This window comes from Cupressus sempervirens, chromosome 1 (genome assembly GCF_028749045.1).
Source record: "Cupressus sempervirens isolate cs-2001-9-10 chromosome 1, ASM2874904v1, whole genome shotgun sequence".
Lineage (NCBI taxonomy): Eukaryota > Viridiplantae > Streptophyta > Pinopsida > Cupressales > Cupressaceae > Cupressus > Cupressus sempervirens.
Window position 1 is genome coordinate 524,964,753 of NC_143118.1, and position 72,089 is coordinate 525,036,841.

The 72,089-nt window shown below is 33.6% G+C and overlaps 1 long non-coding RNA gene and 1 other non-coding gene across 2 annotated transcripts; both read right to left on the reverse strand.

Annotated features, from left to right (window-relative positions):
• Positions 1 to 7,647: 7,647 nt before the first annotated feature.
• LOC149578530 (uncharacterized) lies at positions 7,648 to 9,023 on the reverse strand. Its single transcript, XR_016356451.1, has 2 exons — positions 8,514 to 9,023; positions 7,648 to 8,301 (listed from the first exon to the last, which is right to left on the reverse strand). It is a non-coding gene; the product is annotated as an uncharacterized LOC149578530 (long non-coding RNA).
• Positions 9,024 to 16,229: 7,206 nt separating this feature from the next.
• On the reverse strand, positions 16,230 to 16,425 carry LOC149578531 (U2 spliceosomal RNA). Its single transcript, XR_016357432.1, has one exon. It is a non-coding gene; the product is annotated as a U2 spliceosomal RNA (small nuclear RNA).
• Between the last annotated feature and the right edge of the window lie 55,664 nt (positions 16,426 to 72,089).

The following is a 72,089-nucleotide window of genomic DNA, read 5'->3' on the forward strand; positions in this document are numbered from 1 at the left end:
GCAGTAGTATAAAAGGAGGTCAGGGGGGCATTTGGAGAATAAGAAGTTTGGAGAAACATTTGCAGTGCAAGCAAATGAGTTTGTAAGTTTGCAGTGTTAGCAAACAGTCTTGCAGTGTTAGCAAGGGTGCAATGTTAGTGTGGGAATAGCAGTGGGGAATATCAGCGGGAGAAATTAGGAGGTTGTTGGAGTTCTGCTAGTGAGAGGTAAGGAATTTTTTATCTCTTGATTTGCTGAAATTTAATATAATTCCTCATCTGTAGAACTAGTTTTCCCTTAGGGGTTTTTCCAAGGACAATTTGTCTGAAAATATTGTGTTCATTGTGTTCATTTCTTTCCATATTTTATAAGTGAAGTTGCGGTTGTTTTATTTTTTCGATATTAGCTGGAAATTTGTTTTCAATAGTTTAATAATCGTTTACAATAGGAGATTAATAATCAGTGACTGCAATAGTTAATTTTCACATGGTATCAGAGCATTGTTGAGGGTAGAAGAGTTTTGCCTTAGGAAAGAAATTTTGATCTCTTTAGATTTATTATTGCTTTAAACCCTTGAGATGGCTTCAGCTAGTTTGAGAGATCAAGACAGATTGGATGGTGCCTCAAATTTTGGTGTCTAGAAGGTCCGACATTCTTTATTGTTGGAAGAGAATGGTATCAAAGATTATGCTACCATTGGTTTGGCTGTACCTATAGATGCTACATAGCTTGCAACATACAAGAAGGAAGATGCCAAGGCAAGGAGAATAATCCTTGATGGTGTCAAGGATCATATTGTTCCACATATCTCGAAGCTAGATACAACGAAGAAGATGTGGAACGCCATTCTAAATCTGTACCAGAATGCTACCACCAACAAGAAGTTGATTCTTAGAGAGGAGCTAAAGAATACCCAGATGAACCAGGGAGAAGACATCACAAGTTACCTCACCAGGCTGAGACTTGTCATGGACAAGTTAGCAGTTGTTGGAGATAGCCCTAGTGATGACGAGCTAGTGAGAATAGCCCTAAATGGGTTTACTAAACAATGGAGTGTCTTTGTTCAAGTTGTCAGTGGACGAGATACTTTACTGAGTTGGGATCGACTATGGATTGATTTCACTTAGGAGGAGTTTAGACTAAGTCTTGTCAATGGGGCCAACAAGAGTCAGAAAAATGAGGTGGAACAAGAGAATGTTGCCCTAGTGGGTAAAGGGAAAGCAAAGAAGGGATCTAGCAAAGGATTGAATTCACAAAGTGAGAAGAAGAAGAAGAAGGACCTTTCTAAGGTCAAGTGCTTTGGACATCACGAGTTTGGCCACTATGTCAGTGATTGCCCAGAGAGCAAGAAGGGTAAGAAGTAGGTGGCAGCTTCAGCAAGTGCAAAAGAACTCTCCAATAGAATGGAAGATGAGTTTGCACTCATAGCTTGTATGGTTAGCTCAACCTCATAGTGTGTTTGGTATATAGATAGTGGTGCATCATTTCATATGACAGGAGTTAGAGAGTACTTTCTCCAGTTACAAGGAGGACACCAACATCCAGATTTCTAAGGGAAACTTGTCCAAACTCAACCCTGTTGGGAAAGGGACTATTTAGTTTCAGAGGGAGAATGGAAAGATAATTCCACTTCATAATGTGTTGTATGTGCCAAGCTTAGGTATGAATTTGATTTCTATATCTGTTCTTCAGGATAGGAGGTATAATGTACTCTTTAGAGGGACAAATGTATTGATTAAGCACAAGGATTGGAAATCGCCCATAACTATTGGAGTTAGGAGTGGTCACCTTTATAGATTACAGTTTGATACTCCTAAGGCACTCATGAGCAGCAGTAATCCTAGAGATCTTGGAGAGCTATGAAATAGGAGGATGGGCCACATTCATCATGGAGCACTTAGATTGCTTCGTGAGACAGTGATAGGTGTTCCAGAGGTGAGCACAGAGCATGACAATGTATGTAAGGGATGTGTGTTGGGGAAGTTCGCGAAAGCATCTTTTGCAAGGAGTGACACCAAATGTGAGGATGTTCTTGATCTAGTACATTCAAATGTTTGTGGACCAATGTCAACGAAATCTCTCAGAGGATATTAGTACTATGTTACTTTTATTGATGATTTCTCCAGAAAGACCTAGATATACTTCTTGAAGACTAAGGATGAGGTTTTCAGTCGATTCCAAGAGTTCAAGGCTCTTGTGGAGAATTTGACAGGAAGATAAAGGTTCTTCGGTCAGACAATGGAGGCGAGTACAAAGGAAATGTCTTCCTAGAGTTCTATACTAGAGAAGGAACCAAGAGAGAATGGATTGTTCCTTACAATCTATAGTAGAATGGAGTTGCTGAGAAGAAGAACCATTCTATATCGGAGGCAGCAAGAGCTATGCTACATGACCAGGACATGCCCCATTACTTATGGGCAGAGGCGTGTAATACAGCAGTCTACATTCATAATAGAGTTCCACACAATGTGTTAGGGAAGATGACACCAGAGGAGGCTTTCACAGGGAAGAAGCCAGATGTTGGTCACTTCAGGATATTTAGGAGTTTTGTGTATTGTCATATTCCTGGAGATACATGTACAAAATTAGATCAGACTGCAGAGAGGTACTTTGTTGGGTACAATGAGACCTCAAAGGCATATACGATTTTCATTTCGGGGACTATAAGAATTATTGTCAAACATGATGTCAAGTTCATGGAGGACAAGGCATTCAAGAGATCCAGATATTTGCCAGTAGATGATCAGAGTGAACAGCCAACAGAAGCTCCAAGACCGAGTCAAGGGCAAAAAAGCTCAAGTATAGTTACCAGTACAAGTGTAGACTCAGGTAGTGAAGATTCACAAAGTATGGAGCAATAGGTGCAATAGGAAATGCATCTAGAGGACTTAGAGATTGACATTTCATCCTCTACAATTGGTAGCAAGAACCATGAGGTTCCGGATACACAAAGGGATACTCAGGAGTTTGTGGAAGCTCCTGGGAAGAGTACTAGATATCGGAGACAACCAGCCAAGTTCAATGACTATGTGGCATTAGTTAATTAGTTGGTAGATAGTGAGCCTTCTAGCTATCAGGAAGCTACAAAACATCAAGTATGGCAAGATGCTATGGTTGAGGAATATTCCTCAATAATGCAAAATGATGTGTGGGAGGTAGTGCCCAGACCAATAGATAGGGCAGTAGTTGGATCATGCTGGATCTATAAGATAAAGCACGGTGTAGATGGTAGCATCAAGAAATACAAGGCGAGGTTCGTAGCAAAGGGGTTCTCTCAAAAGGAGGGAATAGACTATGAGGAAACATTTTCTCTAGTTGCCAAGTATACTTCTATACAAGTTGTAATCTCACGTGCAGCACACATGGGATGGCAGATCCATCAAATGGATGTCAAGATAGCATTCCTTAATGGTGAGTTGAAGGAGGAGGTATACATAGAACAACTAGAAGGCTTTGTAGCACATAGCAAAGAGACTCACGTGTGTAGATTGAAGAAAGCATTGTACGGACTCAAGTAGGCTCCTAAAGCGTTGTATGAGCGCATTGATACATACTTGCAGAAAATGGGCTTTGTGAAGAGTGAAGCGGATGCTAACCTCTACTACTTGGTGGCTGGGGGTGAGATTCTCATTCTTGTTCTTTATGTGGACGACCCATTTCTTATAGGTTCACTAGGGCTCATAGTGGACTACAAGAGGAACCTTGCAGAAGAGTTCAAGATGAAGGATTTGGGACTTATGCACTACCTTCTAGGCATGGAAGTGTGGCAGACAGATGGGGAGATTTTTCTTGGTCAAGGGAAATACTGCATTGAAATCTTGAAGAAATTCGGGATAGAGGATTGTAAAGCCATGTCTACACCGATGATCACAAATTGGAGGAAGGTAGATACATCCAGGGAAAAGGATGTAGATCCCACTTTATACAGACAATTGATTGGTTTGCTTATGTATTTGGTCAACACTAGGCCAAATATAGCATTTGTAGTTAACTCTCTTAGTCAGCTCATGGTTGAACCAAAGAGAATGCATTGGACAGCAGCCAAGCATGTATTGTGTTACTTGCATGGTATAGTTGAGTATGGGATCAAATATGTTTGAGGTGAAGGTATTAGGTTGAGAGGCTATACTGACGTAGATTGGGAAAGAAGTACAACGGACAAAAGGAGCACTTCAGGGTGTTGTTTCAGCTTGGGATCAAGAGTTGTTTCTTGGTTCAGCAGGAAGCAGAAGCCTGTGGCTCTAAGTTCAGTAGAAGCGGAATACATAGCAGCTAGCATGGTGACATGTGAAACTATATGGCTTCGGAAGTTGTTAGTAGCTTTGTTTGGTCAGAAGGTTGAGACTACTGTGATACATTGTGATAATCAAAGTTGCATCAAGTTGTCTGAGAATCCAGTGTTTCATGATAGGTTTAAACATATATATACCAGATATCACTTCATCAGAGATTGTGTACAACGGGGAGTTGTTCAGCTATAGTACATACCTACAGCGGAGCAGGTAGCAAACATTCTGACTAAGGCATTGGGGAAGGCAAAATTTATCTTCTTCAGAGATAAGTTAGGTGTCATGCAGAATAGCTTCCTCACAAAGAGGGAGTGTTAGTTTAGTTAGCTTTGAATAGTTGTTTGTCCATATGCTATTATTTAGCAAGTAATTGTTTTGCTAACTAATTGGTTAGATTAGAGACAAATATTTGTTAATTGGTTGACCACTTTTGGAAACAACTAGAAACCAACTTGGTTAGGGTTGTTAACTTGTTTTAATCTCGACCGTCGATTGAGAATCAATCTCGGTCATTGATTTACCAACAACAGTAGTATAAAAGGAGGTCAAGGGGGCATTTGGAGAACAAGAAGTTTGGGGAAACATTTGCAGTGCAAGAAAATGAGTTTGTAAGTTTGCAGTGTTAGCAAATAGTCTTGCAGTGTTAGCAAGGGCGTAGTGTTAGCGTGGGAATAGCAGTGGGGAATATCAGCGGGAGAAATTAGGAGGTTGTCGGAGTTCTGCCAATGAGAGGCAAGGAATTTTGTATCTCTTGATTTGCTGAAGTTTAATATAATACCTCATCTGTAGAATTGGTTTTCCCTTAGGGGTTTTTCCAAGGACAATTTGTCCGAAAATATTGTGTTCATTGTGTTGCGCATTTCTTTTTGTACTTTATAAGTGAAGTTGCAGTTGTGTTGTTTTTTCGATATTAGCTAAGAATTTGTTTTCAACAGTTTAATAATTGTTTACGATAGGAGATTAATAATTAGTGACTACAATAGTTAATTTCCACAATTCATAAATTTGTTCATTTATATAGTCTATTGACATCCTATCAAACATGTGACATGCTAGTTGGCCTGATAGTGTTTACAACTTGGTTTGAAATGTTTATAATTTACTCATCTTCACAAAATCATGGTATCCATAAATTTATTCATTCCAAAGAATTTGATGGCACAATACAATCACATGGAATAATATGTGTTGCTTCTACAAATGCATACTCTTTTTTTTTACAGCAGTATCATTTTTAACACAAAATATGATATTATTGAGAATACCGGACCTTGATTAACAGCAAACAATTGATTTCCATTTAAGCACATTACAATGGCTCACAACTTTTATGGTTGGTATAGTCATAACCAAAATGGTTGATTCCTTAATATGATGTTGTGTTGATGAAGCCTAGTATTTATTGATTTTAGGATGTGGCATCACAGACAAATTGTGCAACAAACTGAAATTTATCTACCCTAACCAAATAAAAATGAAATTTATGATGATGAGCTAAATGAAAGTAAAAAGGTTTGAAGCTAGTTAATCCCAATTAAATTTTCAGATTTCTTAGTGTAATGTGTCTGTTCTTCCTGGTTTCTCAAACATGAGCAATTTTGTTATATAAATATAATTATATTTTTCCAAGAAATCTTACGACTTTCTTATTTCAATTTGATCATTTTTCTAAACAGGAGCAATGCTTTTATCATTATATTTTCTTGATCTCAATTGAATATAATGAACTTCCACATTTTTTCTTAACAAGAGTTCTGAGTGTAACAATTTGTGAGTATGCATGGACTTGAAAGACGAACCTCAATTAATCTTCTCTAAGAAGAAAACATATCAGTTAACTGTCTCATTTAGAAGATAAATGAAACTAACATGATTCTTTCTGCTGGAAAGAATTATTCTGCAATAACAATTTACGAAAACAATCTCTACAAAATATCTTTTTAAATTACAACAAAAATAATCTCTCAAACTTCTATTGTTAACAATTTCTTTAGAGCCTAAATTTTAACATCCAATGAATCAACTAACACAAAATAAAGGAAACTGTTCTAACCTAACAAATCTTCTAACTTGTACGTAACTATCCTGGTGGAAACAATGATCCGATGATAGTTAATAAAAAAGTTTTAACTATAAAATACTTTAAAATGTTTCTGTATGAGAATTTATGCACCAGACTCTTCAAATTACTTCATCACATACAAACAAGCATGGAGATTTGAAACAAGAGATGTCTAGCTCTAATAAGAATGACAGTTGTCGGGCCTTCAATAGTTTAGGCTATGTTTCTATTGAAAAAAAAAGCTGCTAGAGAAAATCGTCAGCATTACTGACACCAAGATTTTGATCTATACAGATCATGAAATGTTCTCTCGACTTTTCAACCAGACCATCATGTGCCCTTCTAACAAATCTTCAGACAAAGCATCTTGAATTCCATGTGAGGGGTTACAGTTCGTTAAGGATGCTGCAATCTTCTAAGAAGAATCTTACAACCCTAGCCTCGAACGAATGGACAATTAGGCTAGGTTTCAGCGACCAGAATCTTATGCAGCAAAAAAAATTCAGACATTGACTATTCAATTTAGACGCTTTGAATAGAGTTCTCTAATCCTTCTTTTATTCTGTTGTTTTAAGATTTCATTTGTCTAGTGTCTCCATATGGTTATGACTAGCATTTGTATCAACAATGCAAGGTTTTAGTCAATATCGGTTATGAATTCAGTTATGAGTTTCTATGTCCCAATTCAAAAGTGAGCTTCAGTTATTCCAAAATATGATACGAACATGTAGACAAATCCAGATACTGCAACAATTGAAATAGATGCAATCAGTTGTATCCAGTTCATCCAATGTAAATGTAACAATAGTACCACTGTAACAATAGAAATAGATGCAATCAGTTGTAGCCAGTTGATCCAATGAGTTGTATCCAGCTAATCCAATGTAAATGAAATCATTTATAAGTAGAGATAATTTTAAAAGGACCTATGTACTATTCCTGCATTGTTATATAGAGCACACATAGAAATGCCACCGGTCTCTGTATGAAAACTGCAAATTCATCATATATTTATTATTGAAATAAAGCACTAATATGAATACTATATTAACACACAATGTGAAAATACTATTTTAAGAAATATGAAACCATCTAATCAAAGCAGTCAACGAAGAGCATACCCCAGACAGAGAAAGTCATAACAACTAATAGTTGCTTCATTCTTGGTGTGCTGAATTTGTTTGGATGACATTCCTTGGTTGATGTTAAGCAATTTAAAACATTAATAGAACAGAACAAACAGCAATTAATTATGGTAAAAAGAAGAGCAGAAGTTTACAGGGACAAAATCAAATTATGTGATTCATCAATATATGATTAGACCCACAAGAAAAACATGAGAATGTCTTAAAACTGTAACAGCGGATACAAAGACTTTTCTCATTTCCATACAAATGTGTTTTTTTCCTCCAAATATCAAGAGAGAACAGATGATAAACGAAGATAGAGGGAAGAGTAATTGTCGGTGACCGTTGCACTTCTTACACGCCATTTAGACTTGGCCTCATTTTTATTTTCTTCAGCCTCACTGTTTTCTTCATAAGACTGCTTCTCCAATTAGTTGTGTATGCTTAAATCAAAATTTCAATCTAAAATCTTTTGAATGCTACTTTAATGTGAAAACTGATTCCATTTTTTTTATACTGCTACAATCTGAAAAACTGATACCATCTTTATTTTTGAATACTGCTACAACTGTGAAAACTTGATACCAACTACCTTTCTTGTCTTTGTAACGAATCCCTTCTGGTAGGAGTAGTTACACAGCTATTTGTAAAAGCTAAACTATTTGCATTGACTAAAGAAAAATTAAGCCCACAGAAATTACATAACTCACACAAGTATCGTTAAAGGTCATCTACCGACCACTGTGCTTCTGAACCGCTTATGTTCACTGAGAACTGATTACAGAGCAGTTTTCATGGCAGGCACATGAACTGTGCCCATTCACTTCAGCTTATTTAGTTGCTTCTGATCAATATCACAATCGAAGTTTGTGCCATTTTAGGTTAAATAATGGTCATATCATCAAGCGGTAATTTGTAAAAACATAAACATAAACCAACAATAACTTGGACATTTTGCAATGAACAAATGGTACACAAGACAGTTATATTTTCAACATCATTCACAGAAAAATGTGAGTTAAGATGGATTTTGAATAAGGGGGGTAAATGATATACCTGTCCTTGAAAAAAACTCTGAAGGAGATTGGACGGGATGCAGTGACTGGCGAGTTTCTGCAACTCGACGCCGAGCTAGGGCAGCCATGCTCTAGCTTGTCTCTGTTCTTATTGTGCATGAGAAGGTGGAGGGTGGTTGTTCAGTTGTGTGGGGGTGGGGAGCTGCTGCATTCGTCAGCGAAGGCACTGGTTTGCCCTTTTTTGGACGCCTCTCTGCGGGTAGGTTGCTCGTCTTTGTGGAGGTGCCTGGATGGATTCCCTTGCTATGGATTGCCCAAGGCCGTGTGTGGCTATGGCTATGGGTGAGCCTTCTAGGGCTGCGCCTGATATGGACTTTCATGCTGCGGTGCGCTTGAGTCCGCCGGGACAAGGGGCGAGGGTTTTTGAAAATGCCCTCTTTTCTCAGATTACAAGAGCTACGGAATTGAGCTCGCCTGAGGGATCTCGGATCATGAAGATTAATGGCTGCCTCGAGCACTACAAAGAAAGACCCAAATTGGTAATCCCTTTTGAAATGATTGCTGACGATGTTGAATACTATTATAAGCACTTGCTGTATTGCAAATTCTTGGGATTAAGAGTTTCTCTTTAATTTCTGAAAAATTGAGCTCGGAGAATTTGGGAACCAGAGGGCGAAATGGAGGTCACGTTGCTTGCAAATAACTTTTTCATGGTCACATTTATTTGCTCGGCTGATCGCAATAGGGTTTTTGAGGGCGGGACCTATTTTTACAACTAGGTTGGGCTATTCATCAAGCCATGGCATGCAGGATTTAATCCCTTTGAGGAGCTTCCAAATCGTGTTTCGGTGTGGGTTCGCTTACCTAAATTTTCAATAGAATGTTGTTGTGAGGATGTTCTTCATATGCTTGCATTGATGTTCGGAAAGCCAATGGGGTCTTCAACACAAACCTTGGGTAAGAAAGTAATGACTTTTGCTCGAATTTGTCTGGAACTTGATTTGAGTAGACCATTGCCAGATGCGGTAGAAATGTGTGAAAATGTGTGCGAGCTCACATTCTTGGGTGCAACAATTGGATTATGAGACCTTTTTCGATGCCACCTCTATCATGAATATGGCCACCTGTTGCAAAGATGCTCGAATGTCAAGTCAGTGGAGCAGCAGCCTCCGCCTCCTCGTAACACTCCTGGCGCCGATAAAGGGAAGAAGCCTGTTTCTGGTGAGGGCAAGGATGCTGAGGGTTTTGTTCAAGTTAAGGCTCGAAACTGAAATAGAGGTCAGAAGAGGACTCTAATGGAGAGACAAGATGAGGATACTTTCAATAGGTTTGAGGTCTTGGATGAATTGGGTCAGCAAAAAGTTAATCCAAGATTAATCAGTGTAGATCAATTTGTGGCGGATTTTGGACTGGAGAATACCTCTTCCATTCCTCCTCCTGCTCCTCATGTGGAATCTGCCATGCCTATGGTCACAGATGGGCAGACAGAGGCTCAGATGATATTAGGGCCAAATGTTGATTTGGTACAGGGAGAAGAGGGCGTTGCTCTTCCTACACGAACTGTTGTTTTGGATATGGATAAGCAGGGTAAGTTTTCTCCTCATCTGGGCATTCTTCAAAAGGATGGTAGGAAGGGGGTTTCAGAAAAAAGCATTAAAATAGGACGAAAGAAGGATTTGGAGAAGATTAAGATGATAGGGTAGACTTTGGTGGAATCAGGATCTGTTAAGACGTTTGATTCCCATTTTTCTACTCCTCTGAAATGATCATTATTTCTTGGAATGTAAGGGGCTCGAACAGGGAAGCGTCTACGCAATAGACTAAATTAAATTTAGAGTAGATTTAATAATTAATTTTAAAATTATTTTACCAAATTTTTTATATTTTTATTTAATAAAAAATTGACAATAATGACAATTGGGTCGGCTAGTTAGCCACGAGCCTTGAACAGCGGCCCTAGACAAAAAGTTGTTCAGGAGTTAGTTAGAAGTCATTCTCCCGATGTTCTTTTTCTTTAGAAGACCAAGGTTTCTGTTGAATGTATGATGAGTATAGCACCTAAATTGTGGAAGAATGGTCAATGTCAGTGCATTGGAGCTCAAGGATCTTCGGGGGGTGTGGCATGTCTGTGGAACCCACGAAAGATCCAACCTTTGTCATAGATTTCCTTTAAGTCCTCCTTATCCATGGTTTCTTTGTGCCCTGAATTGGGAGAATCTGTTCTTTTTTCCAATGTCTATGCTTCTGTTGAGTTCCAAGGTAAACTTCTTGTATGGAATAATATTCATTTTGTTTGTAGCTTATTTCCTTACTTGCCATGGATTATTGTTGGAAACTTTAATGCTATTCTTGATTTAACTGAAAAAAGGGGAGGTAATACAAGACTTAAGCCCTCTTCTATATTATTCCAGGATAATATATCAGCATTCAATCTTGTGGATATCAAGCCTAGCAATGGTCAATTCACTTGGAACAATAGAAGGGTGGGTGACAGGTGCATTGCTGAACGATTAGATCGTTTCATGGTTTCTTATTTTTGAGTGGGCGGATTGTGGTCTTCCAATTTTGAGATATTAGATTGGAGAGGTTCGGATCATTGGCCCATAAAGCTAGTTATTTCTTTAGCCCGATTGCCTTAGAAGCCACCTTTCAAATTCCAGCTCATGTGGTTAAGGGACCTGGACCTTTATGGATGTATTGCTGATTGGTGGAAGGATGGTAGGCTTGTTTTTGGTACAGTAATGTATATTTTTGCTAAGCTCCTCCAATATGTGAAGTATCAACTCAAACAGTGGAACCGGCAATGCTTCGGAAACATTTACCATGCGGAAAATGCGGCTCAAGCGAAGTTGAATGATATTACCAAGTTGATTAAGGAGGATGGGGTGTCTGAATATTTGTTGCAGGGGGAAGCTAGGGCTTTAAAAACCTTGGAGGAATGGGAGCTAAGAGAGGAAATCTTTTGGAAAGAAAAAGCTCAGATTGAGTGGCTTCAAGAGGGTGATAAGAAACTACCTTCTTCTTCAATTTGGTGACGGCCAGACGATATGGTAATTCTATATCAACTTTGGTGACTGATAGGCAGGAGGTTCTCTCTTCTACTCAGGATATCTCAAATGAAGTTGTGCAGTATTTTGCTTCTTTATTTAGGGAGGAATCATAGGGGGACTCGATTGAAGAGGCTCAGGTCCTCTCTTGTATTCCTTCTTTGGTTTCTTTGGAAATGAAAGAGCATCTTATGAGTGCCATATCTTTGGAGGAGTTAGAGAAGACTATTTTCCAGATGAATAAAGGAAAAGCTCCCAATCCAGATGGCTTCCCGATTGAGTTCTTCCAAGAATTTTGGGACATTATCAAATTAGATTTGCTGGCAGTTGTTCAAGAATCTCAATAAAATTTGCAAATGCTTTGGGCCCTTAACTCTACCTTCCTTGCTCTCATCCCCAAAGGGGAGGGGGCTGATCGGTTAAGTCAATTTCGCCCTATTTTTCTTTGCAATGTTACTTATAAAATTTTATCTAAGTTGATTGTTGATAGGTTAAAAAAGTGGCTTACACTGCTAATCTTTGAAGAAAAAAGTGGCTTTGTGGCGGGCCGCTAGATTTTCGATGGGGTGGTTGTGGCTACTGAGACTATTCATTCCATACCCAATTCTAAAGACAAGGCTATGTTCATCAAGTTGGACATGGCTAAGGCTTATGACAGAATTCGTTGATCCTTCCTCCAGAAGGTTTTGGAAGCCTTTGGTTTTGAGGAGGAATGGATTCGTTGGGTTATGAGTTGTGTGAATTCAACTTCTTTCTCAATTTTGATTAATGGGGAGTATTCTAATCTCTTTGGGGCCTCTCGAGGTTTACGGCAAGGTGACCCCCTCTCTCCTTACTTGTTTCTTCTTCTGGTGGAAGGTTTGGAACGGTTGATAAAAAGGAATGTAGAAGGGCGCTTCATTCAGGGCTGGCAATGGGGAGGGAGCCTTCCTGTACAATCTCACCTATAGTTTGTGGATGATACGGCTTTGATGAGCATGGCTACCATTAGGGAGGCTTCTAATATGCGCAAGCTGTTAGATGTTTATCTTGTTGATTCAGACCAGTTAATTAACGAGGGCAAGTCTTCCATTTTTTTCGTCAACACTCCATCATTCGTTTAGCGAAGAGTTGCTCATATTCTCAAATTCCAAATTGGGAGTCTTCCATTGCTATACCTTGGGATTCCTATCTCAGCTAGCAGGCAGTCTAGGGATTCTTGGTAGGTTATTCTGGATAAGCTCCGTGTCAAAGTTAATCATTGGACCCATCTCTGGCTATCCTTTGCTAGTTGGGTCCAACTGCTCCAATCTGTGGTTCAAGCTCTTCCTCTCTATAGGTGTATGATTCAGGTGGCACTGATGAGCTTTGTTAGGGGCCTTGATTCCTTAGCAAGACAATTTTTATGGGCTGGTAATTTATCATCAACTAAGTTGAGCTTTATTAAATGGGAGGTTGTTTGTAGCCCAAAATAGTTCGGTGGTCTTGGATTATGGCAATTATTGCTATCCGGTACTGCTCTGGCAGCCAAATTGTATTGCCAATGGTGTGTGGAACAGGACCGGGTGTGGGCCAGAATTTTGTCTCAAAAGTACTTTCTAGGGATCCTACAGAAAGATATCCCTCGGTATAGTTTGACAGGGAAAGGTTTGGTGAATTGGAATACTCTCAAGAAAGGGGTTGTGCTCATTAAGGGTGGCCTATTCTAGATCTGCAAGAGTGGGACAGAGGCACATTTCTGACATGATTCTTGGGGTGGCTACCCTCCCATGGTCGTCCAATATCCTCATTTGCATATATTGTCCCAGAGGTTTTGTGAAGCTGGATGGTCAAGGGTGTGTGACTTTAAGTCCTTTTCCCTTCAGGGGCAATTGGTGGAGGCAAGATGGAAGAACCCAAAGGAATGGCTTATTTTTGGTTTGGAGGTGGAGTGCGCTAAGCTTTATTACATTCTTTCATGTTGTAACTGTAGCGCCCTTATGGATAATGATGTGTTGGCCTGGTCCTCTAATCCCAAGGGTGCTTACACTGTTTCTTCTAGGTATCAGGAGTTGCTCTCCCAATAATTTGCAAGAGGGAAGGTTCATTGGTGGAAGAAAGTTTGGAATACGTTTTCTTGGCCAAAGTGTAATTGCTTTATTTGGACTTTGGTCTGGAATAAATGTTTGACTTGGGACAATATTCGGAAGAGGGGTTTTTCTGGCCCTTTGAAGTGTGTTCTCTATAGTGGTGGGGAGGAAGACTCTCCGCACTTATTCTTCCACTAATCCTTCACCCTATAGCTTTGGCATTTCTGGTGGGGTGTTTGGAAATGCCCGTGCATTCATGCCTCCTCCCTGGCAAAGTTTTGGATGAGACTGGGAAGTCCCCCCTCCTCGGCTCCCTTCTTGCAAGATGTTTGGTATGTTGGACCTACCTTTCTGCTATGCCAAGTTTGGTTGGAAAGGAACCAAAGAATTTTTTGGAGTGAAAAATTGGGGATTCAACATATTTGAATTAGAATTATGGGAATGATCCAAGATATTGTCGAAGCTAAGAGTGAGATTGTGTTGCCACTTGAGAAAGGTGATGCTGAGATGGTTGAGAGGTTTGGTATACAAGGGATATCTCTGGCCTCAGCTTGCGTCAGGAGAGGTAGACGTGTGAAGCAAAAAGTTCAGAGGATGGGGAGATGGCTACCCCCTCCTGCTGGTTTTTTGAAAATTAATACGGATGGCTCTTCCAGGGGTAATCCAGGTCCGGCTGGGATTGGTAGGATTGGTAGGGATTCTTTTGGATCAGTGGGTTTTTATTTTCTCGGCTAATAAAGGGATGCAGACTGTTAATAGGATGGAAAGCTTGGCTATCATATATGCTTTGAAGCGGGCTTATGCTCTAAGGTGGCGTAAGGTGATTTGTGAGGTTGACTCAGGTTCTGGTCAATCTGCTCCTTGAGAGGAAGATTTCTGATGTTAGCTGGCAATTGTCTACGATAGTGCAGCAGATATTACAAGTTAGCTCTTTGATGGATTCAATGTCTTATGCCCATATTCCAAGGGAATGGAATAGGGCGGCCGATTGTCTGGCAAAATGGGCGTTAGAAAATATAAATGGCGAGAAGATTGATAAGTGGGAGCAAATGCCCTACGAGTTATGTCAGGACCTAGAGAGGACTCTTGTAGAAGATGTAAGTGGTATTGGGGAGGGATGATCTAATTCTTGTCCTTTTTGTGGTCTCTAGTTTCTGGGGCTTTGGCTCTTTGCTGTTTTGTATTGAATTGTTCTAAAATTCAATAAAGTTTTTACCCCTCTTTTTTCAAAAAATAAGAGGGGTAAATATTTGACATACAGAGTGATTGGGCCAGTTTTAGACTTCTATTTCTTCACACCTCTCTGATGTCCAGCAGTACTGTTCTTTTGGGTCGACCTGTCCCAATTCCGTACATGTCTTCATAAAAAATTACACTCAATACTTTGATAATAGCAGAAATTTTCATTAGCACCTACCCTCGTACCATCAGCACTTCCTCTGCCACCACAACCATACTAATCTCACAACCTGGATCATCATTCTTAAAATCTGCCTCAATACACGACCATTGTTCCTAGTCTTTAAAGCTTTGTGGTAAAACACATTGACCTTAAATGATTCAAATCCACTGGTTAGTCTACGCCGATTTGACAACATTAACTTCATATCTGAAGCTTTTATCGTTGCAAATTCCCTTGGTTTCTACACCATGTACAGTGGGCATATAAGTCTAGGGTGGGATGAATTAATCTCAGAAATTAATTAATGTCGCTGACCCCTGACGAGTCTAAGTCTTTATGATGGCAATTGGACCATGGAACCTCGGAAGCTCTTTGTCACTGACTCATGACCATCGGATCACATCAATCTCCGTTTTCTTCATAGTCACGATTGATTTTATCTGTACACAACAGACATGGACAAAGAAGTTTATGCTGGACTGCATTAACCTTAAAAACCTAGGTTATCACGACTGAAATCCTCACTGGCGGTAGAAGCATGGAACTATTTTGATTCTATGCAGGATGATCCGCCTACTATTTAAAAATCATGGCTCCGCACTGACGGACTACACACACGTATACTTCCTTACTTGTAAACATCCATGAACTTCTTTTCTTATGTTCTCGTAAAGAATATCCAGTAGTGCTCAAGAGATTTCTACGCAGCAGTTTTAGGTAAGGCTTTAAAAAGGATTGCGTTTAACACCTGCAGAAACCTGACATTTGTGAAGCGAAATGTGTACAGAATGTAGACTAGTCCTACAAGAAATATCATAGATCAATTCAGCCTAAGGGTTGGAAGGGACATTCAGCAAAAATCAGGCAAAACTATATATTCCTAGAAACACATTACTACTTCATCTAATTTCATGGAGGCAGTAGATTCTTTGTTTAACATTCACAGGAATAGCTGTAGATGAAATATACAAGGCTTTTCAAAGAGGAATGGAAAGAGGACACGTTTATGAAATGAGCAGGTGCCCTGGTATGCTTTCCAGATTTTCCGAACCCCAAGAAATGAAATCGCGGAGTTTCGCCGGACAAAGAAGTCTGTACCAGACGCAACAACAGATGGATATTCAACTTTGGTTCTTTTCAATAGAAAGAGCTTTACTCAAATCCTGCAAAACCAAGCGATAATGAGCAACTAGCGAGGCAAATAAGAATCTGCCAATCAAGCCAACAGCAGCATTGATTTATGAATTGAATTGGGGGTTGTGGGGTGCGCCAGGCTTCTGCTGTAGTGCAATACAGAAGCGACGCGCGAAGGCTCTGGCAGCAAGCTACCAGTGTGAGCCTTCCCCCTCAAGAAATTAATTTAATATCGTGTGGCTCATTGAGCCACGTATCAGATATTAAACTGATAAGAACAGATACTACACTTGATCTTAGCCAAAAGGCCGAGAAAGGTATGATTTGTTAAATATCTTCCTTCCATATTTATACCTGCCTTTGCGTCCCTTCACTCCTCCCGCTGCTGCATGTGGGATATGGGATACAAATATACCCCTCTCGTTTACTCCATTGGACACATCTCGGCGTATTTCTCATGCGGCTAATTTAGAGTTGTCAAAAGATTATATTTCTAAGGAAATACAAATATTTTGCTACTCTTAATGTCTATTAGCGTATATATACCTCTATATATATTATGCCGTTCTCGAGGCGCCTATTTTCATTTAATTCCAAAGTTATTTTAATCATAGTTGAAATTTATGAAAATGAAAATAGGCGCCTCGAGAACGATTACTCTCGGCGCTCGAGAACGATTACTCTCGGCGTAATATATATAGAGGTATATATAAGCTAGTGGCAGTCGTGGTGCAATAGGAAAAATATTTACTTTTTATTTTTTATTTTGATAAGGTTACTATAAAATTGTTAATTAATTTTTAATTAGAGTTGTATGAAGTTACTATAAAATTATGCTTCAAAATATTTTTTAAAATTTAATATAAGGAGTTTAACATAGATTAAAAAAATATTTTTTATTTTTAGGATATTGTAATGTAAAATGTTATAGTCATACATAGATATATGGTTAGGGACAAAGTTACCATTATAGTTAATGTTAACCTTAGGGATAGAATTAGGGTTAGGGTTAGCATTAGAGTTAGGGTTGGAGTTAGGGTTAGGGTTTGAGCTATGGTTAAAGTTAGGGATAGAGTTATGGTTATGGTTATGGTTAGAGTTATGGTTAAGGTTTAGATTAGAGTTATGTTTATGGTTAAGGTTAGGGTTAATGTTATGGTCATGGTTAAGGTTAGGGTTAGAGTTATGGTTATGGTTATGATTAGGGTTAATGTTAGGGTTATAGTAAGGCTAAGGTTAGGGTTAGGGTTAAGGTTTGAGTCAAGGTTAAAGTTAGAGTTTAAAGGGTTAGGGTTTGAGTTAGGATCAAAATTAAGGTTAGGGTTAAGGTTAGAGTCCAATTATGGTAGAGTCAAATCCAAAGTTAGAGTTATGCTCATGGTTAAGGCTAGGGTTAGACTTATGCTTATAGTTAGGGTTAGGGATAGGGTTAGAATCCAATTATGGTAGAGTTAGAATTAGGGTTAGAGTTAGGGGTAGAGTTATGCTTATGGTTAATGTTAGGTTTAGAGTAATGCTCACGGTTAAGGTTAGGGTTAGAGTCATCATTATGGTTACAGTTATAGTTAGGGTTAGGGTTAGGGTTAGAGTTAGAGGAAGGGTTATATTTAGGAGTTTTCTTATGGTCACAGTTATAGTTAGGAGGGGAGTAAGGGTTGGGATTTTAGATTATATTTATTATTATATAAGATGCCCTATATAATAATATGTATATTTTCACGCTCATGGATAAGGTTAGGGAAAGAAGTAGGACCATGGTTATTAGTGTTATATTTAGAATTTCATTTAGGAGGGCATTGTTGGCTATTTTTTCCCCCTATTCAACCCATCACTGATGTCTGATCTAAGAGACCTTAAATGGGATGGTTTCTTTGCAGAGGGTTAACATTGCTAAAGTTAGCAGCTAACATTTTGTGTTGGCTCGATTTCTTTATTGACCAAGCTGGATCATTTTTTCTTGGTCAGGTTGATTCATGCTGCGAGATTCGATAACTCTTGTTTCTTCGCGAGCCATCTTCCCATCTTCCCAAAAGTGCAAGATGTTGCCATGCATTCCCACTCTAACGTTTCTTTATACGCTAATGTCTTCGAAACACTCTAAAGCCTAGAATTGCACAAGATGTTGTCATGCATCTCCATTATGATGCATCGTCATGCTACATTGTTTCTTCAATTCTCTAAAGCCCAAAATTGCATCATGCTACCACACATTGCCTTTCCAACATTTCCTCACTCCAAAATGCTTTCATGAGTCTCTAAGACCCAAAATTGTGCCACATGGAGGGGGTTCACACCTTTTGTGCTATGTGCTTCATTCGTTGGGAGGAATCTCTTCACTACATCTTAGTCATCCATTGGAAATAAAGCCAATCTTGATCGACGAATGTGACTTAATCCTTCATTGGGAGGAGTTTCCTTGTTGCATCTCATTCATCCTTTTTGAGGGGAGAATCTACATCGACGGCTGCGACTTAATCCTTCATTGGTGAGGATTCACGATGCATCTATGCCGTCTATTTCGAGAGGAAGACCTTCATCGATGACCATCATTCATTTTTGGGGAAACCAAATTCCCCCCTGTGGTCAACCTTGCATTTTTTGTGGGAGGTTAACACATCATGTTATCCCTTTTCACAGTTTTCTGCCAGCGACATGAAAGTCTTTCCTCTTCTTTCCACGAGTCTCCATTCTAGCGCTTCCTTACGCTGCATTGTTTCTTCAATGCTCTAAAGCCCAGAATTGCGTCATGCTACCACATGTCACCTTTCTGACATTTTCTCACTCTGTAGTACTTTCGCGAGGCTCCAAGACCCAAAATTGTGCCACATAGCGGGGGTCCCCACCTTTCGTGTTATGGTTACAATTTAGATTTTAGGGTTATGGTTAGAATCAAGGTCAATTCTAGAGTTTATAGAATATTTAGAGTTAAGTTTAGGGATTAAATATACATGAGGGTTAGCATTGGGTTTTATGATAGTTACAGTTAGGATTATAGTTAGATATATCATTTAGATTAGGTTTTAGTCAGGGTTTAATTAGACTTAAGATTAGGGTGAGGATCAAGGTGAAGTCTATATTAGGGTTCATATCATGGTAGGATTGAAACTAATGTTAGGGTTAACATTGAAATTATGATTAGGGGTAAGGTGAAGATTTATATTTGGTCATGATTGTGGTTTGTGCTAGGATTAGGGTCTAAGCTATGATTAATTTTATGATTGTACCTTTAGGGTTAGGGTTTTGTTTAAGTTTATGATTATGGTTACAACTATGGTTTATGGTTCAAGTTTAAAGTTGGGAATGTGATTAGGATCAGGGATTAGTAAATTTTTTAAGAGTTCGGTTATAGGTTTACACCATGGTTAGGACCTTGAGACTGGATTTAGAGTTTAATATCATGGTTATCCCTATAGTTAGGTTTAGGATTTTGATCAATATTCTGGAGTTTGTTTTTACATTATGGTTAAGGGTTAGATTTTAGGGTTAGGACTATAACCAATATTAGTGTGTAGGTTTTTGGTTTAGATTATGGTTTGGGCTGAGATTTTCGTTATGATTAGAGTTTAGAATATCAATAGGGATATGTTTTAGTGTTATAATTATAGTTTAATGTTGGATTATAGTTAGATTGTACATCATTGTTGGGACTAGGGCTAAGGTAGGGGTTGTTGTTAGGGTTAACTAAGGATGACAATTAGGATGGTTTATCTTTTAAAGTAGAAAAAAAACTCATATTGATTGAAAAACAAAGAAATTATACTTCGAAAATATTTTTCTATGTCATAATAGATTCATTTATTTAAATTATTCTATTAGTTAATTAGTTGTTTGATGTTTCAAAGTAAACATGGCTTATTTTATTTAAATTTAAATAATATTATTGTTTTGAACTGAATTTAGCTTAATTGTTAATGATCATATTTATATTTCTAATATTAACTCCAATTTGATCAAAGACCAAATATATTTTTGGTATTTTTGTAAATGAACTTGCATAACACTTCCCTATTTCAAAGTTAATAAAATATCATTTCTATTGTCTTAGATTTGAGAGTAAGTATATTAAATAAGTAATAATAAATGAACATTATGATTAATATATTTTTAAAATAAAAATATATTACTTAAAAACTTGTTTACTTTAAATGAATAAAGTACTCATTTACTTGTAAATTTTAAAAATAGAAATTAATCTACATATATATATATATATATATATATATATATATATATATATATATATATATATATATATATATATATATATATATATATATATATATATATTTTTTTTTTTCTATTTGCATACAAATTAATTAAAATCTAAACTTTAAACTACATAAATATTTTTAAAATATATATCCATCAATAATTAGTTTAGAATAAAGTAAAATCTAAAAATTAGACATATATAGAATCTTTTTAATTTCTAGATACATGTTTTTCTAATTTATTTCTACAAACATGCAACTGATATTTCTATTATCCATTTTTTTCCATTCTAAAAAAATCTAGATGTAAATAGAATTTTATTAGATGCATGCAATCTTTCTAATTTTTTCTACATACATATATTAATATTTCTATTTTATATTTTGTTTTTACATTATGGTTATTTCAATCAAAATATCTAGATGTAAATAGAATTATTTTCAAAAAATCTAGATGTATATAGAATTCTTTTAATTTTCTACATACATAAAATCTTTCTAATTTTTTTCTACATACATAAAAGAATAATTTAGATTTTTTTTATTTTTTATTTTCTATTTTTTTAAAAAAAAAGCTATCTTAAAGATTGATAAAAAAATTGATTGCATATGCATTCTTTATTTTGTGCACTAAATGCATTAATTTTTTTCATTTATCTAATGGTTTTGAACGAACTTTGTCTCATCTTGGCATTGCATCTTCCAAAGATGAGTAAGCAATATCAAGATATAAAATATCAAAGTTGAAAATATTAAAATGAATGACTAAAATATCAAATGCTCAAGATGCAAGGCAGAAATAAATTGTGTTGAAGTGTATTTCATTGATTAAATGATGACTTTTATATTGAATTACTAAATTGCCAAATCTACCCACCCCATTGTAAAACTTAATTGCTCTGTTTCAAATGTGATTAAATTAAAAATAGAAAATCTACACAACATAGATTTGTTCTGCATAATGCAGATTTTAGAACTATGTAAAAGATTTGTTGTTCTGCAGAATACAGATTTTAAAACTATGTAACAACAATTTATCCCTGACTTCCAACTATTTGTATCTTCTCTAATATAAATTATTTTGTTCATATCATACATTATACAATGAAAGTAAATCCATACCAATTAATATTAATGTAAGTGGGAAATAATTTTTTTTCACATTGATAGAAGAATATGACAGAATCCAAAATGGGTTTGCAATTGATTTGCATTCTTGCATCAATAGTTTAAACTGATTCCGTACTCATGAATCACACCAGCTAAAATACACTGAAAAAAAATCCATTGCAGGGAGGCGATAAAGATTAGTAAAGAACTTAAAAGAAGACACATGAGTATACTACGAAGAGTTTTTAGAAGTGAGCATCTTATTAGCTGCAAGCTGTAACCTCACAAAACAATCTATCAGAGAACAATCTAATATTCATTTAGGTTTTTTTTATAAAAACATTACAAATACTATATTTTCAAAACAGAGAGATTGATGCTATCAACACTCAAATGAACAAGACTCATTCTTATTAACAACATTTACAGAGAAATAAAATAAATAAAACCTGAGAAGACCGAGCAACTTTGGAATTTTGTCCAAATACAATGACCCAAATCAAAGTCAAATAGAAATTGAAATCAAAAGGCTCCAAAAATTCAATGTTTCAATATCTCATGGATCTTCTGAATTCTGCAAAGATTTTAGTGCGCTTAAAGACTGGAAGATCTAAAAAAGAAAGCCTTCTCCTCAAATTCGTCATACCCATCTCCAAAACCAAAAAAATCGTCTTCATATTCCATCTGCACAAATCGTCAATATTTCACTACAATCACGAATTAGCTTTGTATTAACCAAATATTAAATTACAATAAAGAAATCCACAGTAGAACCCACTAAAAATTAATTAAAATTGAAATCTAAATCAAAGTAGAATATTATAACTAATTTTGAATTTCAATTTACATCTACATCTAAATCTAAATGAAAATGTAAATAAAAAATAGAAATCTCACCTGCAAAAATATTACTCCAAAACTTCAATTTACTCCTATTCAAAAACTCCAATCTAATCCTCCAATAACCTCCACCTCTTCCTTCCTGCAAAAACATAAAATGAAAATGAAATGAGGAGCCTTGATTTTATAACTTCTAAGAGGCTCCTCATATCCCCCAACAGACGTCTCTTCACATTCCACAAATTTGTTTCAAATTCCCCCTCTCCCCACAAAAAAAGCATGAATGTGCATGCAAAATTATATTTAACAAAAAAAAAAAATCATATTGAAATTATTTCGCCCCTATTTTTTCGGGCCCTATTTTTTTGGGTCCTACTTTTTCGGGCTCTACTTTTTCGAGCCTATTATTTCGACCTCCATTTGGCTTCCTATTATTTCGGCCAGCTATTATTTCGGGAATTCTTTTTAAATATTTAATTTGGAAGTTTGTAACCGCTCCCAATTCTTTTTTATTGACAAGGAATGTTGGCATATTCCCGTGCTGGGCATTTGTGCTGCCATTGTATAGAACGCCTCTCGACGTAAATATTTAAGTTTTCGTTTATTTCAAACATAATTTTTTAAATATCTATTTATGTTTTGTTTACAAACACATTTTATATCACACTTGAAAAAATCCTCCTTCAAATTGATGTGCATAGCTTAGATATTTTTATATATTATAATGTTGAATTCAATTTGTATGAAGTATTGAAATTGGGAAGAATATGATAGTCAAATCGCTAGATGTGATGTATTGGTAATCACTTGGAAATTTCATGTGTACCAAATATATCTGAAAATTTCAAACAACTTGTGGTTTGTCAAGCGGTGATGATAAATAATTTTTTTTTAAATAAGATTTGGTTGTGATCCCACTATGTGATGTCTTTCTTTCAACCATGTTATTAAGAAATATTTTTTTAAATAAGATTTGGTTGTGATTCCACTATGTCATGTCTTTCTTTACATAAATCTAAAAATTTGAAGATATTTTAATGTTTGTAAAAGCTATACTAATTTGAATGTTTTTTGAAATTGAAAAATACAATTTTTTTAAAAATTTATTGGCCCATGATAAAAAAGACAATGAAAAAATTCAATTTTTTCCAACAAAAATACAAATATTTTTTAACAACTCTATTAATGAATGCATTAATTATAACTTTATCTTTTTCACTTTTGTGACAAGTGGATTAACATTAAGAAAAACTATTATTTTTATCTTCCACCTCACAAATGAATGTCTAATCAATATTAATCATCCTTATCTATTTTCTTTACCAAGTTCAAATATAGAGTTAAATGTTTTACATTTCTTATTTTAAATACGTTTATTATTTAAGACAGTTTATGAAGAAGAAGTCATATGAATTGAATTTATAGAGTTAAATATTTTTTAAGTTGTATAATTTAAATATTTTAATCAAATATAGAGTTAAATGCTTTATACTTCTTATTTTAAATATGTTTATTATTAGTTTTACATTGATGTTTATTTTTGTAATTTGTAAAATGTTATTTCTTTTAAGTTTACACTATTTTACTAGCTATCTTACCAAGATCAGATATAGAGTTAAATATATTTTATTTCTTATTTTATATATATTTCTTATTAGTTTTACATTGATGTTTATTTTTTACAGCTATAAAATGTTATTTTTTAAAAGTTTACACTATGTTTTACTAGGTACTATTGTACAATTTTGCTCAATTTTTTTTTTTTGTACCATTAATACTACCCCTCAAACTTACTAAATATTTTGGTACTTTGATTTAAGTAATCAACATTTTTTTTTAAAATTTAAGTACCTAAAAAGGTCTATCGTCAACAAGTTTTTGCTAAAAAATGTAACTAATTTAATTTCCTCTTCATGCAATACTACTTCAGTCAACCATAAAAACATGAAGGCAACAACTTTGGTGCATGCACCCCTTATTGTTAATGGCCAACACAAAATGAATAGAGGACATGAAATGCAAGAACCATATGCACTTGAAGCAACTTATAGTAAATTCATTAGTAGTGGTGTTAGATTTCACAACTAAATCCAAAGTTAGATGATTGAAAGTAGTTACTATGACTTCTTAGGAATTCTTATCATTGTAAAAATATAATTGGATGAGTGCAAGGTATGCATTAAGGATATATCACTTCATTAAGAATGTGTTGCAAACATGATCGTATCTCTCCATGATGGCTATGTTGTATATCATACTAAATATGTCCCAAAATTTTATTAATACATTACAAAAAATTTCTATCGAGTTCTAACTTGAATTTTTTGAAATGATAGAATAACTTGTGACACTGACAATTATTCCTCAAGGCCACATGGTTAGTAGGTTTATATTTTCAACATTGGTAGATTAAATTGAGTGGGTCATGTAAGCATATAATTTTGAATTATTTTTAGCATATTCTTCACTTATTAAACTAGTTCCAAGATTGATTTTACATTATGTTAGAGTTCGAGATTTGACAAAAAAATATGTCTAGTTGCATTTTCATCCTTCATCAAACTTCGAGTACAAAATGATTGGCATATATTAATACATGCTTGTGATGCAAAAAAAATGTGCATAGATGAGTGTTGTGAATAAATATAACCCTATTGGATGAATAATTAAATTTATGATGCACAAAGAGTGATGCAGGATCATCCTTAGGTTGTTGGCAATCTTGCATCACCCAAAAATATTTTCTTTTCATTTATATGTTTACTATTCATTAGGAAACTTTTCCTATTGTTTTAGGTTACAATCGATCTGTTTGATAATTTTAATATCTAGTCCTTGTGGCAAGGTCTAAGCATCATGGAGATCCTTTGTCTAGCTTTGCATCTTATTTTTCCAAATGAAGTTATCCTAAGTTTGGTCTAATCCTATAATGGCTTTTGTGTTCTAATGGTTAGGGAGGTGAGTTGGGGCTTGTGATGAAAGTTCATGACATGTAATGCTCAATGGCCCATTGTTATATGATTAATTTACCCTCTTACATTTTTGTATGACTTATTATATCTATTTGGGATTTTTCTTATGAATTTGGCTTTGATTTTACATTATGTTAGAGTTTGAGATTTGACCAAAAAAAATGTGTGGGTGCATTTTCATCCTTCATCAGAGTACAAGTACAAAATGATTGCCATATATTAATACATGCTCATGATGCAACAAAAACATGCATAGATGAGTTTTGTGAATAAATATAACCCTATTGGGTAAGTCATTTGTCTAGCAATCTCATGAGTGCTTTGGGAAAAGTGTTTTGTCCTTTTAACTATGCAAGTCATTAGAGTTGTTAGTCTTTACAATTAGCAGCAAGCATGAGTTTTTTTGTTGTTAATATTCATAACTCATCGAGTAGACGATTAGCAGTCAAAGCTTTGCCTTGTCGCTAGCTTGCAAACTCAAGATGGTTTAGGTCTATCATGATGCAAGCTAGTGAATGCTTGCCACCTATCTTGTGAGGCCTCATGGCCATTTTTTAAATGATGTCAAGAATGCTTTGGGAAAAGTGTTTTGACCTTTCAACTGTGCAAGTCATTAGAATTGTTAGTCTTTACAGTTAGCGGAAAGTCACGAGTTTGTTTGTTGTTAATATTCATAATTCAACATGTAGATGATTAGTGGTCAAAGCTTTGCCTTGTTGCTAGCTTGCAAGCTCAAGATGGTTCAAGTCTATCATAATGCAAGCTAGTGAATGCTTGCCACCTGTCTTGTGAGGCCTTATGGCCATTTTTAAAATGATGTCAAGAATGCCTAATTAAATCCAAGGTCATTGTTATATTTAATATTTCCTTCTCAAGCTTGTAGTTAGCGAACCTATTTTATGTTTGGGCACAAGATTACTGATCTAAAAAATATTGAGTCATTTGTTTAGTGATCTCACGAGTACTTGTAATGTTTTGATTCATGTGGTCACTGACTTGGAAAAGTGTTTTTTCCTTTCAACTGTGCAAGTCATATGGAATTTTTAACTTTATAATTTATATACATGAATTTTCTAGCTTTTAATTGGGTGAATGAATTAAAGCTTTATATGAGAGATTTGTGAGTTCATGAGATATGATTTTTTCTAAAATATTTGAACTAATTTCTCTTATCCCTAATTTTTAGCACATTTATTCTGACATTTATTATCTATTTATTCAAAGTGTTTTAAATTTATGTTTTAATTCTTTAATTATTATATATGGATTTGTAGGATAGAAAACTATATATTATAATAATATAATCAATAATTTGATATTTCTTACTTCTGTAGAACCATTATAAATATATTTTTAACTATAAAGAAATACATTAAGATAAAAAATATTAATAATTGAAGTGTTCAGTGTAATTATTTATTAGAATTTTTAGGTGAGTGTTATTCTATTCAATTTTTATTGATTAGTGACTAAAATTTTGTTCGAATGAATTAGAATACTTTATTTATTTTATTTTTTTAATTAAAAAAATTAATACCAAATACATATTTGTTAAATGCTTGAATTATTCCATTCATATATAATACTAATATCAAATTTATTATTAAATAGTTCTTTCTATTTTCTTTATTTAAATTTTAATATTATATTATAAAGTTTCAAACATAATTTATATTATGAAAGTAAATTGATACATTATTATTTTTCAAATTATTGTAGCAGTAGTACACAAAATATTATTGTTTCGATTATTATATCTAATATTATAATGACTATTAATTTTTAAACTAGAAGACAACTACTATTAGAAGCCCATGTCACAAAGGCAATTGAAAAATATTATATTGTGAAATAATAAAACTATCATTCCACTTATATCATATATAATATGATGTGTGAATCTCATGTGAGTTAATGTGTTGGTTACAGAAATAGTTGCTTCTTAATTTGAACCATTTGTTCAAACTATACAAAATGAATTATACATAAATCATGTTAAAATATATATAAAAAGAACATTGCAATTGAGAAGAAGACTACTTTCTCATCTAAAAATATACATTAAGTATGATTATTAAAAATTAAACATTAATATATTTCATACATATAATAAATATATAATAAAATTACAATTAATGCTATTAAATGCAAGTATTAAGCCACTACATGGCACTTGTTAATAATTCAGACTTGTTAAAGATTATTTAAATGAAAAGGTCCCAAAAACAATATTAATGTGTTACAAATATTTTCTATCAAGTTCTAACTTGAAAAATTTTAAATGCTAGAATAACTTGTGACACTAACAATTATTGCCCAAGGGCAGATGATTATTAGGTTTATATTTTCCACATTATTAAATATAATTGAGCAAATCATGTTAAAATTCACTTTGAATTGTTTTGAGTTCTTATTAGACTAGTTCCAAGATTGATTTTACATTATGTTGGTGATTGAGACTTCACAAAGAATATGGACATGGACTTTTCATCCTTCACTAGAGCAGAAGTACAAAATGATTGACATATATACACATCATGATGCAATAAGATCATGCATATATGAAGTTTATTTTAGTTGAGAGGGCAAGTGGACTACAAGTAGGTGCAAACTTGATTGCACTTGTGTGGTGGCTTGTTGTGTCATTCTATTGAAAATAATTGTGTATTGTGTATTGTCTTTGATGTTACACAAAATGTTATATCATTTCCATTCAGTGTATGTCAAGCTCACTCAGGCAATGAAGACAATTTCCTGTGCATGCCGAGTATTCTAGAGTTTGCCAAGTTCAAAAGACAATGTCTACTGAGTTCACTCGAGCATCAAAAGAAAGTTTGTAGAAGTTGAGTGTTAATCGAGCTCATTTAGTTATTGAAGGAAATGTTGGATGGAACTAGTGTTAACTGAGCTCACTTCGTTACCAAAGGAAATTTGTGAATATGCAGTGTTAACCAAGTTCACTGGGTTAACACAAGAAAATTTTTTTTGAGTTAGTGTCTACCAAGCAGGGTTGGCTAACGAAGGATTTTCTTGTTTTGGTATATTGAGTTTAATTGATTTGATTGTTGCTTCTAGCCGACTGAGGAGATGAATATTAAGTATTCTAAGTTGTATTCAAGCCGACTTGACAATATGTAAGATATATAAGGTCAAGCTGAGAATTGAAAGTGTGTAACATAACATAAGATTTGAAGATGCATAGAGGAAGTGAATTAGAAGGATAAAGCAGAATATCCTCTTTGAGTTGCAAAGATACATTTGATCAAGAAGGATCAAGTATACAATCCAAAATTGAGATCGTCATCTAATTGTTACTTTCAAATTATTGTAGCAGTGATCTAAATCTCTTAACAAAGTTGGCTTAATAGCTATTTGTAAATCCTCTAACAAGGTGGCATTTCTATTTGAAGTGTCTTAAAGACCTCTAACAAGGCCACTCCTAACAAGGTGATCAAATCCTCTAATAGGGTCACACCTAATAGTGTGTTTTGTAGCATTTAATAGGGTTTCCTCCTAACAGGGCTCACTTCAGAAGAGTGAAAATCAGTAACTAGTTCCAATTGGTGGTTTCCCCAAATTGGGTTTCCGCGTTAAATCTTGGTGTCACTTGTGTTCATGCTGTTTCTTTTATGTATTTTTGACTATGTTAAATAAGTATATTCACACATAATATATTAAGATTTTCATATTAATCAATTGGCGAGTTATTTCAGTGTTTACCGAGTTACAACATTTGCTAGCATAAACCAAGTGCCTGTGTGTTTATCGAGTTACAACAAAATATAGTTTAATCAAAGTTTTGAATTGTATTGGCATCTAAAGGATCTAGGATATATTTTAGTGGTAATTGATTCATCCCTCCCCTCTTAGTTACTCCTCTTATGTTTTCAACAATTGGTATCAGAGCTTTTGGTGCTTGAAGATGAGGTTTCAAGGACCTAAGCTAAGTCAGGATGTCTTACAGAATAGAGATTCCCAAGTTGAACAGAGACAACTTTGAAGCATGGCAAGAACTTATGAAGTAGCATCTGAAAACCATTAGTGATTCAAGTCTAAAATACTTAAACACTACTTACAAATCTCTTACTAGTACAATGATTGTAGAAGAAATTGTTGAAAAGAAAAATCATAATATCATGATGATTTATATAGCATCAGCTCATAACTATGTTAAATTTGATAAATTCAAAGGATGTGCTACTACTCATGAAATGTGGACCAAACTAAAGGATATATATGGAGGTGATGATAATGTAAAAAGAGCTAAGGTAGAAATCTTGAGAGGCCAGTTTGATCGGATGAAAATGAGAGAGGATGAAAACATTGCAAAATATGTTGAATGAATCAAAGCCAGTGTCAGTGCTATTAAAGCCTCTAGAGGAACAATTGAAGATGTAACAATGGTAAGCAAGGTACTCATAACCCTTCTTCCTATCTATACAATTAGAGTGTTTGTTATTCAAGAGATGAGATGTGATCCAAGTAACAAGATAACTTTGAATGCTCTAGTTGGAAGATTGACTATATTTGAACTAGATAACTATGATAGTTATACTCATTCTAGCAATCTTTAGTGTGCATTTGAAGCCAAGGTATCACTCAAGAAGAAAGCTAAAAGGTCTAAAAGCAAACAATCTGAAAGTGAAGAGGAAGAAAATTTTGAAAGTGATATTGAAGTCATTGAAGCATTACTTGCAAGAAGGTATCCCCAAGGCAAAGTAAAGTATAAAGATAGATTTCCTTTAATTTGTTTCTCTTGTGAAGAAGTTGGACACATTGCTACAAGATGTCCAAATAGAGAAGACAAAGATGAAAAGAAGCACAAGTACAAAGGCAAGAAGGATTTCAAGAATTTCAAGGACTACAGGGACAAGGTAAGAAATCTTGTTTTATAGCTAAAGATTCAAACAGTAGTGAAGATGATGAAATTGTATATATTGCTATAAAAGATGAATATGATGATGAAGGAGATACAATGGCACTTATCTCTCATGTTAGCAAGAATGATACTTGGATTAGTGATAGTGGCTACTCACATCATAAGACTGGTGATAAAACAAAGTTTGAACACATGGAACATTATGATGGTGGGGGTGTGAGATTTGGAAACAATGAACCTTGTTGCATAAAGGGAAAAGGTTGTATCTCACTAACCAATGAACTTAGATGTGATAATGCTTATTGGGTTGAAGGACTAAAGCATAATCTACTGAGTGTTATACATTCAAATAACATTGGATTCAAGTAGAATTCATGAATGGGAAGGCCAAACTGCTAGATGGAAAAGGAAATCTAGTTGGGTCTGGAAAACAAACAAAAGGTAATCTATTCTACCTAGATCTCAGTGAAAGTTCATGTTTTATTGCTCAAGTACAAGAAAGTTGGTTGTGGCATAAAAGGTTATGTCATGTAAACTTTGATAATTTAATCAAGATAAGAAAGAACAAAAGAGTAAGAGGTATTCCTAGTCTAAGGAAACCAAATATGGGTCTATGCAAAAATTGTCAAAATTGGAAAGATGGGAAAGACTAGTTTCAAAAGAAAGAACTATCATTCAGAAAAGTATTGGAGTTGGTTCATACAGACCTTTGTGGACCTATTGGAATAGAGAGTTATAGTGGAGATAAGTACTTTATTTTTTTTATTGATAATTATTCTAGAATGATGACTGTAATGTATCTAAAAGAAAAATCTGAAGCATTTCAAAAATTTAAGTGATATCTAGCAAGAGTAGAGAAAGAAACTAGAAAGAAGCTAAAATGTTTAAGATCAGACAGAGGTGGTGAATTCATTTCAAATGAGTTCAATGAATTTTGCATTGAAAGACGAATTAAGAGACAAGTATCAGCCCATGGTACACCACAAAAAAATGGTATAGTTGAAAGAAGGAATAGATCCATCATGGATTGTGCAAGAACCTTGATGGTAGAAAAGAATGTTGTAATCAAATGTTGGAAGGAAGCAATCAGTATTGCAGTGCACAAGTTGAACATAGTATAGTTGAAGAAAGACTCAAATCAAACTCCTTATGAACTATTGTATGGCTACAAACCTAATGTAAGTTACTTGAAAGTATTTGGTAGCAAGTGTTATATCTTGAAGGAATCTAGGAAAGGTAAATTTGATGTCAAAGGTGATGAAGGCATATTCCTAGGATACTTCTACAAAAGTAAAGTATACAAATGTTTAAATTTATCCACTCATAAAATCATAAAAAGTACACATGGGAAAATTGATGAGTTTACATAAAAGAGTGAAGAAGAAAGCAACAAAGAACTTGAAGATTACATAAGGTTTGTTTACTATGAACCTGATACATTGTCAAATCAAATTAGAAGTCAAGAGGCCTCACCTCTTGTGTCCCCAAGATATCCAAAAGCTACCAGATTGTATTGGTCACAGTCTAAAGGACCCAAGTTGCAGTAAGAAGCTACCAAGCTGCTACTAGAGCAAACTGAGTCTGATGGACCCAAGTCACAGACAATGGGACCTGAGCTTGATATAGAAGATCATGAAGAGGTTAATGAAAAAAAATCTAAATCCAAAGTACCTATGTTAGCAAGATATTTCAGAAGGCACCATGCACCTGATCGAATCATTTGAGACAAGTTAGATGGAATGATGACAAAAAACAAATTAAAAGGTACATGTTTGCTTGCTGAATTTGAACCTAGATTAGTGAAAGATTCGTTGGATAATGAAAGTTGGAAAGAAGTTATGAATGAAGAAATAGAACCGATAGAGAGGAATAAGACTTGGACTCTTGTTCCTAGACCCAAGGATAAAAATTTAATTAGCACAAAATGGGTTTTTAGAAATAAGTTGAATGAAGATGGAGAAGTTTCCAGAAAAAAAGCAAGGTTAGTTGTAAAGGTTATTCCCAAGAAGAAGGTATTGATTATGGTGAAATTTTTACTCCTATTGCAATATTAGAAGGTGTTAAAACTTTACTAGCGTATTAAACACATAAAAGGATTTAAAGTTTATCAAATGGATGTAAAATATGCATTCTTGAATAGAATTCTTGAAGAGGAAGTTTACATAGAACAACTTGAAGGTTTTGTGGATCTTAGGCAAAAGGATATGGTATGAAAATTACACAAAGCATCGTATGGTCTCAAGTAAGCTCCCAGAGATTAGTATGAAAGAATTCATAACTACTTGATAAATATTGGTTTTCAAAGAATAAATGATAACAACGGCTTCTATATCAAAGAAGGACCAGACAAGAAAATTGTGTTGGCTGAAATCTTTGTGGATGACGCTTTATTTACAGGAAATGATGATTTATGTAAGGCATTTTTAGAAGAGATGAGTAAAGAATTTGAGATGTCCGTGTTTGGAGAGATAAAATTATTTGTTGGATTATAGATCTGGCAGAAGAAAAATGGTATCTACATTACTCAATCCAAATATATCAGGTAGATACTAAAGAAGTTTGGAATGAAAGATTCAAGACCAGTTAGAATACCTATGTCTACTAGACATAAGCTTTCCAAAAGGTATTTAAAAGGTACTAAAGAATATGAATTATGGTACAAAAAAGGAGGCAAATTGGATTTGAAAGCATTCATAGATGTTGATTGGGTAGGAAGTGTTGATGATGGAGAAAGCACTAGTGGTGAAGCATTCTTTCTTGATAAAAGACTAGTGTCTTGGACAAACAAGAAGCAAAATTGTATTTCTCAGTCCACAAAAGAGGAAAAATATGTGGCAGCAATAGTTAATTGTTCCAATGTTTTTTGGTTTAAGCAAGTGTTGGCAGGTATGAAGATAGAAATCAAGGATCCAATGATTATATTCTATGATAGCACCGATAAAATTAATATATCAAAGAATCCTGTGATGCATACCAAAGCTTAACACATTGCTATAAAATATCATTTTTTGAGAGAATTGGTACAAGATAAAGCTGTAAGATTAGAATACGTGAATACTAAAGAACAAATTGCAGACATATTCACCAAGCTATTACCTAAGGATGCATTTTTGTATCGAAGAGATAAGTTAGGGGTCATATCACTATCTAAAGCTCATTAAATGAAGTTTAGTGGTGCATTAACCAAAGCATGTTGAAGATTAGACAATTGATGCAATATTGACAAAGGCACATTGCATATGAATCAATACATAAGGTACATTGATATTCACTGAATATTTTCTTTGGTATGAGATGTCAAAGAGGGAGAAGTTTTCTATCATATCTCATAGAAATTTTATAAAGAGGGAGAGTATATATTTCTAGAGATGTCAAAGAGGAAGAACTTGGTCTAATATCAAAGAAGGGAAGTTTGCTATCAGAAGAAGATGCTGAAGATAGAATTTTACCGACAGAGGGAGAAATTGAAGGTAGAGGGAGTGCACATTGATAGAGGGAGTTCTCATGGATGAGAATTAGAATGAAACTAAGGATATGTTCCTTACTTTATTCTTTCTCTAAAAATTTCATTGTATTGTGACATGTAGTGTTGTCATCAATACCAAAGAGGGAGATTGTTGAAAATAATTGATTAATTGTGTATTGTCTTTGATGTTACACAAAATGTCATATCATTGTTAGTTAGTGTATGCCAAGCTCACTCAGGCAAAGGAGATAGTTTCCTGTGTCTGTCGAGTATTCCAGAGTTTTCAAAGTTTAGAAGACAATGTCTACCGAGTTCACTCAAGCATCAAAAGAAACTTTGAAGAAGTTAAGTGTTAACTAAGCTTACTTGGTTAATGAAGGAAATGTTGGTTGGAACCAATGTTAATTGAGCTCACTTGGTTACCAAAGGAACTTTGTGAATATGCAGGGTTAACCGAGCTCACTTGATTAACACAAGAAAATCATTTCTAAGTTAGTGTCTACTAAGCAGGGTCGACTAACAAAGGATTTTCTTGTTTTGGCATATTGAGTTCAATTGATTTGATTATTGGTTCTAGCCAACTGACAGGATGAATATTAAGTATTCTAAGTTGTATTCAAGTCGACTTGACAATGTGTAAGATATATATATATATATATATATATATATATATATATATATATGAGAATTGAATGTGTGTAATATAACAGAAGATTTGAAGATGCTTAGAGGAAGTGAATTAGAAGGATAAAGCAAAATATACTTGTAGAGTTACAAAGATACATTTGATGAGGAAGGATCAAGTATACAAGCTAGAATCGAGATTTGTAATCAACAATTTAGTTGCACCAGAAATCCGGTCATCTAATTGTTACTTTCAAGTCATTGTAGTAGTGATCTAAATCTCTTAACAAAGTTGGCTTAACAACTATTTGTATATCCTCTAACAAGGTGGCATTTCTATTTGAAGTGTCTTAAAGACCACTAACAAGGCCACTCCTAATAGGGTGATCAAATCCTCTAATAGGGTCACACCTAATAGTGTGTTTTGTAACCTTTAATAGAGTTGGCTCCTAATAGGGCTCACTTCAGAAGAGTGAAAATCAGTATCTAGTTACAATTAGTGGTTTTTTCCAAATTGGGTTTCCATGTTAAATCTTGGTGTCACTTGTGTTCATGCTATTTATTTTATGTGTTTTCAACTAAGTTAAATAAGGATAATCACAGATAATAGATTAAGATTTTCATGTTAAGCAGTTGCCAATTTATTTCAGTATTTACCGAGTTACAACATTTGCTAGTATAAATCGAGTACCTGCGTGTTTATCAAGTTACAAAAAAATAGAGTTTAATCAGAGTTTTGAATTGTATTGACATCTAAGGGATCTAGGATATATTTTTGTGGTAATTGATTCACCCCTCCTCTCTCAGTTAATCTTATTATATTTTCAACACTTTCCCCTAGCATATACCACCATGTGTGGCTTTGTTATGATTTCCTATATTCATTATGGAGAGTGCTTGTGTTTACAGTTCCTTTTTTTCTCATTTTCCTTTGCATAGTCATGGATTAGGGTTCTGAGTGCATCCCTAGTTGTGCATGTGTGTACCTAGATAGTCTTAGATTTTTCAATATTTAGTGTGTGGTTTTGATATTCCTTAGACTTGATTGTTTGATGGCTTCTTCATTGGAAAATGATGGTAGAGAGAGGCCGAAGAATGTCAATAATGAACCCAGTGATATCAATAGTTTTAAAACCCAGAAATTGTCTTATCAAGAGATGGTTATAGAGTCTTCACTACCCTTGATACCAAACTCGACTACCTTTAATAGAACAATCACAAGAAGAGAACTAGACCCAGGAGGAAGAAGGACTAGTTCCAAAGAAAAAACCCCAAAGGAGGATGGGATTCAGGAAGGGGGAACCTATGGACATCGGGGAAGGTAAGGTCTCATTGTCTACTATAGAAACTCTCACTCTGGAGCCAAGCAACAACATGGTAAAAGAAATTAAATATGAACAAGATAGACTGGAAAATGTTGCTATATTTTACATGTGCATGGATGTTAAATTCCTCCCTTCTCATAAGTTTTTAGATGATTGGTTTAATAATGTGTGGGTCAAAAAGCTTGAAATCATTGTTAATTTTAGTAGAATGGTGCAAAAAGGTTTGTTTGTTGTGTTTTTGAAGAACCATTTGATGCAGGAAAAAGTCTTCAAGAAGGGTCTTTGGAATGTCAGGAAAACATTATTTAGGGCATTTCCTTTTGGCACCCAAAAGTAATCCTGAATGCATTCAAACATTCTCATCTCCATTCTGGATGGAGATTCATGGGGTCTAACCTAAATTTTAGTCTTTTATTTTCCATATGTTGAAACCCTTTAGGGATTGTTCTCTAGGTTGAGGAATCTAAAATCAGTTTATCACATCTAAATGCTAGGGCTTTAATATCCATCAATCTTGATGTTGTGTTTCCTAAGGAAATCTCATTGAAAATTCAAGATGAAAGTTTTTGTTGGAAATTTTTTTAATTAAGGGATGTGAGTACATGTTTCCATTATAAGATAAATGGTCATAACCGAAGATATTTCCCTCTACTACAAAATATTCAAAAGCAATTTAACAATAATAATACAAGGATAAGATTGATTCTAGTAATATGTATGGTAAGAAAGATCAAAATGATGGCAAATAGAAAGATGCTCTCGATTCTGGGAGAGATACTCCAGATAGACTCTCGAGTAAATTTGTTACTCTAACCAATCCTTTTTCTGAAGAGGATTATATTGTTGTTCAGGCTTCCCAGAATGTTGACTTGGGTCCTATTAATCCATTTGGTTCCTTGCCTCAATATATTCTTGTTAACAGGAAGAAACTTAATTAAGATAATGCCCCTGTCTTAAATGACCGACAACTAGCCATTAGAAAATTACACCACATGAAGGATTCCAGACCTAATAGCTCCTCCCAATGTCCTGAAAAGTTTTTCCTTGACTCCAAGCTTCTTGAAGATTTTGAATGAAATTGATTCCACCCCAAGAAATGAATTAACTTTCACTCTAGGTGATGGAGGTTTTAAAGAAGTTATCAATAAGAAAAAGAAAAGAAAAACCTATGAAAGAACTAATAGTACAAAAAAATGTGAAAGAAGTAATAAGTTTCAAATCAATGCTATCCTAAATTGTTTTAATAGACTTTGTAAGTCTAACAATGCCCCTAATAGTTAATCATGAATTTTCATATTGATAGTTGGAATATCAGTGGTCTTGAAATGCCTAATAGGAAATATATTGTGAGAAACTGGTGTAATAAGCTACATAAGAAAGATATTATTTTCCTTCAAGAGATCAAGGTCTTGGTGGGTTATGATGCCTTTAATACTCTCAAGTTTTTGTGGGATAAAGAAAAATATCTTTATTCTAGGCATCGAAGTGATAACTGGGGTGTTTCCTTGCTGGTTAGTCCTCATATTGTTGACAAATTGGTCTCTCACAACTTCTCACCTTGTCATAGAGCTATTTGCACTACTTTTCAGAACAAAGAAATTAATGTCAATATTTGTAGTATTTATACCCCAAATGATTATAGGGACAAGGCTACGTTGTCAGACTAGTTAGCATATAACCTCCCTGATAGTAATTGAATCTTCACAGGTGATTTTAATATGATTGAAGATAAGAAAGATAAGAGAGGTGGGACTATGCACGATTGGAAATGTAATAAATTTTTTTTTGGGGCCAAATTAAAAGAAGATTTAAAATTAAAGATCTCCTTGAGAATAACGTACAAGAGTTTGATGGCATCTGGTCTACATGGTGTAATAATCAAGTCAACAATAGGAGAATTTATTGTAGAATGGACAACGTTGACTTGAATCCTTTCATTTTTGCCTGTCATCACTTACCAGGAAATTCTCCTATTGAGGTAATGCCTACTAGCTTATTTGATTATTCCCTAATTTCTTTGAACATTAATTTCAATGAAGACACTAATAGCAAGCCCTCTAGTAGAAAATCATCTTTCAAGTTGAACACTTCCTTGTTACTTTATGATGATACCAACTATGTTATTAGACAAGTTTCTATCCTCTCCAAATATTGCAATCACAATGTTTAGTTAGGAAGAATTGGGAGATTATAATTGTCACTTGGAGGAATCTATTTTAGATCATCGGGACTAAAGAAGCTAAAGATAAAAGAGTGAAAGAGAATTTATTTCAGAAAAAACTCAATAAGATTAAAAGAGAGCTCCAAGATAAGGGGAATGATGTTAGTCTCAAAACTGATCTGCTTAACACTAAAGCTCAACTAAGAAATATCTAGAACTATAAAATCCAAACTCAAAAAGTTAGAGCCAAAGCCAATCGACTTAAGAATGAAGATAGAGGGTTTAAGTATTTCTTTAATCTGATTAGAAATAAGCAAGATGGAGAAACTATAGAGGTTATTCAAACTGAAAATGGCTTAACCACTAAAAATAAGGAGATATTAAAGGCTTTTCATACTTACTACAAAGACATTTTTGCCTTAGAGATGGATCAAAGTAATATGGAAAGCCTTCAAAAATGTCTTAGCCTTATCCCTCACAAGGTCACCAATAAGAAAGCTAAAATTCTTAGTCATACCATAGACATTCAAGAGATTGGAGACACTATTAGCTCCTTAGCTAATGGGAAGTCTCTTGGTCTGAATATCATCAGTATTGAATTCTATAAGAAGAATATAGAGTTGATTTCTACTAAACTCTTACAGCTCTATGATGAAGCCTATGAATTTGGTTCCCTTGAAGGTAGTATTAATAAAGGGGTGATCAAGATTTTTCCCAAAGGAGAGGATAAAACACAAACAAAAAATTAGAGGCCCATCACTCTTTTGAACCTTTCCTACAAAATCTTTGCCAAATTGCTCTCTAGAAGGGTTGTTAATATGCTCAATGAGATTATTTAAATCTCTTAGACCAACTTCATTAAAGGGAAATATATTATTGAAAACCTAATAGCTAGTTAGGAGGTTATGAAGTGGTCCAAAGATAGTGGAAAAACTATAGGCATGGTTCTCCTAGACATTAAAAAAGCATATTATAGGATTAAGTGGCAGTTTGTGAGTAATGTTCTCTAGGCTTTAGGCTTTCCCTCTTTTTTCTACAAGTGGGTGAACATCTTATTTAAAGATCCCTCTACAATCATTGAATTAAATGGGGAATGTTATGCCATTATTAATCTTGGTAGATCCATTAGGCAAGGCTTCCCCCTTGCCCCATGTCTTTTGGTCTTGGTAGAAGATGTTATGTTTTACATTCTAAAAGGTAGTGATTTGGGCCCTCCTCTCAAGGGTATCAAACTCCCTAATGATGATGATTTTATTCTTAAATAGTTTGCTAATGATATTGCATTGTTTATCATGCTTGAGGAAGATAATTTTGACAACATGCTTATTAGACTACTTCTCTTTTGTAAAGCATTTGGGGCTAAGATATCTCAAATGAAGTCATCCATTATTGGATGGGATGATTTCCCACCTAATCGGGTTCTTTAACAAATTTTGGCAATGGGTAGGCCCTCACAAGATTTTGAGATACCTTGGCATTCCTTCTTCAATGGCCCCTTCTCTCAAGGATATGTGGAACTGGATCTATAGTAAGATTGAGAGCAAGCATGGTAAGTGGAAAACCCATATTCTTTCTCTCATTGATAGAGCACAAGTGGTTAAAAAGGTACTCTTCTCTCATGTAGTGTACTTTACTTCATCTTGATTGTTTTCTAATTATCAATGTAATATGTTGCAAAAAATTTCAAGGGATTGTATGTGGTCTAATGGTTTTGGGAATAGAAAAAGGCACTTTGTTAAATGGGAATGGTGTTGTATTGACAAATACTTGGGGGGTCTTGGAATGAAAGGCATTAGTTTTCAAGGCATATCCCTAGCCTCCAAGTGGATCATTAGAGCTCTGAATGGTAATCAACCCTAGAAGGCATTGATTAGAAATAACATATCTAGAGCCAGAATTTAAAAAGGCAAACAATTGTTAGATGTCCATGTCATAAATATTGTCTTGGGTGACTTTGAAGTTAAGGTGGCTGGTCCTATTATTTTTCAATCATTACGGAAGGCTTGGAGTTAGGTTAGAAACTTATTAGACTCTAGGGAGGCTATTGGCAAGAACCCTTGGTATACTGTGATTGATAGGTCCTTGTGGTGGGGGATTAACCTTAATAATAAACCCTTCGCTTTAACCTAGTGTTGTTTGGTTAAGGCTCGGAAGGCCAAAGGCATCTCTTTGTTATAAGGTATATTGATGGAGAACCACTTGAGTTATTGGGAAGATCTAAAAATAATTATCAACAATCTTATTCTCATAAGAAGACTTACACCTTTATTTTTAAGGTTGTTGGAAACTTCTTTCCTGGTAAAGTTTATTTTTCTACACAATACATTGATCACATTAAGTGGAATGATGGTAAGTTATTGAAGGATACTAGTTGTAAGCAAATATATAACTTGTTGAATTATAATATGGCTATTATCAATAGAATCAATCAACTTTGGGGTTATGATTGGTCATACACTAAATGATAATTTGTCTTAGATCTATTTTGGCACTCTCATGTGGAACCAAAAAAATTATGCTTTAGGGTGGATGTTGATTATTAAAAAGCTTATTGTTGGCCACTTTATTTCCCCTATGGGCAACTAACTTATCATGTGTTCCTTGTGCAATTTCCTTGAGTCTTTTGAGTATCTTTTTCAATGCATTTTTGCTTGTATAGTTTGGTCTATGTTCTTTGGTCAACCTATCAAATGGAACCACAAACCTGGTTAGTCTTGGCATGAGATTCTTGTAGGATTAGTTGATATGTTGGATACTAGGCTCAATATTTTTTGGTCTTCCCTTACTAATGAAATTTTGTGGGTCATTTGGAAGCAAAGGAATGTGGATATTTTTCACCATAGGCAGTGAGACCTTATTGTGTTTCATATGAAAGTCACCCTCTCTCACATAATGTCATAGGTTATTACTATTATGGAGGTTCTAGGGAAGATATTTTTATCACTACAAGGGAAGGAAACATGCTCATTTTCAAAGGGGACATTCAACTATCCAATTTTGTTCCTATGGCTTTTGACAACAATTCTCCTAGTGATATTTCCTAGCATACCCTAATCAACTTCTATGAGAAACATGATGGAGCTCAATAGAATCCAAGTACTCAAGTTAATTAGGACTTGCCTATAGATGCGATTGGAGACACCCATGAAACTGAAATAAGTAGTGCATAGGAGGAGCAATTTTTCTATGGAGATGATTGGGATAATCCCATTTACAAGAGCAGCCAAAATGATGACCGGAACTAGTTTGTTCGTATTTTGGGCAAAACTCTAAACATTTTATTATTGATATTGTATATATCTAAAATTTGTAACTAGTTTTAGTATCGAGATGTAGTAGGCTATTTTTTTAACCAATATACATCCTTTATGATGTTTTTGAGGCTTTACTCTTGTAATTAAGTTGATACTCTATCTCTAATAGAAAAAAAATTCATACATATATGAGTGATGTAATTATGTATAACCCTATTGGGTGAATAATTAAATTAATGCAGCACAAATAAGTTATTAAAGAAGTGTATGTCCAAACAAAAGGATTTGTAACCAATAAAATATGAGTTTTATACATGATAATTTTACGACCCATGAGATTGATAAAATATTTTCTAATAAAACTCTCTATGTTTTGTTTACGAAGACATTTCATAGCACACTCTAAATATATCCTTCTTTAAATTAATGCGCATAACTTAGATATTTTTTATATGTTAAATTGTTGAAACTAGGTGAAATGACAATAAATTCACATGAAGTATTGAAATTGGGAAAATACAATAGCCAAATCGTTAGATGCGATGTATCAATAGTCACATGGAAATTTCATGTATACTAGATAAATACATATGTTGTTGCAATCTAAAAATTTCAAAAAGGTTGAGGTTTTTCAAGCTTCTCTTCAAGCTGAGATGATAGAGGAATCTCTTTAAAAATAAGGCTTGGTTGTGATTACACTATGTGGTTCCTTCCTTTAATCAAGTTATTATTAGTGGCTAACAAAAAATGAATGGAGGACAATACATTTAAGTATCGTTGTGCTTTGAGAAACTTATAGTAAATTCATTAGCAATGGCAATACATTTCACAACTATGCTTAAAATATCAAAAAAGAATTTTCTTAAAACCAAAGTTAGATGCTTGAAAGTAGATACTATGAATGCTTAGGAATTCTTATCATTGTAAAAATATAATTGGATGAGTGAAAAATATGCATTAAGGATATGTTATCTCGTGAAATGAAATGATTTATGAAATTTTCATTAATGACAATGTTTGGGGAGGAGCAAATTGATTTTAAAAAAATGGTTTTTAAATTTTCAAGCAAGATATGCATGATTTTGGTGGTAGAGAAAAATACCAACTTGTGACATCAAAACTTTAAGATTATTCTAAGGGTTCTAGAATTAAATCTAATGAAGAGATTAAAACACCATAATCTCGTCAAATAATGAGGTTCTACTAAAGCAATCAAAAAATTTGTAGGAGAAAATTTTATTCATCCTAACAATATTATTAACCAAATATATATTAGAATTAATGAAAGTATTATTAGAAGACAAATGTTTATCTTTTCTGTAGTCCAACATGATAATTTTTAATTAATAATGTTATATTTTATTTAGATATTACAACAATTATTATTATTATCAGTAATGGTTCAAAGCCATAAAATAAAAGTGGCTAACTTTGAGATTCATTCAAACATTTTTTCCATCCAAACTTGAAGCTTAAAATATTTAGTTATTTGTCTTGTAATTAGCTATGTAACATAACTAATGAAGTAGAAATGTTTGAACTTAAATCAATCCAAAAATTTACATAATCCTCTATATCTCACATGTAGCTCAAATATTTCCATTATCATCCTCTATTATAATCTCTAACTAAACTCTAACTATTTTTTAATGTTACTTTTGTGTCATATACCCTAGTTCTATTCCTTCTAACTATATTCATTCCCTAGCATTTTAACTGTATAGAGCCCTAAATGAAATAATCTATATATTATTTTAAAATTCTTAAGATTTATATTTGTTACCTAGTTTTTCAAATTTTTGGTTCATAGTTCACATATTCATTATCATGTCTCCAAATTTAGGTTTTTCCTTAGTCGTATCTTCACTTTGATCAAGTGTGCTAAAGAATGTTGGTCATTTGCATCCACCCAAATGTTCAATCAATGAGTCTTGTACAAATTAGTACTTATATAAGTTTCATCTTATAATTTTTTTGTTATCATTAACCTACTCAATCATGTAAGTGAGCCTTGTGTTTTATCACCCAAGTCCCTCTCTATCAACATGTCAAATGTTTTCTCAAATTTTATTACTTTGTCATTTGGAAAAAAAAACATTTATAAAGTCCTTGAAGTTACCAATTTGTGCCTCTTGAAAAACCATTGTATTCGATATCTATAATGATATTTAAACCTACAAAACTTGTTTGAAGCTTTAGGTTGATTTCTAAATCCCCAACTATAAATGATGCATAACTTCCAAAAAATTGTACTAGCACAAAACTAGCACATGTGGAAAATTAAATGTTCCTTAAGCTATAAAGAACATTTGTTGAATTAACATTTATTTAAATGCACTACCACCACCAACTTGAATCGAGATTAAATGCATATTTTTAAAAGGTGTTGCAGGCAAAGATGACATTCATTTTATATAATCTGAAAAACAAAATGTATATTGTCTGAGCACTAGAAGAAGAAAAAGGTGCATGTAGGAAAGAAATCCAAGCTAAAATTGGAATATTTCCTTCTATTGTGATAGTTTGAGGCACAATTCTATCTTTTTGTTGTTTTTTATTTAAAATGAAGCAAATAATTGTTCCCCTCTATGAGTTTTTCCAATAAGTATTTTATTCATAATTCCCACTCTTATACTCAGCTAACCTAAACATTCAAAAATCAAATTGATTATTCCCTATATCTATTATGAAAAGTCATCGCATGATTTGTGTCTATAGTTATAAATAATGGCTTAGGCAAGATTTTTTGAATGAATGTGATCCACTAAGAGGTTTGAGATATTATCAATAGGTTTAGGGAGATATTTGGATCACCCATTATGAAGGAAATTATTGACAACAACTTTTAGGTTGTAGTCATTACCACCATGAGCAGTGGTATTTTTAGTGGCATATGTTTGCCAATTCATGAATTACAGATTTTGAGAACACCAATAAATTGGCGAATAGTCATATTAGGTGGTATCATTGGTTTTCCCTATAAATTCAAAATTCTAACATCTTTTCTCGATTATTTTCCACCTTCAAGGTCTATATTCTTCTTACACTTTAATTTGCATCAACAATAATCACCATTGACAAACAACATGAGAAACAAAACGAATTTGCTTTTGCCTTTGTAAGTCATTACCACCATGAGCAGTGGTATTTTTAGTGGCATATGTTTGCCAGTTCATGAATTACAGATTTTGAGAACATCAATAAATTGGTGAATAGTCATATTAGGTGGTATCATTGGTTTTCCCTATAAATTCAAAATTCTAACATCATTTCTCGATTATTTTCCACCTTCAAGGTCTATGTTCTTCTTACACTTTAATTTGCATCAACAATAATCACCATTGACAAACAACATGAGAAACAAAAACATCTTGTCCATCCCTTTAAATAGCTAACTTTGACTTTCCAAAATGTTCCATGTTTTTTTTGCTTAAGTACAATCATAGATCTCACACTACTACATTTGGGCCCAAATTGTGACAGCGGGCCATCACAATTGCGATGGTCACCCATCGCCCAAGAAATGGTACCATGAATTGACTCTTGTCGAATGAGCATCAGACTCTTGCTATCAAAAATTGTGATGGCAAGGGCATCCATTGAAATTGCAATGGATAAAACCATCGTAACCTAGAGGAAGACAAGGGAAAGAATTCATCTTCATGTCGTCTCAATTGTGATAGTAGACCATCGTAAGTATGTCTGCTTCAACTTTTAGTCTTGTGTTGCAAGTGCAACAGGTATGGAAAAATTATGTTGTGGGAGCAATAGCTATTCGTCATAACAGGTCGTCGTAAGTGCGACTAGTATGTGATAACTGTGTTATCAGAGTGATGACTATCCATCAGAATAAGTTGTCACAATTGTGATGGCTACTTGAATTATTTTTAAAAATGTTGCTTGTCCAATGAGGTCCTTTTATTGTTGAGAATATTATCAATTGTTTTTTTGCATTAGTGAAGATCAGTTGTACATGACCAACTTGTAAATTCAATGGGAAAATATTCTATGTAGAAAATACCATGGGTCATTGGAGTCTAATTTGTTTTATATAACCATATTATAGATGATATTTCTAAAAGCATAATAATGAGTGGCTTACACCTTTTTTTCTAGTTGGTTCTGTAAACAAGATTCAAGTGCTCATTTGCTTTTGAAGACCATAGGCAAAAGGAGGCAAATGTGTCTTTAGCTTTAGATCATTTTGAGAGTGGAATCTTTTGAATCAATCCCAAAGGCTACATGACCAAGTTAGACATGCAAAGCTCAATAATATAAGAAATGTTATACAAGGGATGAAGATTTGACATGTCTTACAAATGTCTGTAAATGGCTATTTGAAATCATTTGTCATACAAATGCAAATTGATATCAGTGTATCCTTTATAGCTATGGCATCTGTGTGTATGCACATTTTTGTTATCAAATCAATCTATTTTGCTTATCATTCACATATAATTGTGTATAGGGTTCTATTCTCAAACCTTAAAGCTATTTGAATTATAGTAGCATTTACATGATAATGATGCAATAAATGTGAAGTGTAAATGGAATTCAATTGGATGGTTTAAAATGAAAAGCAAATAGAACACATTAAGAATAATTTAAAGATAAATATAGAAAGAAAACTATAATTGTAATTTTGATGTCAAGTAAAGTGAAAAGAGAAGCACGGCTCAAATTTCAGCTATAAGACATAAAGATTCCATTTTGTAAGTAATCTTGTGTTGTTCTTTCAAATTTTAGTTGTAGGAGTACATAATGTCATGGAAAAAACATAATTGGAGCATAGATATAGCTTATAAGATAGTGGTTAAGTCTATGCCCTGGCATCTATTTTCTGTACACAAGCATGACTATGGCCATTGAAAAATTCATTGAGGATAACCAAATATCTAATCAATGAAAGACCTCTAACAAAAATGCAAACCTGTTGGGATTTTTCAGCTCCACATGATGTCATATGAATATGAATTGACATTTCATATTGAACTATGGCATCCTTCCGCATTGCCTAAAACCAAGAGATTCACACAATTAGTTGTCATGCAATCATAGGTTAATGTTGACCTTCACTTAGTTTTGAGAGTAGTTTAATATTCTCTACCAATTAGGGCCAACCATATGAAGGTGGAAGCTCATTTGGCCCCACCCCCCCTAACATCTAAATTCCCTATTAACATCTAAAATATTTAAGAAAGGATCAATCTTTAAAGTCCAAAAAAGTTTCTAGACGTGGAAAAGTGACATCATTTTCCCACCTTTTGGTGCATGTCATTTTTTCGCCACATCCAAAATAAGATTATGCCACTCTAAATCAAGAATGCACATGTAGCTACATTCTATATGCATGGAAAATAGGAAAAGCTGAAAAAAATAACATGATTAAATTTATTTAATAGGTCTATTAAGCTTTTAAAATTATAGACTATCATGAGCATTAGAACTCTAGCTTTTATGGCCAAGAGAATGTCCTCAACTAGCCAACACATAGAAAGTCTTGATTTGCATGCATGCCAAGGACATAACCCTTGCCTAGAAGAGTCAAAGTTACAATGTTCATGATGGTCTATAACTTAAAATACCTAATTAAAGACCTCTAACAAAAGGGCAAACCTATTGCATTTTTTTGCTCCACCTGATGTCGTATGCATATGAAGTGAGATTGCATATTGAACTATGGCTCCTTCTGCATTGCCTAAAACCAAGAGATTCACACAATTAGTTGTCATGCAATCATAGGTTAATGTTGAGCTTCACTTGGTTTCAAGAATAGTTTAATATTCTCTATTAATTAAGGCCAATCACATGAAGGTGGAAGCCATTCCCCCCCCCACAACATCTAAATTCCATGTTAACATGTAAAATTTTTAAGAAATGATCAATCTTTAAAGTACCTGGAATGTCTTCATGGCCTCCTACTACTTTCAGGCTAAGTCCATCTTCATTGTTCATGGGAAATTTGTCACAATTCTTTAGTGATTCCTATACATCTAACATGGGTACATACAAGAATGTCCTCATCGCCTCCTATATAAAATGAATCTAATATTAGAAAATGTCCCCTAAGAAATATTAGTTCAAGTGAAATAAACACATGAAAATGAGAGAGAAAAAAAGAAATATACTTACCAATAGGCATTGCCATCACATTTGTGGCCATGCTCTATGTTGAGTGTATTTCATTATTTTTCTATTGTGCCAAGATCTCTCTATTTATATACATGCATGCATACATACATACATAGACACACATATATGCGTGTGTGTATGTATATATACACATATGTATATATATGTATATGCATATATATGTATATACATATATGCATATATATATGTATAGATATGTGTATATATGTGTATATATACAAAAATACATACATACATACATATACTGAGATCACAAGGGCATGACAATGACATGTAGTGATCACAAGGGCATGGTAAAAAATTCTTAGATCTCCATTGATCTCCACAATCCACAAGATCTATCTATATATATACATATATACATGCATACGCACACATGTGTGTGTAAGTATGTATATATACACATAAATACATATACCTGTGTATATATATGTATATACATACATACATACATACATATACACATACATACATACATTTGTTTTGAGCAATACCAATGATAGTGGAAGCAATAGAGGAAATAGGTGGCAATGACACATTTGACACATGAGGAAGAGTGTAAAACTTTTCTAGAATAGAAGTTGCTACAGGTGAGACATTAGGAAGCATAGTAGGAGGATTAGGATAAGTGTAAGGAACACTATTGTGTGAAGGTTGTGAGATAGGAAATGAAGTGGGCAGAACACTCACAACTAAAGAATAAATAGTAATACTACTAATAGGAGGATTAAATGGTTGAATTAAAGTAGTCACAATAGGAGCAACATAAGAAGGAATGCTAGAGATAGGTTTGGAAAGAGGCAAGGTAGGTTCAATACTAGTGATACGTGAAGCCATTCCTATTTCAGATGCAACTTTAGTTGAAGGCTTAATGTGAGTTTGTACAAGGTGAATAAGACCATGCAAAAGATCCATGTCCATTATTATAGATCACTTTCTTAAGAGCATCAAAAGTAGTCATAGTATCGGTATTATGATTCTCTTGAAGAAGTCAATCATGCATTTTATCAATCTCAGTAGCAATCTTATGAACTTTTTAAAGAGGAACCCTTAAAGCCTCATCCTCGTCATGAGATGAATGAGAAGATTCATGATCCATAGAAGGATTAGGATCATGAGAAACCATTAGATACTATAATTAGGGCTTAAGGTATATAGAGAAGCTTCTAAACATGTATCTCTTTATATTTTCCTGAGTAGGTGAATAGAAAAGCTTCTCTTTATGTATATGTATGTATATATATATATACATACGCACACATATGTGTGTGTCTATGTATCTATGTATATATGTATGTATAAAGAAGCTTATTTTTATGTATATGTATGTGTGTATATACATATACACACACACATGTGTGTGTTTGTGTATGTATGTATGTATATATACATACAGATCTTTTTAAAGGTGCTTATTACATGTTAGCACAACATAAAAATTGATCCAGTTGAATACATATTCCATAATCCGAATAATAAAACAATAAAACCCACTCAACCTGTGCTAAGTGACTTACCTCAAAATCCTACACACAAACAATGCAGACCAAGAAAAATGGGCAGAGTTTGCAAAAAATTTTACAAAACCATATCATAGCAGATATTTTTAGAAAGAAACAAGCCATAACCTAGTTAAATGGGTCTAGTTTCTGATTAGCTAGGTTGATTAAAAATTCTTTTAGAACTATCATTAGATTAGGTACAATAAAATGAACAATCAATTTTTCCCAATTAATAGAATCAAATATAGTTTTTGAAGGTGATAAAATTGCATATGTAGATGCATTAGTTACATGCCAGGCATGAAGCACATTCCCCAAATTATAACAAATAGTTGCATATAAAGGATCCATACTGATGCAGAGGTAAGGGTGGTGGGAGTCAAAACCAAGTTAATCCCACTTAAACCTATAAGGGAAGTACAAGGTTCCCCAAACCCTCTACAAAGCAAAAAAGTATACAAACAACTCCAACACCTCCCCAGTGATTAGGATGGGTGTCTTAGGCCAAATCAAGATGGATTTGAAAGGTTTTAACCAATTTTTGTTCCTCAAGTAACATCCAACATCCAAATCAATCAAACTGTCCTAGAGGCCTAATTGATTTCCTAGTAGCCCTGTAGTGACACAAAATTGAACTTTCCTCTCAAGCTTTCCAAAACACTCCCTAAAAAAATGGTGGATTTAGATACCCATTAATCCATAGTACAAAATTTATAAGGGTTCCATGTGTTCCTTTGTACCATATCCTTTTGTTACCATATTGTGGCTCAAAAATGCATGAAAAGAAGGCAATTTAACAAAGCAACTACAAGTTTCTTGTATTCCCAAGACCCCAAACTCTAGATAGTCTCTCCTTATGTTGTAAATGTTCCAAATCCATAAGGAATTAGTCCCAAAACTTTTGTAACCCCAAAATCCCCAAATCAGTCTCCTATAAACCCACAAAGGTAGGGTTTTCTAAATCTCTGCCTTCCAAGAACCTTAAGAGTTGTTTCACCTTGTCTTCAACATACCAAAGCACTTCCAATCATTAAACATTGACCTCTAATGGATAGAACTCATGTTTTTGCTCCGTAGCCATGAATTTAGTGTCTTTTACTTCATAAACTCCAATGATGATCACCAATCCTTAGAAATTCCTATCAAAACATGGTTACAAGATCATTCCATAAGAATTAGACTCCTATATTCATGGAATGATCAAAATTTCAAGTAGAAACTCAAACTTGTTATTGAAAATAATGAAACCCTTAAAGTACTGACAATAAACTTGAAAGGAATAAACTTCACAATTAGTACATAAGGAATTGATCAAACTATTAGCATGAATTCTAATGATACTACATTGGGGGAGTATCCTAAGCATTGAAGAGTATTGATATGTTGCATTCATGACCATATTTGTCATTGATGTCAACATAACAGTAATTCTATTAAGATTGGAAGAATAGTAGTCAGTAATCTTAAGATGTGCAGAAGTAGAGGAAGTTTCAGATGATGTGCAATTGAGGAAATGTTCTTGAGGTTTTCCTAATGACATGGTTTAAAGGACTAAGTCTTATTTGATGTTGTAAGAAAGTTACACTTGTTTTACTAGAAGCAATATAGAAATAGAGCATTGGAAAACAAAGTTCTGATGATCTATCACTTTCTTTTATCTGAGATGTAATGAAGGTGAAGCATAGATAATAGTGATAGAGGATGATCATGTGGTGCTACTAGAGTGTGTGCAAGATGTGGTTTCACATGTGTAAAATTTTGTATAAACTATGAACCGACAATGTTGTTGTAATTGTGAATTAATTAATTATCTTATTTTAATTAATTGGGAAAGCCTCAAGGCTGACTCAAGGAATTATTATGAAGATATGGTACAAAGGAAAGATTTTTTTCTTATTTGTAATGAGACTTGGATTTAGAGGATCAAGTGGAATGTGAATTATTAGTGTGCAATGCAAGAAGGAGCAGAATGCTTGCTAAATGTGTGTAAGAAATCCAAGGGATCATTGGATGTGCAATATGAGATTTCGTTACAAGCTCTGAAGGAGCAAAAGTCCAATTGATAGGACAAAGATAAAGGAATGAAGTACATTTTAGTTCTATTATTTTACAAGGAATAATATAGAGATCATTTGGACAATGGGTTCTTTGATCGTAACCTTATAGTTATTTGGGCAATGGGTCCAACTATCTTCCACAACTTCTAACCAGGTTGACACAACTCCTAACAGGGATTCAAATTATCCTAACTAGGACTCATATGTACTGAATATTGTAACAGATTCCTAAAAGGGTCTATCCTCTAACAAGGAATATTTATATTAGTACATCATCTTGTGGGTACCATCCCCATTAGGGTTTTCCCTTTGATCAAGTGTTTCCCTAGTTAACATAGCTGATGTTAATTGTGCATGAGTATCTTTTTGTGGTTTCAGTTTATATTAATCACATGGTTAAGTTTTTTTAAGGTTAATGTTTGGGATGATAGTTGGATAACTAATTCACCCACCCCCCCCCCCTCTCAGTTATATCACTGGACTATATATTCTAACACAAACAATATGCAAAAAGTCTTAAGATCATAATACTACAAGAAATCAATGATAATCAAGACACCATGCACCAAATGATTGAAAAATGAAGTTTTTACTGGCTCTCTTTACATAGTCTATACAATTGATCAATCCCAATACTGCTCTCTCTTTGTATAATGCCTCAAAATTGACTTAATAGCATCCCTTACAACTATCCTAACTGATTTGGATCAATTTCAATACCTAGTTATGACTAAAACTCATTAAATCTAATTCCCCCCCAAAATGGAACTAACCATTGGGATTCAAATATTTGAATTTCCCAACTTACAATTTATTGCATAAAACAACTAATTAACCCACTAAACTTGCCTATTAGATCCTCAAGACCAATTTAACCAATTCTAAAGCTTTCTAAGTCTCCTAAGGACCCAATTAACTCCAATATGCCATTATGCACATATTTCACTATCAAAGATCCAAAGGTCCTTTACAAGCCCTTTAGGATTCATTACATTTCTATCATCTTTAAAGCCTTATAAGGCCATGATTGGCTTTAACACATGCCAATTGATTGGTTTAAAATCCTCCTTGCCTCTGCTCCATCCTTTGTCTTGTTTAGGGATCCTTGCATGTATTGATACTCCTACGTCACATACATTGGCCTAACAATGGAAGCCAAGGATGTAACCATGCATGTATTGGTACACTCTCCCTATGAGGATCCCAAGTATCTACTGTTGTTGTTAATTTGGGAATCACTTTATGACCTAGAATGTTATGAAGTACTAAAGCCAGTAGTAACTTATCCCATGTCTCTAGAAAATGTAGCATAGGTTTAGGGTTCCTTGGCTCCCAAGAATTTGTAGTAGTTATTCTCACTACTGGAAGAATAACTTCAGTGAAGAGTTGAGTGTCAAGAGTTGAAGAAGCAAGTTCTAATTCAATGTAAATTCTATAATCACAAGGCTCATTCCCTTGTAGAAGCCTCTACCACAATGACATTACCTCTCAACCATGCAAAGGATTTTGAAGTGGTTCCCAACCTTGAGACACTCTTATAAGCAATGGAAAAGCTAATGCATATGCAATACATATATTACTATTATTTATGTATATGTATGTATGTATGTATTTATGCATGTATGTATGTATTCATATGTGTATATATATGTGTGTGTGTGTATACATACATACACACATATATGTGTGTGTCTATGTATGTATGTATGTATATATACAAAGAGATCTCAGCACAACAAAAAATTGATCCAACTACATACATAGTCCATAATCCAAATAATAAAACAATAAAACTCACTCAACCGGTGCTAAGTGACTTACCTCAAGCTCCTGCACAAAAATAATGCATACTAGGAAAAATGGGCAGAGTTCGCAACAAATTTTTAAAAAAACATATCATAGCAAATATTTTTAGAAAAAAACAAGCCATAACCCAGTTAAATTGGTCTTGTTGTTGATTATCTAGGTTGATTACAAATTCATGTAGAACTATCATTGAATTAGGTACAATTAAATGAACAATCGGTTGTTCCCAGCTAGTAGGATCAAATATAGTTTTATAAGGTAATAAAATTACATATGCAAATGTATGTGTGTATGTGTGTATATATGTATATATGTATGTGTATATATATATACACATACATATACATAAAGAGAAGCTTCTCTATATATACTATGTTTATATATGTATGTGTATATGTATATATACACATACATACATAAAGAGAATCTTATTTATACATACATACATAGACATACACATGTGTGTATGTATATATGTATGTATATATATAAGGATAAGCTTCTTTATTCACCTGGTGTGGGAAATATAAAGAGATAAATGTTTAGAAGGAAAAAAAAAAAGAACATTTACATAGGTACCTCTTCTCCCATTGAATAAAAAGAGCAAGGGCATAGAGATCACAATCGCATGACATAGCAATGAAATGCAATGATCATAAGGGAACGAAAACAAAATCTTAGATCTCCACTAATCTCCACCCTCATTTAGAGTTCTCCACCCTCTTTCACACAAAACTCTCCATAATCGATCAAAATAAATGGGGAATGATTAATGTCATGTTTTTTTTTTGTTATAATCCATAATCCACAATCCACAAGATCTCTATGTATATATACATACATACATACATAGACACACTTACGTGTGTATGTATGTATACACATATATATACACATACATATGTATATACATACATACATACATACACATATACATGCATACATATATATACATATATACATACATACATACATACATATATACATACATACATACATGAAAACAACAATGCACTTTCTAAGAGTTTACAATCGTTCAAAAAAATTAATGTTTTACAAGAAAATTCACCTGCAAAACTATTAGCTCAAAAGCAAGAACATGGTGTTGAAACAATATAGAAAGTGCTTGACATGAGAGGTCCGCAAGTGAGGGTGTTGACCAATCTTGAAAACTTGAATGTTGAAATGAAAGCTATCGATGATCAAACACCTATACCAGAGTTACAACACAATGTGAAGTTGATTTTAGATATGGTAGAGGTAGATATTCAGAAGTTTGATAATCAAAATTTAAGGCACAAGAGAGAAGGAGGAGTGGCTTTAGAAAGAGAAGGAGAAGATGCAACTTTAGAAAGAGATTGCATGACAAAAACAATAGCTAGACAACATATATGATATTATGAGAGCCACTGGATGGAATCCAGAAAAGCTTTGCAATAGGTAGTATGACATTTGAATCACTTGCAAGTTCCTTTGACAATTTATGGTCCAAATATCGAGAGGACTACAAGTTGTACAATTTTTCATGTATTGCATATGCATTTACTTAAAAGAGTGTTTCAAGTATTGGCACAGTCTTCATGTGATGATCCCAAGTATCCATTACTTATAAGAGTGTTTCTAGGTTGGGAACCACTTCAACATCCTTTTCATGGTTTAGAGGTAATTTCATTGTGGCAAAGGCTTCTGCAAGGGAATGAGCCTCATGATTATAACATTTACATAGAAGAAGAACTTGCTTCTTCAACTCCTTACACTCAATTCTTCACTGAAGTTATTCTTTTAGCAGTGAGAATAGCTGCTACAAATTCTACGAGCCAAGGAACCCTAAAACTATGCTACGTTTTCTGGAGACATGCGATAAGTTACTACTAGCTTCAGTACTCCATAACATTCTAGATCATATAGTGATGCCCATATTAGCAGCAATAGTAGATACTTGGGATCCTCACAAGGAGAGTGTGCCAATACATGCATAGTTACATCCTTGGCTACCATTGTTGGGTCAGCATATGGAGCCTTTATATCATTGGCTACCATTGTTGGGCTAGCATATAGAGTTTTATTGTTTTGTTATTTGGATTCTAGAATATGTATGCAGCTAAATCAATTTTTCTATTGTGTTAAGATGTAATAAGCACCTTAAAAAACATCTCTCTATATATTTAAATATATACATGTTCAGGAGGAAATATAAAAGATACATGTTTAGAAGGAAAAGAAAAGAATATTTACATAGCTCCATGAAAAAAATTGCAAAGCAAGGGTGTGACAATGAAATGCACTGATCAAAAGGGCACAACAATGTTTAGATCTCTCCACCCTCATTTGTGCGCAACTCTCATAATCAAAAGAAATGGGGAATGGTTTATGTCATGTTTTCTTTCTTTTTTTTGTTTATACTCAGTGAGCATCACAAGTACAATGCCAACATTAGTATTGCGATGACATCGAGGACAATTGCAAAAAAAAAAAATCACCACAAATTACACCACCATCACAAATTGTCATTGCAATTTGACCCCAAATGTTGTAGTGTTAGATTCAATGAATTTAGACACTCAGAAAATAGACCTCCTTAGATCATACAATCACTTAAACTTGTAGATTACTATCAAATCAACTTTGCAAAAATGTAAGCATAAAACATAACATATTCAATAACACATTTGACACAATGATTTTATGTGGAAACCCAATTTGGGAAAAACCACCAGTAATATGCTACTCATTCTTGCTCTTCTGAAGTGATGCCTTGTGAAAGGTCAATCTTGTTAAAGGTTATAATACACTCTATTAAATATGACCTGGTTAGAGGATTTCAATCACCCTATTAGGAGTGAGCCTTTTTAGAGGACTTTGGATCATTCACTTGGAATGTCACCCAATTAAAAGATTTAAATGTCACCCAATTAAAAGATTTACAAATGACTATTACGTCAACCTTAATCCAAAGGATTTACCCTAGACCGGTACAATGATTAGAAAGTAATAGTAAGGCTTGATCTTATAAGAACTTGTTGGTCTTAAATAGTTTTGACATTTGAGTGTCAACACACTTAAGCATTTTTGTATTAAAGCTAAATACACTATATATGCCGAGCCACAATGTGTGTGTTGAGTTAAGTATTTCAACAAGAGCCAAGTGACTTCAATTGTCGAGCAGTATATAAGTGCCAAGTGACAAATAGGTGTTGAGTCACAGTTGATGTCGAGCAAGCCAGAATGTAGTAAATGGTGAGTGAGCCAGAATCAAGTAAGTGCTGAGTGAGATAGAGTGTAACAAGTGTCGACCAATCCAAAAAAGTATGTGCCAAGCACCAGTAGTCTAGTATGTGTCGAGTAACACAGAATCAACATATGAGTTTGTGCCCTCACAAACTCAAATGTAAACCAATTTTAAAGCTGACATAGAGAGATTTCAAAAAGGAAAAAGGATAAGGATGAATCATTTACATTCCCTATGTGATCTACATGCAACCAATTAGAAAAATGGCAAAGGCATGCAACCAATGAGAAAAATGCAAGGTATGAGCCATAATTTGAGATTTAATATGGATCATAGATCCATACCTAATCCCAAGTCTTCACAATCTTTAAAAGGAGGTCAAAAATTGCATATATAAATAAGGCAAAAGAACAGTGTATGGAGAGATTATAACAAAATTTTAGTGTGAAGAAGGAAACACATAGAGGAATAGAGCAGCAGTTTCTTATCTAGTTGATCAGAACAGAACAAGGGACAAGGGACAAGATCAGATATCAGATCTCAGAGGATCAAGATTAGAAGAGAGCAGAGCAAGTGCCTGAATCTAGCAGGTAGAGACCGCATACTATTAGGTCAAATGTTCTAATACTTTTTCATCATTGTATTAGATGCTGAAATCCTATATTGATAGGTTAGCTCAATAGCTAGGTAGGAAAACCTTTGGAGAAGGTGATAAAAACCTATGTATTAGGTGGGTTTAATAGCCTATTGTAAATCCTTTAACAGGGTGACACTTCATGTAAAGTGTTTGTAAATCCTCTAACCAAGTCACTATTGACATAGTGTAAAGCCTTTAACAGGGCAGACCATCAGAAGTGGTTGAACATATTGTTGTAGTAATTTATGTGGGTGTCATCCCTACCCCAGTTTTACCTTCTTATTCTTGGAGGGTTTCTAGGTTACCAAATCTCTTGTGTCATTTGTTGATGCATGTTTTCATTTCATGTTTGTTTATAAGTTTTCATGCATATACTTTACTTTCAGTTATGAGATTAATGAAGGTTTACAAGAATAAAAACTAGTTACTTCTGATTCACCCCCCCCCCCCCCCCCCCCCTCTCCGTGTCTCAGAAGTACTCTTCCCATTTGAACATTCCAACAGAACTTACAACTCACTTTGTAGATTATAAATCTCTATTTTAGTCCTCCATTATGCTTGGATTTCACACACTTCAACTTTGATAGCTTGTCCACCCTTCAAGCATCCATACCTTTAAGCTTTCTTGCTTTTCTTGCCAATAGTTGTCTCTTATTTTCAGTCACTGAATGAAGCAATGCCTTAGACTCCTTGTCTTCCTTAGGTTCTCGCACACGCCAACCTTTTCTTCTGACCAACCATCTCTATAAATAGAAATTTGAGATCTTTTGTCGTTCAACCTCTATCATCCATTTTAGGGTTAGGTAGGATTAGGTAGGATTCAATGAATCTACCCATCTTTTCATTTTATTCCCTTCTAGACACTTCTCCTTCAATCCTATTTGAGTTCACCTCAAAATGGTTCATATTGAATTTTGTGCCACTAGCTAATTAACCTTATCTTCCATATGGTTCACACAATCCAAGAAATCAAGCTTGTTAGCTCATATTCATAAAATTTGTGATCTTTCTCATAATGTTGACACTCGACATTAACTTGCTTCTAATGCTCGGCACATATGGTGTTTCTCGACACCCACTATCAAATCACTCGACATGAACTAAAGTTTATTGGTGCTCGAGATCAATTAAACTTTACTCAGCTTACACTATATCACTCGACATACACTAAATTTTGACTTTTCTCAACTCCAATTGATTTTCTACTTGGCTTGCACTAACTTTTCTTGACACCTACTATGTAGATTGTTAAGCTTGGTAGACTCAATTCTTCTTACTTGTTCTTCTAGACTTTGTTAGTGTATCCATCCTTTACAACCTTAAGTAGATAATCAATGCACTATAACATTACTATCTTGACTGATCTTTGTACTCCTTTTTCATATCATAACTCAACCTTTCCTCTAGGTGCTATTGTTATTTGATTTGATCAAAACCTCATCATCAATCAAATAAATGATAGTACTCAAATCATCTAAGTAATTGTCTTACTAGCAATTAGCAAGTTTGATATTAGTGACAAAACAATGATTGAAACAAATTCTCATACTTGTATCAATCTATTTTCAATAATCTCTCTCTTTGGCATTGATGGCAAACCAGTACAACTAATAATAATACAAAAAAAATAAAAATTCCTTGTATTGAAATCTCTCCCTCTATCAACAAATTTTGTCTTCTGTATAGGTTACAAAATTATGTTATGAACAACAAACAATCAACTCATCCTTATGACTCTCTCTTGATCACTTCTTATATCTCCCTTAACACTATCTCTCTCTTACTAGATAGATGTAATCATTTCTTACTCTGTAGTAATCAATAGGTACACTATCTCACTCTAAGTAGATATTCCATGTTCCTTCTATCTTATCTCCCCCTTTGACAAAAATGCCAAAGACTTTTCATCTTAATATGCAGATATGAACATTTTTTGTTTCTCCCTCTATCACCTAGCTTGTGACTAATTTTTAGCTCCAACTCTTTGATTACTTCAGGAAGCTCCTAAAGTAAGATCCATTGCATCAATGTGTAACATATGTCAATCATCTCATTTGATGCATGGCACTTCTCATGCTTCTTAAATAGCCTTGGATAGGGCTATCACCCCTAGTTTACCTCTTAGATACTCATGAGAATCCTTAGGTAATTCTTTTGTGAAGATATCATCTATTTTCTCTTTTGTATTCACATATTCCATCTTCACCTCTTTATCTTGAACTAACTCTCTTAAGTAATGATACTTGATTGCAACGTGTTTAGTCTTTGTATGCTTTCTCTGATACAAATTATTGGAATTATTTGATATATTTATAGTACTTGTATTATCACAATAAAGTATCACAAGTTCAATGATTTCCTCCTTCATACCTTTGAATAGTTGTTTAATCCATACAATATTTATACAATTTACTACAACAACAACATATTTGGCTTCAATAGTAGATTGAGATATGTAGTGTTGTTTGTTGCTAGTCCATATAACCAACTTTTTTCCTAAGAAAAATACTCCTCCACTAGTGTTATTTCTCTCATCAATGTTTCCAGCCCAATCAACATCAATATAAGCTTTCAACTCAAATTTTTCATTTTTCTTGTAGTATAGACCATAATCTTTTGTTCCTTTTAGAAATCTCATTATTCTCTTAACAGCCATCAAATGATTCTCCACAAGATTAGCAGAGAATCTTGCAACTATCCCAATAGATAATGTAATATTAGGTCTACTATGTCTACATATTGCAATTTTTCAATCATAGACCTATGCAATGTTTGATTCACCTTAGTTGAATCATTTTTTGATAATTTGTGTCTTGTCACCATAGGTGTGTTTACTGGCTTGGAATCTTCCAATCCAAAAAAATTCAATATCTCCTTCACATATTTTGACTGAGTGATGTATATACCATATTTCATCTCATGTACTTGCAAACCCACAAAGAACTTGATCTCTCCAAACATAGACATCTCAAATTCTTTCTTCATTTCATTTGCAAAATCTTTACATAAAGTATCTTGACCTCCAAATATGATATCATCAACAAAAATTTCAGATAGTAAAATACATTTTATTTTCTCTATCTTCAAGTACAAATTGATGTTATCATCAGTCCTCTCAAATCCAATCTTCACAAGTTAATTGTGAAGCCTTTCATACCATGCTCTTGGTGCTTGCTTCAAACCATATAAAGCTTTTTGTAGTCTACATACCATGTTTTTGTTGTTAGCATCAACAAATCATTCTGTCTATTCTATATAAACCTCTTCTTCTAATATGCCATTTAGAAATGTAGATTTAACGTCCATTTGATAGACTTTGAAACCTTTATATGTAGAGTAAGCAAGCAAATTTTTTACTTCTTCCAATCTTGCAATAGGAGTGAATGTTTCTCCATAGTCTACCACTTCTTCTTGTGCATACCCCTTGAAAACTAATCTTGCCTTGTTCCTTGTGACTTCATCATTTTCATTTAACTTGTTTCTGTACATCCACTTGGTGCCAATCACATTTTTATCTTCTAGTCTAGGAATTAGAGTCCATGTCTTATTTTTCTCAATCTGTTCAATCTCGTCTTTCATGGCTTTACTCCAATCCACATTTTCTAAGGAATCTTTCACCATTTTAGGTTCATGCATGCTAAGAAAACATGTATCATTTATCAACTTGTTCCTTGTCATTGGTCTTGCATCTTTATCTCCAATGATTTGTGCACTAAGGTGATGTCCCTCGACATACTTTGACAATCTAGGTTTTGCTCTATTTTCCTTATTTGGTCTCTCAACTTCTTAATCACTATGTACTTCTCTATCAAGTAGTTCAACATCTCTTTTATGTACACTAATCTTAGAATCAAAATGTGCCTCAACTTTATTCTATAACTCAGCACCTTATTGTAGCTTAGTTCCTAAATGCAACTCGACATTCATAGTATGTGACTCGATCGTCACTGAAACTTCTTGTTGATTTGCAACTTGATTTACAACATCTTCATCAACAAGCATGGCCTTCATAAAATTATATAAATGATTTGTATTCCTCTGGTTCCTTCATAGGTTTACCCTCATGTACTTTTGTATATTCATCAAATTTCACATTTGCACTTTCCACAACTTTGTTAGTGTTATTATTTAAACACTTATAAGCTTTACTTCTTACGAAATAGCCATGGAATATACCTTCTTCACTCTTTGCATCTAGTTTACCATTTCTAAAATCTTTGAGAATATAACACTTGCTTCCAAATACCTTAAAATATTTTACATTGGGTGAGTATTCATACCATAGTTCAAAAGGTGTTGAATGAGTACCTTTCTTGACTTGCACATAGTTTAAGGCATAGACAACTATACTTACAACCTCTCTCCAGTATTTCAAAGCAACATTTTTCTCCATCATGAGTGTCCTAGCACAATCTATTATAGATTTGTTCCTCCTTTCATCAATTCCATTTTGTGGAGGGGTTCTAGGGGTATATGTTTGTCTTTTGATTCCTCTATCATTACAAAACATCTCAAACTCATTTGATGTAAATTATCCTCCTTTTTCAGATCTCAAAAATTCTAGACTTTTACCTATTTCCCTCTCAACTCTTGCTAAGTACCACTCAAACATTTGGAAAGCATCATATTTTTATTTTAGAAACATAACTATCATCATCCCAGAATAATCATCAACAAATAGCATAATGTACTTATCACCTTTGTAGCTTTGCACATCAATTGGTCCACACAAGTCAATATGAACAATCTCCAAAATTCCTTTAAAGGTATGAGTCTTACTCTTAAAACTTGACTTTGTCATCTTGCCTAATTGACATTGTTTGAAAATTATATTGTCAAGTTTCTTCAACTTAGGAAAACCTCTTACTCTTCTCATGTTACTTATACTAACCAAGTTATCAAAATTAACATGACATAACCTCTTGTGCCATAAACAAACATCATCAAATTCTACAACTAGACAAGTAGCATCATCCATTTTGAGATAGAATAGATTACCTCTAGTTCGATCACCTTTTCCCATTAGTTTTCCATCAGTATCATATATCTTAGCAATCATATTCTCAAACTCAACCTTACAATCTAAACTATTTAGTTGTGACACACTCAATAAATTATAGTAAAGTCGTTCAACATAATAAGCATTATCACATAAAATATATTTTGTGAGTTTGATTGAACCTTTCCCTTTTATCAAATAGGACGCATCATTACCAAACCTTATACTATTTCCATCACAACAATTCAAGGTAATGAACTTACTTTTATCTCCAATTATGTGATGTGAACACCCATTGTCAATGATCCATCTGTCATTCTTGTTCACACAAGACACTAGTGCAGTTGCCTCATCCTCATCAGAATCATCCTTCATTGTAACATACATCACTTCATCATCATGATTTTCATATCCATCTTTGGTTTCCTCTTCAATAATGTAGCAAGACTTCTTGCCTTTATCTTTGTAATCTTTCTTGTCTTCATCTTTTCTACTTTTGTACTTGACTCCACCTCTATAGTTCTTCTTCTCTAGACATCTAGTAGCAATATGACCAACCTCATTGCAATTAAAACACATGATAGGTATCTTACCTTTGATATTTCCTTTACCTCTATCAAATGTCCTTACCATTAATGCTTCAAGTAGTTCTATATCCTCCTCATTTGTATCACTATCACTGGAAACATATTTTACCTTTTTCTTCATCTTCTTATTAGGTTCCTTCAATGAAAACTTAGCTTTGAAAGAAGATTCAACATTATCATATTTGAAGTTATTAAAATTGGATACCTCAAAAGTAGTGAGCCTACCTACTAGACCTTCAAGAGTCAGATTAGAACCTGGTAGACATCTCAGTTCTTATGTTACATAAACTCTAATAGCATAGATGGGCAACAGAGTTCTCAAAACTTTTATTAGTATAGTCTCATCATCTATCTTACCAATTGCTCCTCTTATAGCATTAACAACATCTTTTATCCTAGAGCAATATTGAACAACATTCTCACCTTCTTGCATTCTCATATCATCAAACTTACCTCTAAGACTTTTAGATTTGGCTCTTAGAACATTTTTGTTTCCTCCATAAATGGTGTGAAGAGCATCCCACATTTTCTTTGCACTATCACAACCCATTATGTCATCGAACTTGGCATAACTTAGGGTAGAGGCAATCTCCAATATTGTGTGGTTGTGTTCTTTCTTCTTTTTTAGATTTTCAGCAGTTAGGGCTCCAGTAAGATCAACATGCTAAGGAAAAATGGTAGATTGTGCATGATCTCCAAGACCTCCTAGGTGTAGCTTCATTAGACTTTTCCATGCAGGAAAGTTATCTCTATTAAGCTTGGGTACCTCTCTTTTTGACATGCTGATCCTTTTTCTTCTAGTACCTTCAAACTAGTCCTCTTAAGTAGATGGCTCTAATACCAATTGTTGGAATTCTTTAGAATAATTGAGAGGGGGGTGAATTAGTTATCCAAGGTCTAGATGTACAAATAAAACTTTTCATAACTTAGTGAACCCATATCCATAAAACATATTCATCGTGCATGCATTCATTAGATTATACAATCACTTAAACTTGTAGATTATTATCAAATCAATTTTGAAAAAATGTAAGCATCAAACATAATAGATTCAATAACAGATTTGACACAATGATTTTACATGGAAACTCAATTTGGGAAAAACCACCAGTAACATGCTACTCATTCTCAATCTTTTGAAGTGATGCCCTATGAAAGGCCAACCTTGTTAAAGGTTACAATACATACTATTAAATGTGACCGAGTTAGAAGATTTCAATCACCCTATTAGGAGAAAACCTTGTTAGAGGACTTTAGATCATTCACTTGGAATGTCACCCAATTAAAGGTTTTATGAATGACTGTTAGTTCAACCTTAACCCAAAGGATTTACCCTAGACTAGTGCAGTGATTAGAAAGTAATAGTAAGGCTTGATTTGATAACAACTTATGACTTACTTTTCAGATTGTAGATCTTTGTTTTAGTCCTCCATTATACTTGGCTTTCACACACTTCATCTTTGATATCTTTTTCACCCTTCAAGCATCTATACCCTTAAGCCTTCTAGCTTTGCTTTCCAATAATAGTCTCTTTTATTTGGTTACTGAATGAAGCAATACCTTAGACTCCTTGTCTTCCTTAAGTTCTTGCACATGACAACCTTTTCTTCTAATCATCCATCTCTATAAATAGAAAATTAAAATCTTTTGTCATTCAACCTCCATCATCCATTTTAAGGTTAGGTAGGATTAGGTAGGATTCAATGAATCTACCCATATTTTCATTTTATTCTCTTCTAGAAACTTCTTCAATCCTCTTTGAATTCGCCAAAAATGGTTCATCTTGAATTTTGTGCCACCAACTTATCAAGCTTATCTTCTGCACGATTCATACAATCCAAGAAATCAAACTTGTCAACTCAGATTCATAGAATTCATGATCTTTCTCATAATGTTGACACTCAACATTAACTTGCTTCTTATACTTGGCACATACTACATTGCTCATCATCTATTATCAAATCACTCATCATGAATTAAAGTTTATTGGTGCTCAACATCAACTAAACTTTACTCAGCTTACACTGTATCACTCGGCATACACTGCAATTTGGCTTTTCTAGGCTTCTGATTTTCTACTCTGCTTGCACTAACTTTGCTCAGCACCTATTGTGAAGATTGTTAAGCTTGGAAATCTCAATTCTTCTTACTTGTTCTTCTAGACTTTGTCAGTGTATCCATCCTTTGCAACCTTAAGTAGATAATCAATGCACTGTAACATCACTATCTTAGCTAATTTTTGTTCTCCTTTTTCATATCATAACTCAAACTTTTCTCTAGGTGCTATTGTTATCTGATTTGATCAAAACCTCCTCATCAATAAAACAAATGATAGTACTCAAATCATCTAACCAGTTGTCTTCCAGGAAGCACAAGTTTGACATCAGTGACAAAATAGTGAGTGAAACACATTCTCATACTTGTATCAATTTATTTTCAACAGCTTGATGACAAGTGTAGTAGCTTAGTTAATACTTTATATCTCCATTCACCAATCAAACTATCTTGCATATAAATCTTGCTTAAGATCATGTAACATAATCAAACCAACATTATACTATCAGATTCTAACTCATTCAAGTGTCAATTGAATACCATAAACTTATTAACACTTATATCATCATACTTTCTTCAAATCCTCTTCATCAATCAAATAATATGGTGATACATTGAATTAGCATAATGTCTAACCAAATAAGGCTTGAAAATAATGATAACATAACAACTAATATGCCTCTTACATATATATTAATCAACATTATTAGTTGTGGATAAAAATCTCCCCCTTTGGCATTGATAACAATACATAAATATAAGATTTTATATGTTCAACTCCAAAAAGATATATATGTTCATACAGGAATTGATGAAACATGCATTTTTCCTTAGTGAATCTTGGATAGGGGAAGGACCCCTCTCAGATACTCCAAAGCATCCTTAGGTAGTGGCTTTGTGAATATGTCTATAATTTTCTCCTTAGACTTCACATATTCAAGGTTTACTTTCTTCTCTTGTACTTTCTCCCTCAAATAATGATACTCAATAGATATATTATTATTTTTTGGATGCATCACATGATTCTTGGATATATTTATTTCCCTAGTGTTATCACAATATATAGTAGCAGACTCAATAACTTCAATCTGCATTCCTTCTAATAATTACTTGATCAAAAAATATTTGAACATTTAATTACAACAACAACATACTTAGCTTCAGCTCTATATTGTGATATGCAACTTTGTTTCTTTCTCAACCATGTAATAGTTCTTTCTCCTAAAAAAAAAAATTACCACTTGTACTTTTTCTGTCATCAACATTTCCAACCCAATTAGCATTATTGTAAACTCTAAATTTAAAATCATTGTCTTATTTATACCACAATCCATATTCTTCTGTTTCTTTCAGATATCTAAATCTCCTTTTAACAACACTCATGAGTGTTTCCTTTAGATTAGAGGAAATCCTTGCAACTATATCAACTGCATGTGCAATATCAAGTCTACTATGAACATCATATTGTAGTTTCCCATTCATTGATCCATATTGTATTGAACATTCACTTCAGTAGTAGTATCCTCCTTAGATAATTTACATCCAGTCATCATAGGTGTACCAGCTACCCTTACTCATCCATACCAAATATCTTCAAGATCTTTACTTAGATTGTGCAACATATATGTATCCTTTTGTTTGATGAACTTGCAAATGAATATAAAACTTTATCTCACCAAACAAAGACATCTAAAACTCTTTACTCATCTGATCAAAAAATGAATTTCATAAAAAAATCATTTCTTCTAAAATGATACCATCCTCAAATATTTTAGAATTTGGTACCTTGTTTTTAGCTTCACTCTTTAAGTATACGTTACTATTCTCACTTGTTATGATAAATTCAATCTCTATCAAATATGAATGTAGCCTTTCATACCATGCTCTCACTGCTTTCTTTAGTCCATACAGTGCCTTGTCCAACTTGCATACCATATGCTTATGATTTAGCTCTACAAATACTTCTAGTTGTTCAATGTACACCTCTTCCTCAAGTATTCCATTCAATAATGCAGACTTAAAATTCATTTGATATACCTTAAATTTCTTGTAAGTTGCATATGCCAACAAAGTTCTGACTCCTAGCTTGGCTACAGGTGCAAAGGTCTCACCATAATCAATACCTTCTTCTTGGGCATAACCTTTACAACTAATTTTTCCTTGTTCCTTACAACTTATTCATTCTTGTTTAGTTTGTTTCTAAAAATCCATTATGTTTGAATTACATTATTGTGTGCAAGTCTCAACACTAGTGTCCATGTGTTTTTCTTCTCAATCTAATCTATTTCTTCATTCATAACATTGATCCAATCTTCATTATCAAGTGTGGATTTTATAGCTCTTGGGTCAAACTTAGTAACCAAACAAGTATTATCCTTCAACTTACTTCTTTTCATGACTCCAACACTTTTATCTACAATGATTTTCTCAATTGAATGGTTCTTCCTCACACACTTTGCTAGGACAGGTTCATTTCCTTGATCTCCAAAATTATCATTGTTCAGTTAGGGCTCAACATTTTGCTTGGGTTTTTTTGTGTATGACTCAAATACTATAGGATTGTGCTCGTTAGCTCTCTATTGTTTCTCGAGTGTAGTATTAGGTTCATATTCATATACATAATTTTTTTGTTGTAATCCTTAGGTTCCTTTTTTCTATCTTCATCATTATTATCTACAAACTCATCAATTCTCAAATTTGTAGTCTCAATCATATTATCAGTAGCATTATTCAAACACTTATAAGCCTTGCTTCTAGTAGAGTGACTTGGGAATATGTCTTCATCACCTCTAGAATCAAATTTCCCATTCCTTTCATTTTTATGGATACAGCACGTACTTCCAAATAATTTGAAATAACTTACATTTGTTATATAATCGTACAAGAGTTCATATGGTGCCTTGTTTGTTCCTTTATTCAATTGAACTTGGTTGAGAGTATACACTGTAGTACTTATGGCTTTTCTTTAGATTATTTGTGCAATGCCTTTTTAATCAACTTTTTTATTTCACAATCAACAATTAATTTTTTTCTCCTTTCAGAAATTCCATTCTATTATGGAGTCCTTGGTATAGATAAATGTCTCTTAATTCCATTTTCAATACAAAATTTAGTGTATTCATCAAAAATAAACTCACCATTTCTATTAGATCTCAGGCATTTCACCCATTTACCAATTTCTTTTTCAACTCGAACATTTAAAAAGCATCATTTTTCAACTTCAAAAACATTACTGCCATCATTCTTGAATAATCACCAACAAATTGTATGAAATATCTATCTCCATAATAGCTCTCAACTCTCATTGGTCCACACAAATTAGTATGAACGAGCTCTATAATATCACTAGTTGAATGTTGTTTTCTTGAAAAAAAAAAATTAGTCATCTTACTGAGTTGACATTTTTTATAAAGATTCGGTTGCCTCTCACTTTCTTCTTTCTACTAACTTTGACCATATTCTCAAAATTGATATGACATGGTCTTTTGTGCCACAACCACACATCTTCAAATTTTGAAAAGAAACATGCACTGATAGTAGGATCAAGGTAAAATAGGTTACCTTTTTCTTATTCTCCAATAACAATCAAATCTCCATTGCCATCCTAGATCTTTACTTTTTTGTTTTGAAACTCCAGCCTATGACCTATATTATTCAACTAAGAAATACTCAATAGATTATACTTTAGTTCTTGAACCCAATATGCATCATCACATCTAAGTTTATCATTTAGCATCAAATTACCTCTACCTTTTATAGGACACAGAACATCATTTTCAAGTTTAACACTTCCAACATCATACTCCTCAAGTTTATCAAACTTAATTATATCTCCAATCATGTGATGCGAACATCCACTATCAATAATCCATGTGTCACTTATACTACCATGATAAATACATCTTTTTTTATTCCTCATACCTTTCCTTGCTAGGATCTTCTTTAACAACAACATACACCACTTCTACTCCTTTTTTATCTTTTGTGTTTGACCTAGTGTGGTCTTCCTCGTCAATGTAGCATGACTTCTTCCCTTTTCCATTATAGTCCTTTTTCTTTCTGTATGTGTTCTCCTTCTTGTCAGTTTTATTGCTCTTGTTCTAGTTATGAAAAAATGTAGCAAAATGACCAACTCCATTACATTTAAAGCATATCAGGGATAATTTATCTTTGAACTATCCTTTACCTCTCGGTAGTCTCCTTTTAAGCAATGCTTCAATCTCATCCAATTCCTCCTTTAATTTTGAATCACTTTCATCCTTACTGCTCTTCTCTTTCTTTGAACTTCCAATGATTAGTGATGACTTGAATACATTCTCAATCTTAGCCACACTATTATCATAATTACTTAACTCAAATGCAGTCAAATGACCAACTAAAGCATCAAGAGTTACCAGGCATAACTCTAAATTCTTGAATTGTAGATACTCTTATAGAATAGACAATTAAAAGTGTTCTAATAACTTTACTAACAATTTCTTCATTATGTTGGTGCCTCCAATAGGTTTGATAGTACTAAAAAAACCCTTGATTCGGTTGACATTTGGCATAATGTTTTCTCCATCTTTCATATTCATCCTATGATAGTAAACTCTTAATCTTTCTACTTTGGCTCTCAACACATTCTCATCTCCTCCATGCACAAGTGTCAGCTTGTCCCATATTTCTTTAGCAATGACACAATTTTTGACATCATCAAACTCAACATCATCTAATGCAAAAGTAATTGCAATCATAAGACTATTGTGTTCCTTTTTTCTAGTTCATCTCATCAACTATCATAGGTCCATTTGTAGGGGTGTACTAGTTTTCCAGGCAGAATAGTGCATTGTCTCCAATTCGAGATAGATAAAACCTCATCCTACTTTTCCATGAGGAGAAATTCTCCTGGTTTAGCTTTGGTACCTCTCTCTTATATATCTTCAGATCTTTATCTCAAATTCCTTCAAACTCTTTCCTTTAAGCACTAAGGTCTAATCCAATTGTTGGATAACTAGGGGGTGGTGAATTAATTATCACCAGATATCCTACAAGCCTTAAAAGAAATTTTACACCAACTTCAACTTCTTAAACTTTCAAATGAATAACTCAATAACCACATCAAACATCATAATTCAAACTTATGATGACTTCAAATTAACTTGTCATGTCACTATTCCTTAATATATCGTGTATCAAAGTTATCATCTAGCTTACATAGAGTTGCAAAATTAAATCGTTAACATGAAAAAACTTTACAACACAATAAGAAATTACATATTTGACACATGTATTTAATGTAGAAAACCTATACAAGGAAAATTCATCTAGGAACCAATAAACCAAATAATTCAACTCTTCTAAAATGAGCCTTGTTAGGAGCCAACCTTGATAAAGGATACATGTACATTTTTAGTGTGACCTTCTAAAGATCATCTAACCCTTATCACTCCTTGATATTTCTAAAGAGTGAACTTCTCTAAAGGGCTTTCAAACATTACTATTGAGTGTTAAGATATAATATTTCAATGACTTGTTAGGTCCACTTGGTTAAGAGATTTTTCTACTAAAATGGTAAGAAAGTAATCATTAAGTGGTCTATTAGGTTTTAACCCTACCTTACTTGTTGAGATCTATGGTTCACTCTTTCTTTCTGATCTCTTTGTGGATGATTCACACACTCACACTTTCACTTAGCACTTCCTTTATTTGATCTTTTCATTTCTATTATGCTTGATTCACCTTATGTCTTTTTTTTCCACACTGATTTGCATCAACAATAATCATCATTGATCAACAAAATTAGCAACAAAAACATCTTGTCCATTCCTTTGAATAACTAAATTTTTCCTTTCCATAATCTCCCAAATTTTAAAGCTTAGTTAGAATCATATATCTCACATTCAATGAATCTAGATACTTAGAAAATAGACTTGCTTCTTGAACTTTACACTCAAGATTTCAAATTGTTAAATCTTCTCCATTAGATATTCTTTGAATTATTCTAGTCATTGATCTCATAACTAACTTCGTCCTTATCTTTTAGAATTCTTGAACATTATTAATTTGTGCCAAATTTTGACCTTAGATTAATCTTTTACAAACATTTTCTTCATGCTCATGCTTGGAAAATATTGCAACTTGGTTAATACTTGACTTGATTAACACTAAAATTACTTGGTTAACACTAGACTTCAATATTTCTCTTTCAGATGTCTAGTGACAATTGTAGTAGCTGAGTTAATATTGTATTTATTCATTCACTGATCAAAATGTCTTCCATATAAATCTTTCTTAAGCTAATATAACTTGATCAAACCAACATTATACTGTTAGATTCTAACTCACTCAAGTGCTCATTGAATACCATACACTTGTCAACACTCATATCATCATACTTTCTTCAAATCCTCTTTGTCAATGAAATCCTCTTTATTAATCAAATGATATGACACTATTGAATTAGCAGAATGTCTAACCAAGGCTTGACATCAATGAAAACATAACAATGCATATCACTCTTACATATACATTACTCAATATTTTTAGTTCGGGATAACAATTATATTCGCCAATATCAAAACATAGTTTTTTTTTTATCATTTTCCAAGGACATTAAATTTCTTTAATTTTTAGGTCATGGCCATAGGATGAAAATTGTCTCCCACCACTATTGAATGTCATTGCTATTTCAAAATTTTCTTCAAAATAAACATAACACCAACCCAATTCCTCCCTATTCATTGAATTTCAGTCTCTAATTTTTGGAATGATGCCCAATTCACCAACTTTTATTTGATATTATAAATAAATGAGAAGGTGAGGTATTACAGTTTGCCAATTTTGCATTTACAACTTAATTGAGTCTACCAAGGACCTATTACTATGAAAACTTAAAATAAAGTGAGAAATAATATAAGATTGATGTTAATTTGAGTTTTATATATTTTTTTTAATTTACAGTGTTTCCTTTCTCCTATAGAGGTTATGAACATAAATTTTTATTAAAAAAATTAGATAACATCCCACCTAAAGCATCTTTGACTATGAAATCCTAATGGTAAGTAAGAAATGGTATACATATATAGAAATTTGTTGTTAGTTTTATTTGTTAGAGATTTTATTGTTTAGTCAATGTTTGGTGTACTCTCAAAGTCTTTGGATAGAAGTCACTAAGGAAATCTTTAGATTTTGAGTCGTTGAGGGACCTTGTCATTGTGAAAACTTTATAGTAGGTACCACTAACTGTTGGCAATAGATTACGAATGATTTTTATTATTTTCTATTTTTGAAATGTTGTCAAAAGGAATTCCCAATTAAATACAAGGTGTATATTTAATGTATTTTTCTCATGATTGCAAGTTAGTGAACATTATTTCATGCTTGGGCGCAAGATTGTATGTCTAAAAAATGTCGGGTCATTTGTCTAGCGATCTCGTAGGTGCTTTTGGAAAAGTACTTTGTCCTCAAGTCATTCAATTTGTTAGTGTTTATAATTAGAAACAAGTCATGAGTATATTTGTTATTAATACTAATAAGTCGATGAGTACAGGATTAGGGATCAAAGATTTGAAATTTTTGGTTTTCAGCTCACATATTCATGATCATGTCTCCAAAGTTGTGTTTTTCCTTAGTTTTATCTTCACTTCGATCAAGTGTGTTAAAGAAATTTGGTTATTTGCATCCTTCCAAGTCTTAAATCAATGAATCTCATGCAATTCAGTACTTAAAACATCTTATAAAGTTTGTGTAATCTTTAACCTACTCAATAAAGCTAAGTGAGCCTTGTATTTAATTTCCCAAGTCCTTGTTTATTTAGGTGCCAAAAAATTTCTCAAATTTTATTACTTTGTCATTTGGAAAGAACATTTATAAAGTCCCTAAATTTACCAATTGTGCCTCTTGAAAACCATTGTATTCAATAAGTTTAATCATATTTAAACCTAAGTTGTTTGAAGCTTCAGGTTGGTCACTAACTCCCCAACTGTAAATAATGCATAACTTTTGAAATTTTGTATTGGCACAAAACTGGCACATGTGGAGCACTAAATGTCCCTTAAACTATATAGAACACTTGTTAAATAGTTATTTATTTAAATGCACTACCACCATCAACTTGAATCAAAATTAAATGCATCT